Raw genomic sequence first — 68,697 nt, forward strand, 5'->3', positions numbered from 1 at the left:
CTGCTGGTTCTTCTTCTGCTAGAAGTCCAACACACCTGTAAAGGCTCATTTATGCTCAATGTTTAATACAGATCTGGTTACGTACACTATAAGAGCTTTCCAAATGACAATCTGAAAGTAGTGGACTTCGCATTGAAGTGTCGCACAGAAATGATACAAATATTCACATGTTTTTCTTGGTGAGCTTTATATCTTTTTGTGGGGGATGGACCGTTTTTGAGTTAGAGCCCCGCGCTGAAATGGCAAAGAAATGAAAACTTTTTCATGAAACAGGACCAACACCAGTGTGCTCAGGGTTAAAAAAAAATCAGTCAGAAAAAAATGGTTAAAAAAATATTTAATTTATATATGGAGAGAGTGTGTGAGTAAGTGACTCAGTGATTGAGTTACAGTCCACTCACTTTTTGCGGGCCTGTGCCACAGCATATGCCCCCTTCCCACCTCCCTCCGCTGAAGTAGAAAAATAGAGAAGGGCAAACGTATAACACAGATTCAACATTAATTAAACATTGACCTTTCAAAGATTTCCATTCACCCAAAATACAATGTAGATTCCGCTGCATCTTTTCATCATAAACTTCAATGCTGACAAGATGTTATTGAACCAACGTTGATTTACCATCAGTCTTCAAACCAAACCCAAAAAGAACCAAAAATCAATTTTTTTTACCCTAATTCAACATTGATTTAACATCTTTTGCTATCTGGGATGTTATTAATGAATATTTTAACTATGTGAAGCACATTGTGGACACATTTGTGTATGAAATGTAAATAAAGCTGCCTTGCCAAAATGTTTATTGATTAATTTGATAATCGATTAGTTGTCAATCAATTTCTGCACCTCTATTCTGTAGGTTGTTGAAATGGGGGTGGGTGGAATATGGGTTTGGTGGTGTCGACTGTATGCGCCATATGTACAGATCTGTTACAAAAACTGACAAGTTTTTTTTAAGAGGAAGTGCTGCCACCACCGGGGAAAATACACATTAAGCTTTTACTTAAAATTCATGGTTTGCTTTTCTCGTCAAAGTCACTGGGCAGCTTCAGAGCAATTAGCATCTTGCCTGCTTGCAACACCCTAGCTCGCTTTCTTTTGCACCATAGAGAGCCACCACCCACGTACCAAATCGATTCAAACAGAGTTTTATATGAGGATGTTAAATGTTCTGTAATAATTTGTCTTTTTGTATTTTTAATCCCCAAAATGCAACATTATGATTAAGAGACCAGATAGCTGCATTAAACGCCAGGGGAGTCTGGAGGGGCCTGAAGACTATCTCAGGCCACGGACAACCCAAGACCCACACTGGGGGGGGACCCGCAGTGGGCAAATGAGCTGAATCTCTTTTTCAATAGGTTCGATCAGATGCCTGCCTCCACTCAGTCTCTCCTGCTGCAGCCTCCACCTACTCCTCCTGCTGGGCGTGTCACCCCCTATCCCCTTCTCTCCACAGTCTCCAGCTCCCAGTTACACCAGATAGCCACCACTCCCTCCTGCCCAGCCTTGGCCTTCACAACATCTCAGGTGAGGAACCAGCTGAAGAAGATGAAGGCGAGGAAGGCAGCAGGTCCAGATGGCATCAGCCCCCAGCTCCTCAAATCCTGCGCAGACCAGCTGTGTGGAATTGTCCAGCACATGTTCAACCTGAGCCTGGAGCTGGGCAGGGTCCCCCAGCTATGGAAAACATCCTGCCTGGTCCCGGTGCCAAAGACCCCCCACCCGAAGGAGCTCAACAGCTTCGGACCAGTGGCGCTGACGTCTCACCTGATGAGGACCCTGGAGGGACTGGTCCTTGTCCACCTGCGCCCCCTGGTGAGCTCCTCAATGGACCCACTCCAGTTCGCATATCAACCTGGCATCAGTGTGGATGATGCCATCATCTACCTCCTCCACACTTCACTCTCCCACCTGGAGAAGGCGGGGAGCACTGTGAGGATCATGTTCTTTGATTTCTCCAGTGCTTTCAACACCATCCAGCCCACCCTACTGGGAGACAAGCTGGAGCGGGCGGGGGTGGCCCACCACCTCACCACATGGATCCAGGACTACCTCACAAACCGGCCACAGTATGTGAGGACACAGGACTGTGTGTCTGACGTGCTCCTCTGCAGCACGGGGGCCCCACAGGGAACTGTCTTGGCTCCCTTCCTGTTCACCCTCTACACCTCGGACTTCAACTACAACACCCCTACCTGTCACCTGCAGAAGTTCTCTGACGACTCTGCGATTGTCGGCCTCATCACAGGCGGAGATGATCGGGAGTACAGAGAACTTAATCAGGGTTTTGTGGACTGGTGCCAGCAGAACCGCCTCCTGATCAATGCGGGGAAATCCAAAGAAATGGTGGAGGATTTCGGTAGGCGCCAGCACTCTTCACCTGCACCAGTGAATATCCGTGGAACAGATGTTGAGAGAGTCTCAACTTACAAGTACCTGGGGTTCATATGAACAATAAACTGGACTGGTGTGACAACACAGACGCCCTCTATAGGAGAAGTCAGAGCAGACTCTTCCTACTCAGGAGACTGAGGTCTTTTGGGGTTCAGGGGACACTCCTCAGGAACTTTTATGACTCGGTGGTTGCATCGGTCATCTTCCAGGGAGTGGTCACCTGGGCAGGCGGCGTCTCGGCCCGGGATAAGAAGCGGCTGGACAAACTGGTCAGGAGGGCCGGCTCTGTCCTGGGCTGCTCCCTGGACTCTGTGGACTCGGTGGGGGACAGGAGGATGTTGGCCAAGCTGTCATCAATGCTGGGCAACCCGGACCACCCCCTCCACGGCACTAACAGCACTCCACAGCACCTCCAGTGACAGACTGTTACAGCCTCGCTGTGCAAAGGAGAGATTCCGCCGTTCCTTCTTGCCTGCTGCTGTCAGACTCTTTAACAAGAACATTGTGTAGTCTCTACAAACTGCTGGACATTAGTGCGATTGTGCAGTCCTCCACCTGAGCTCATATCGTGCAATACCCAATATTCCCCACTACTGTAATACCATGCAGTACTCAACATTCCCCACTACTGTTAGTCTAGTTTTATTTCTATCCAATGCTGTTCCTTACATTTCACTACAGCACTGCAGCACTGTCACTTACTTAGAGTATTTTTCCTCTGTACTATGTACAGGCCAAAATGAGTGTTCCTCATACTTTTTATGTAGATGTATGTTGGTGTGTATATACATGTGTATATACACGTTACTGCTTATATCTACATAGGTTTGATCCCGAATGTTTGCCGTCAATGTTATACATTAATGGCTACATTATGCCGCCGTCCCTGTGTGACCTATATCTTTGCCGCTGTAACAATGAAAATTTCCCCACTGTGGGATCAATGAAGGCATTCTTATCTTGTCTTATCTTATCTTAAACTGTGAAAAAATACACAAAATGTCACCTTTAAAAGTTGAGGGCACACAGTATCACCATCACATTCCTTTAAAAGAAAAGCAACCTCGCCATGTTGGATGTTCTCTGTACATCTGAGTTTTCACAACAATGCAAAATAAAGGTGACCCCTTTATTTTATATGAAGGCATAGGGATCAGGGTCTTGTGGAGTGACACCTGTCAATCTCACTCATGTGACATTGGGGCAAGTGTGTGTAACCGCACCTGCCTGACTCTTCTTCACGTTTAAGCCCTTCTGTCTCATTTTCCTCAACTTTGGCTGGTCATGTGTCTTTGTACTAGTGCTGGGCTCAACATGCTGCCTGTGTCCACACACTGCCGCCTCAGCACCATGAGGACATAGAGTGATAGAGTGCCAGAGTTCTCTGCTTCCAAAATCCAAGTCAACCTCATTGAATAGCCTTACCTAACCCTGCATGGAGATGCCATTACCAAATGTATTGAGGGCTCAATGGATGTGTCCCAATTCAGCGTCTGCACTCCTCAGAGGCTGCAAATGCAGGGTGATGATGTGATCATTATTCAAGTGTCACAATTGAAAAGTGCACAAACTGTCCCAGTAACTGTTCCTGATGCACAGAAGTGCAATAAATAAAACTCCAGAGCTGGGCAGTCTGTCCCTGGGCCGGACCGGTCGGACCCTCTGGCCCGGCCAAATGCCCATTTTTGGGGCGGGGGGCGTCAAATTTAAAAAATGGCTGGACTAAGCATGGCCAGAAGTGGTTTTTAGTCCAGCCCACTAATCGGCCCTCATGCGTGTGATGTGCTCGCGAGGCGGCCAAATTTCTCAGCCTACTCAATGAAAGGCTTCTTTTTAGTCTTCTTTCTACTCCCGCGTCAGCGCGAGCGACAACTGCTGTTATAGGGATTGTGGTATTGCCCCCCCGCCCCCTCTTGTAATGGTATTGTCAGGGAATTCAACTCGGAAGACCGAGGCAAGCCTTGTTAGAGGACTGTAAGAAGCAACTCAGACCAGCCAAGATTGACTTGTGCGCTCGCGAGGGGTGGCAGAGGCAACGAAGTGGTTGCTCCAGACCGTCAGCCTCTGTACCCTTCTCGTCCGCCTTTTATTCAGTACATGCATTTCGAAACACTGACATGCAAAACCAGCAATACTTCCTGTTCTCTGGACATTGCACCTGTTTGCGGCTAATAGTCTACCCATTTCAGACATCCTGTTCACACTTTAAGCGTACATTTTTGAGATTTGAGAATTGTCAATCAGTCTTCAACATTGCTTCAATATTTATTCAACTAACGCCATTGTCAACATTGAAACAATGTAGAATTGTCAACATAGAATCATTGGCGATTCATTTATAAATGCATTGAAATTACATACCAGTGACATGAATGCCGTTCAAACAGATGACAGGTACAACCCAAACATTGTGTAAAATGTAAATAACAGAATACAATCATTTACAAATCATGTTCAAATTATATTTAATTGAATTATTTCTGGCGGCACGGTGGTCGACTGGTTAGCACGTCTGCCTCACAGTTCAGAGGTCGTGGGTTCGATCCCGGCCCCGGCCTCCCTGTGTGGAGTTTGCATGTTCTCCCCGTGCCTGCGTTGGTTTTCTCCGGTTACTGCGGTTTCCTCCCACCTTCCAAAAACATGCATGCTAAGTTGATTGGACTCTCTAAATTGCTCCTAGGTGTGATTGTGAGTGCGGATGTTTGTCTCTGTGTGCCCTGCGATTGGCTGTCAACCAATTCAGGGTGTCCACCGCCTACTGCCCGAAGACAGCTGGGTAGGCTCCAACACGCCCCGCGACCCTTGTGAGGATAAGCCGTATCGATAATGGATGGATGGATTAATTATTTCCTAAAAACAAATTGATCAATTTGAATATTACATATCTTGTCTTTGTAGTAGTCAATTAAAAATAGGTTGAACATAATTTGCAAATCATTGTATTCTGTTTTAATTTGTTTAACACAACGTACCAACTTCATTGGAATTGGGGTTGTATTACAATTAGTGAGCTTGATTTCACTGGTAGACAAGTTTAGAGCAACCCCTTCAGAACAACAACAACCAAAAATGTAAGTGTTTGGCATGTATGAGGGATATTAAAAACATTCAGATGAAGGTTGAATGTGCTGACAGGACATTTTCCTATGATTTACTGCAAGTGGTTCTCAACCTTTTTATATCAAGACATTTTTCGGAGGACCCCACACTTGCAAGTGTCACATCTCAGCGTCCACATTTGGCGTGTTGAACATCAGGTTGAGACTGCTTTAATGCGTTCTAACAAACAAACAAAAAGAAGAGACCATTCTAATTTTTACTATTTATTTAGTACAAATATTAACATATTTTCTGCCTCGACAAACAACTGCAAATAGTGGGCTTTCTGCCAATTATCATAAAAGTCTCAATTTCAAACAAAATAGTCGAAAGCAGGTTAACATGAACAAACAAACAGGAAAACAACTGATTAACTTTCCTTGATACACTGCCACTTCTCTCTGGTGCATAACGGGCCATTTCTTCACAGTCGCGCTGAATTGCAGAACAGCCGCTACAAAAAAAAAGAAACTTGTTATAAACGTGTCTGTCCATCTATCTATCTAACTGAGAGAGAGACAGGCAGACAGACAGAGAGAGAGACAGAGAGAGAGAGAGAGAGAGAGAGAGAGAGAGTGAGTGAGAGAGAGTCGTTTTGACTGTAGCCTACTCGACTTTCACTCAACCTTAAAGGCCCTAGTGTGACATAAATTTATGGGTTGAAATTTGTGCCACTAGAAACTGAATCTGGCTAATGTTAATGTAATTTGAATTTGAATAGTGGAACTTGAAAAATTGCATTGAACAATTGAGTATGAATTACATACATTGAACATACGTTTCATTTGAATATTTAATTTAAAAAAAAGAATCTGAATTATACATTTTGAATTCCTCACAAAAATTCTATTGTGTATATTTTTCCATATTCAGTTTCACAAAGGGGTGGCATGGCTCAGTGGTAGAGTGGTCGTTTCCCAACTCGGAGGTTGTGGGTTCAATCCCCGGCCATGGTGACCATGTCGAAGTATCCTTGAGCAAGATACTGAACCTCCAGTTGCTCCTGATGCTGTGTCATTAGTAGGTAGATGAGGTACAGTGTAAAGCGCTTTGATTACCCAAGGTAGAAAAGCGCTATATAAGTGACAGCCCATCCATCCATTATCTGTGCCGCTTCTCCTCACAAGGGTCGCGGGGCGTGCTGGAGCCTATCCCAGCTGTCTTTGGGCAGTAGGCGGGGGACATCCTGAACTGGTTGCCAGCCAATCGCAGGGCACACAGAGACAAACATCCGCACTCACAATCACACCTAGGGCCAATTTAGAGTATCCAATCAACTTACCATGCATGTTTTTGGAATGTGGGAGGAAACCGGACTGCCCGGAGAAAACCCACGCTGGCACGGGGAGAACATGCAAACTCCACACAGGGAGGCCGGAGCCGGGATCGAACCCACGACCTCTGAACTGTGAGGCGGATGTGCTAACCAGTCGACCACCGTGCCACCCGTGACAGCCCATACAAATGCAAATATTTTCCAGACAGATGCCATTTGCTTGACTTTTCATTCAGTTTCACGAGTAAAAATGTCAATTCTTGCTTTCATTTCCATCCTGGCATTTGAGGATGAGCAATAGATTGCAGACCTCACAATAACGCCAGCATAGAACTCCATGCCTTAGGCATTAGTTATACCTAGTAGTAGAATCAGCGCACAGCATGTATCCATAGACAGTGGGGGGCACTTCTGGCATCATGAGCATCTAGCTCGTACATGTGTGATCCAACATACATCATGCTAACAACGTTCTCTTCCTCCAACTCATCAAACACCTGGATTGCCTCAGATAATATGTTTCTGACTGGCTTTGTACACTTTCTATGCTGCGCACTGCCGTTGTGGTCTTGAAATGATGTTACACTTCCAGGTTGTCGCTCGTGAGGATCACACTTCAGAAAAACGATGACTTTGTTGAATGTATGGTTAAGAAATGATTTTCTTTCATGGTTTATTTTTTAGTACGATGTTTAATTACTTTACTTAGATTTCATTTGGCATTTTCTGAAATTACTTCACATTTGAGCTTTAAGAATGGATGAATCTCCCTCACCATGGAATGACTCATTTATCTATGTAGATTGTTTGATTTCATTGTGAAGAAAATGCATCCAATCTTGTTTAATTATGAAGTCAAACATAAAACACATAATACATATTCACCATTTGCCAAATCTATCGCAAAGTCGTAAATCTAGTTTGTTGAGATGTTGGCTCACCAAACATGCAGTCATGCAGTAGCATGTCTTTGAAGGCCCTCTTCTGTCCTTTTCCCGCCCAGTTAAAGAGGTAGGCAAGACTCTCATTGTTGCGGACAGCATTTTCCGGATCATGTCTCACAACAAAATCATTTCAAACGTGTTAGTTGGTCCCTCCGACTAATGCCAGGCGGGTAATCTAAACCGATAAGGGAGAAACGGTCAGTGTGGAAGTGTAAAGTGTTCCATGCCAAATGTATTGAATTGTAAGACCTTTTTATTTCATCTAAAGAAACAAGAGATCTGCTAATCAATTAAGTGAAATTAATTTATGCATACTGATTATCTTGAAGAAATGGATTATATTAAATTAATATATGGATGATTTTCATTTAGATTTACAAATTAATTAGTTGAAATAATTTCTATTTACTAAATAAAATACAATACAATACAATTTTATTTATATAGTGCATTCCATAACAGCGAGGCTGCAACAAAGCACTTTACAATACAATAAATATAGCATCCATCCATCCATTATCGATACCGCTTATCCTCACAAGGGTCGCGGGGCGTGCTGCAGTCTATCCCAGCTGTCTTCGGGCAGTGGGCGGGGGACACCCTGAATTGGTTGCCAGCCAATCGCAGGGCACACAGAGACAAACATCCGCACTCACAATCACACCTAGGGGCAATTTGGACAGTCCAATCAACTTACCATGCATGTTTTTGAATGTGGGAGGAAACCGGAGTACCCGGAGGAAACCCACGCAGGCACGGGGAGAACATGCAAACTCCACACAGGGAGGCCGGAGCCGGGATCGAACCCACGACCTCTGAACTGTGAGGCGGACGTGCTAACCAGTTGACCACAATGCCGCCAAAAACAATAAAAGGCTGTGGTACATGTATTAATAAATATAGACATAAATAATATATAAAATATAAATAAATAAAGCCAATAAATTGAAATAATAACCTATATACAATTGACACCGGAAAAGAGCTGAAAATTTCAGGTCTGATCAAAAGCCAGAGAAAAGAAATATGTCTTCAACTGGGTTTTAAAAATGGACAGAGAGGCGGCTTGCCTAACAACCAATGGAAGGTCATTCCCGAGGGAAGGACCAGCGACAGAAAAGGCTCGATCCCCTCTGAGGCTCCACTTGGTCCTCGGCACCTCGAGCAGCACCTGGTCCGTAGACCCGAATAAGATTATTAGGTGAAAATTAATTTGTAAATAATCTTGAAGAAATTGATTTGTACTTTTAAAATATACAGTATTTATGACACTGAGAATTAACTAAGATTACATTACATTAAATTAGTTTATATATATTCATACCACAATGAAAGTGAGTTTTATTTATCGGTATTTGCCTAAATATCTGGATGAGATTGCTCTGCATAAAATCATTTGAACATAATTTTACCCATAAAATATGGGTAAAATTGAGGCTATCTTTCTCAATCTGAGAATAATAATGATTTGAATTCAATAACTAAAATATGGTGAATTAAGTTATAATTGGTACCACATGACTTATTTAATGTTATTGTCACTTTGTTGCCATAATTTGTGTGTCAAATTAATTTAATATCATGCCTTCTTGTTTTAATATGTTACAGTCAATTTACAAATTACATTCAACACAAGTTGAAAGAAATAGAAGTGCAGGTAATATCAAGCAAGGGAAGTAAATATATAATATACTGTAACTTAAGAAAAAGACAAGCGTGCATGTCTGCACTGTATGGTTTATGGCGTTGACTGGCCTCGATCGCTGTTCGCCATCCATCCGCATTAGTGAACTTTTGTCGACATGACCCAAACCCGTCCCCCCATTTCCAAAAGTTTGAAAATAAATAAAGCGGCATGGTGGTCGACTGGTTAGCACCAGTCCGCCTCACTGTCGTGGGTTCAATCCCGGCTCCGGCCTCCTTGTGTGGAGTTTGCATATTCTCCCTGTTCCTGCCTGCGTGGGTTTTCTCCAGGTACTCCGGTTTCCTCCCACATTCCAAAAACATGCGTGGTACGTTGATTGCATACTCTAAATTGTCCCTATAAGTGTGGTTGTGAGTGCGGTTGTTTGTTTGTCTCTGTGTGCCCTGCAATTGGCTGGCAAATAATTCAGGGTGTCCCTCGCCTACTGCCCGTAGACAGCTAGGATAGGCTCCAGCACACCCCCAAGTCTGTTTCATTTCAAACGTTTTAATTAAACCCAAATACAACGTTGATTCAATGGCACCTTTTCATCCAAAATCCAATGTTGATAAAATGATGTTTAATCAACGTTGATTGACCATCAATCAACTAAAACTAAAACCAACCTTCTTAATCCAAATACAACGTTGATTCAACGGCATCTTTTCATCAGAAATCCAACGTTGATAAAATGATGTTGAATCAATGCTGTAATGCTTTGATTTTATGTTTTCCGAGAGGTCCCTGAAGTGCACATGAATGCGATTGGCTGATGTTACGTATGTTCTGTTATTTCGATGTGAAATGCTATTGTTGATTTAGTACAGTTGGCAGTATGTCGTGTGTTGGATTGGCTGACTTTATTAACATAAAACAAGACAGGTGCATGTGTAGAATGTAGTAGAACAATAGATGGTGGAGTCTGGTGGACATCAGCTGACAAACTGGAGCGGCAGCCGGCAGTGAAATGACGATAAGTACTGTTTATTTTCTCTTGGTTCTCTTACATTTTAATCAGCAACGTTGCTGCAGTGTTAAAATGCACTGTTAGGAAAGAATTTGCTCAAGGTACATACAGTACACGTATATTTACAGTTCATAATCGTTCTGTAAATGCAGTAAATATGAAAGTTTTCAACATAGTTGGGTGCGGCTTATATAAAGGTGCAGCTTGTATAAGGTTTTTTTCCAAAATTTCCCAAAAATACAGTGGGTGCGACACTTTAAAGCGCTCAAGGACTTTCTCCATAATTGCACACCCAAAGTTGCATTAGAAGTACTGCTACTGGTCACTTAAAAATGCTAGCTGTTATGAAATATGAAATGCACTGTATAAATGAAATTGATATGTATAGTTTTGTAATCTACATCATCTACACAAACGTCGTAGTATTTTTTTTATTTCATTTTTACCTACTCATAGGCCCCGGCTAACCACCCCTAATTGAGATGCTCAATTATTTTTTTTAACATTGACAAACAGATCGCATGCATATTTTTTAATTTCATCAATTTTGACAAATTCAATAGCCAACAAATCACTAGGTTCACACACTATACTTTATAACCCAATACATTTTTCCAATCACTTCTATGAGTAAAAAATATAGTTTAATAGTATTGCACTGACAAACAACTACACTTAAATCAAAGTAGCACACGTAATGCACTCTTGCGCCTACAATACTTGCTCAGATCAAAATGGTATGGAATGATAGAGCTCCGGGCGTTGGCGTCACACATCCCACAATGCCATGCGCCAAATACAAACAAGGCCCTTTTGGCAGTGTAGAAAACTTGTGCTAATTTGAGGAAATGCCACTCTTTGACTCTGGTAGACAGGGAGGAAAGATGAGGCAAGCATTCTACAGGCTACCTACCAAAAGCCGGCATCCGGGCACACGGCTCGTCCCTGGGACGGAATGGTCCGTCCGTCCATCCTGGAAGGACGCCCATTTTGTGGACGGACGGTGGACGAGAAGTCTTTTAAAAAGGACAGACAAAGCAAGGACGGAAGTGGGTTTTTGTCCGTCCCTCTATTCGTCCCTAACCGGGTCAAGTACCGACTGAACGTAGTGTATTGGGTTTGTTTTGTTTTGTTTCCTCTTAAAATAACCTTGTGTTACTTTGCATTAATTATTTTATAAAAACTAAAGACGTATTACATTAAGACACAAATGTTTTGCAATAAAACGCAATAGTATTGCGTTATTACTCAATCTTAAATATTCTCCTGATATCCCCTGGGTTGCTCCATTCGGCATCATCATCATCATCTTCTCCATCACATCACTACATTCTTGTATTGCAGCTAAATGCTCTCTTGGTTAACCCGTTGTAAACAATTCACTCCACTGGCGATACTCCTAGCCATTAATTGGATGTGCGTTGGAAATTAGCCAGCTAATGATTTTTAAATAATGTTTATGACTGCACGGAGGTTTTTTGTTTTGTTTTTTTTGGGCGGTGGGGGGCGGATCGAGGGGAACGTAAGGACGGAAGCGCTTTAAAGGACGAGGATGGACGGGTCGCAGGACGATCATTTTTTATGAAAAAGGACGGAGGACGGAAAGGTACCCAGGTCACGGACGGAGGACGCAGGACGCAGGACGGACCAAGGACAAAAAAGGACCAAGTGCCAGCTCTGCAAATGGCAGAATAATATGAAACTATTACGACTGAAGATACTATAATTACGGCCACGGGGCTGCACAGAATCGCCTATGGGTTAGTCAACTCATGCCAAGAATGCAAAGTGACTGACAAAAAAGTTAATGAATTGGGATTTTAATTTTTTAATTATTTTTTAAATTTATTAAATTATTTTTTTAAAGTCTGACAACCCCTTGAGTACCGTAGGCCCTTGGGCTCAAGCCCAGGTAAGGCCATTGGTAAAGGCTAGGGTTAGGGCTAGGGTAATACTGAACAATGGTACCCTTACAATACAAAAAGATTTTCTATACTTATGTCAACTTTTTCTATCGTAGTTACTTGTGACTGCAATACTAGTGTCGCTCATGCTACCGGAGGCAAATTCCTTGTGTGTATTCCTTGTGTATTTTACATGCTTGGCCAATAAAGGTGATTCTGATTCTGATTGTTGATATTGAGCTGATGAATGTGACACAATTTTTCAGTTATCAGTTCAATAGTTATCGATCCAATAGTTATCATGCATCCCTACTATATGTTATTGTTTACTGTTGCTGTTGTTGACACGTCGTTGTTCACGTAGTGCAGTACACTTGGACTTAGTCACTTGGAAATACATACAAATACAAACTAACATTCAAATATTTGTTTCTTGTTTTGTTTTTACTCAATACTCTTCTTTCTGATCATTCCAACATATCCTGGAAATTTGCTTCAAAACCAGACGCTCTTGGTTTTCTTCTTCTTTGCTCTGTCCAGAGATACTGAGCATATTGACCTCCCACATCCGTCCGTCCGTTCATCCATACACCCTGCTGCCCTCCCCTATGTCCTTCTCCCTCTCTCAGAGAGAAAGAGCGAGAGGTACATGGGGGAGGGGAGTGTTCACTCTCTTGTCACTGGCCAACACTGGAGTGAGAAAGAGAGAGAGGTAGGGTAAAAGAGCGAGAGAGACAGAGGGAGAGAGAGGGAGGGAGGGAGTGTGGCGTGAGTCTAGAGTTCTGTCCCATATGTGGAATAAAAGCAAAGCAGTGCACACAGTGGCCCGGTCCAGTCTGCTCTCAGGATTAACCAAGCGCTGCTTTCAGCTGGGATGGAGGACATGTAGGCATGAAGAGGTAAAGCTGCACACCTTTTTGAGCTCTCCCTCTCACTCTAATGATCTGCTCCCATGACTTTAGAAGTCACACGGGCTAGCTGCTAGAGAAAGGAAGGTAAAAATGGTAACTGGTCTTTCAGAAAGGAAACAAGGAAAGAGGGGAAGTAGGAGGGAAGGGAGGAAAGAGGTGAAGGAAGTCAGGAGTCAGGCGCTGACAAACTTGTGCGCGTGGGCAATGCTGCTGTGTTTGCTTTGAACTGGAAATGTCATCGTTTGTTAGTGTAGGCTGACTGGTAAACGTTGGACTGTCAAATAGCTCTGTGCTCATTGCATCATTTCCCTTTCATGTTAATGACACATGAGTGAATGTACATGGGCAATGGCCTTGTTGCATGTATTGTTTGCTATGCGCTATATTTGCAGGGTGCTCATGTGCAAACGTAACAAATGGTCCATATTTCTGTGAGTTAATTATTCGTATCTAGAAGGACATTGCTGTAGGAAGAATTCATATGGAATAAAGTTTTGGAATATTCTTCTGGGTCTTTTGAATACAACAGCAAAATTGTCAGGCCTTTGAAAGTTTACTATTGTGAAGTCTATTTATTGAGTAGATGCACTGTCTTCAAATCAGGGGAAAACAATGGATGAATAGGAGTAAAATGTACGGGACATGACTAAAATTTGCTATTTACAGAATTCAATTTTGACTCATTGATTGAGGAAACACTAACAATTTCTTCAGTTAAGGAATGAGATAACGTTTGGACTCTGTAAATATGACGAGAATTTTGCATTGCAGCAGAGGCCAAATTGTTTGGTGTGCAAAGAATGCAGTCTTTATTGGCCCAGTGCACAGAGCAGTAGTATGCGTGATTCTCTTTTTGTGAGGCAGATTTGAGAAAGCCTTCTTTTGAGGGGTGCACGCAGTTCACAATCAGCTATAATGAGCCCCCTTGTGTTGGTCTGTTTGTGCTTTGTTTTCGCTCTCCCGACAGGACATCAGCGTTGCTCTGTATCGCACAGCAAATTAGGTGTTGAGTTTTGCTGTTAATTGTCATGTGGCTCCAAACGTGGTCAACTCTGTCTTTCCCTCACAGGGCTGTCGCGTCATCCGTGCGAGCGCATGACAGTGATGGACTACAAGCCAACAGACGCTAACCGTGGCCGGCATTCACACAAGCGCATTCCTCCTCACTAAGACCAGCTCCACAGAATGCTGAGTTCCATTGTCCCCTATAGTGAGTACTTTGCACCTTTCTTTCTCCCTCACCACTTGTGCATGTGTGTCACAACAATCAACCAGCCGAGTCAGGATTTAGTTGGACTTTGAGCCCAAAACCCCCCCAACTCTGCAACTCCAAAAGTAAGCCGGTGCGGACACTCTGTTGTGTAGCTTGTGGCCAGACAAGAAAAGACACATAAAGGCATTTTCTCTGGCATCAACTGAATGTTTCATTGTATACAGAGGAAGGATGTTGATGGTTTTTAGCAGCCAAAACTTTGGTGTCCTTTTCACCACACTGCTCTCTTTTCTCTTGTCAGTGCTGACCTAATAACTGACATGTCCATTTTTGGCCTCGCCCCCGACCTCCTCATTTCCAGCCCACAAAAGCACCCGCCCCCCAGTGGGCTTCATTTGAGTCGAAAACAGCATTGTTTGCCAGCCAGCATGGTGCTGCCTCAGCCTCTGCTGCTCCTCTTCTCTCTCCTTTAACTCACCTCAAAGGCGCTTTATCAGCATGACAGCTCCAAGACAAGCGGGAGAAACCAAACAGAAGGGTTCAGTTCCAAAGTATTACCCTCTTAATAAATGTTACCAGATTGAGTGTTCCGTGCGTTAAAAAGGATTGCATAAGCCAAATTGCGTATGAGTAGCGTTGTTTCAATATGTCTTGAGGTTAGCAAGAGCTCAGAATGAACCTTAAAACATTTGTTTGCCGTGGGGAAGTGGACGCTTGCTTGCGCTGCTTCCCATCAAGGCGCGTTTTACTGGTTGTTCCATTAGCTCCTTGCAGCCTTCTAGACCGTATTGACCAGTGCTGAAGTGGACGACGAGTCAAAGAATGTCACAAACTGAAGGCGGAATCGCTGAGCGTTTGGAAGATGCACTTCCTTCCAGGGAACCTTCTGCTACACTTAACCCCTAGTTCTTTGTATCGTTATTCATTGTTATTGTTCAATTCTCCTTGCTTTTGTTCTTTTTTTTTCATCACCGTTATCAAGCAGCGCTGGTAGCGCCTTGCAGGGTGGGAATCGCTGCAGAATGGCTGCAAGTGTGTGACGGTGCGCGCACGACGGTGTTAGCTACTCGCACTATTTACTCACACACCAGTGACACACAAACACACCACTGCGCTCGCGGGTGACACTGCGGCTCACTGTCTTGGAGCCAAAGACTGTAGTTGTGATTTTGCCTGCAGAAATCGGACTGTGAGGGACTTGTGAAGAGTCTCACCTCAATGATGGAATTCCCTATTTGGGACTATTGAGCTTTCCTGTTGCTTAACGCTGTAAACCATGAACTCAAGGTAGCATTTTTGCTCCTGCACTGGTGGGGACGCAGTTGCTATGCTTATGTACGTTTGCAGTCTTGCTGGTCTGCGGCCACAGGACTTGGAGCTGTAGAGAATAGGCTTCAGCCGGACCTGAGAGGAAACCTGAGAGAGATTCCACGAGCCATGGATACTCCTGGAGGGATTTGGTGCAAACAATCTGTAATCTGTACTTCAAACAAACTCTTAAATCAGTCCCAGGCCACCAAACCGTGAGTGCCCTAACTCTGGTTGCTCGGGGCCCCTGCTGGTTTAGTGATACCTTTTCTTTTAAGAGCGCGCACAAGAAAAACCGAGCGCTTGTACAGTTCTGTCAGATTTTATAACCCTCCCCCGCCTGACCCCCCTAGCTTCTCCTTCGCTCCCTTGTTTATATTTTCTGCAAGTGTTTTTTGTTGAATGAAGTGGCTTGCATTGAAGAAAGAAGCAGCGGATCTCACGCTTGGAGGATCACACCACCGCCCATCACCATCGAGGGGCCGAGTGGCATGAGTGTTTGGTGGCAGGGCCTGTGAGGCCCTTGAGTAAACATATTAGTGTGGGGTGTGAATGGGCTCTAATTAGCCTGAATTCTGTGCACTTGCGTGCGCATGCGCATATGTGCGTGCGTCCACAAAAAACAGAGGTTAGGTACCCGAGACCTTGCGAGTCCCCGGCCCTCTGCTCCCGCTCTCTAAGGGTTCATCAGCTCATTAAGGAGAGCCTTGCTCCTGTTAAGGGTCCAATTAAGAAGGCTCATTTGGAAGGCAACACTTCACTGGATTCCTGAGGCAGCAGTATTCACAGTGTCCACGCTGTTGCGGCTAATTAGTAAATGACTGCACTTGAGAAATAACATCCTTGGATCATTGTGCTATCAAGTGTTTCTTTTGCGGCGGTCGTAATGCGCCACAGAGGAACATAACGAGCGCCCCGTGTTTGTTTGTCTGTTCGTATTAACAATACAGTAAATGGCCTGGGTGCAGAGCTTATAAAATGGGATCATACAGGAGTCTAACATAGAAAATGTTCAGCGAGCAGGAGATTTGGCGAGCGGGACAGATGGAAGGAGAGATTGGTCATCACGGAACTTGAGGACAGCTGCTCTTTGATATATTAGTGGACACAATGGCCCAAAGCCTGCCTGCAGTCACACAAAATAAGTACCCTGTTTTTCTTGAAGGGGAGGGGGCAGCGGACAGGCTCCTGTCATTTGCGGACCTGTGTTGGCAGGCACGGGGGATGGGGAGTTGTTTCTAAAATTACAAGCATGAAGTGACGCATCCAGCAATTATTCTGCAGGCTTTCCCGTTTGGAGAGAGAGCTAAAAAGGAGCTGTAAGTTGAGTACGGTTGCAGATGGGAATTTTTCTTTCTTTTTTTTCTCTCTTTGCTGCACCACCATTAGCAATTCTAAACAGGTTTGTCAATTAATCAATGTTTAGCAAATGCCATCAAGATGTTGACTGCAGTCCCACCCCAAATACTGTGCACGACAACAAAAACTTTTCACAGGACACTACAATTTAAACTGGACATTATTCTAACTCAGATTCTTTTTTTTCCCATACTTTCTGTAGTGTGTTGTCGAATTGCGTTTTATATTTCACTTGAATAACATTATGGCTCAATCCGCATTTGGATTAGCACATAAATACATCGTTCTGGGTAATCCTTGAATTACTTCCCGGTACTTTAGATTTTCCTTGAAATGAAGGCGCCAATTAATCATCCTTAAAAATAACACTAAATCCTTAAATCTACCCTGCAAAAATGTAAAGAATGCCACAGAAACAATTAGCAAAACGAATATATTTTCCTTGAAAATCACGCTAAAGAATATGATGAGTTTGAATTTGCTGTAAAAAGGTTTCATATTATATCTGTGTTTAATGTATCCCATACTTAAAAGAGGGCTTTGTGTTATTAGTGGAAGAGGCAAACAAACATAATAGTGAGGTACAGAAAATAAATCAATCATTCCAATAATTTGGTGGAATTCAGAAGCCACATAGAGCCGTGGAATCACCCAAATCATCTGAAATCATAAGGCGATATTGTACTGTGCTGTGTACTCGATGGCAGGTGAGGAGTTTCAGACCTGAGTCTTCAGTGAGCATTGAGTGACCTAGTCCACCTCTTAATAATGCCATCATATTACAAAACAATGTACCCTACCCCAAAAAAATAAATCACAATGTGTTGGTAATTGTCGCAGACAATTGTAAAGCACTCTTCACTGCCTATGCGGAATTCAAATTGGGCTTTTTATGACATATAGGTTGGATGTCGATGGATGAGCTTATACTGCAGATGCATCATATCTGATTTAAATCCACATACAGGCCAATGTGTGGTATTAAGGAAGAGTATTTCACATATTTGAGGATATATATATATATGTATATATATATATATATATATATATATATATATATATATATATATATATATATATTCATCCATTATCTACACCGCTTATCCTCACAAGGGTCGCAGGGACTGCTGGAGCCTATCCCACCTGTTTTCGGGAAGTAGGCGACATCCAGAACTGGTTGCCAGCCAACCGCGGGGCACACAGAGACAAACAAACATTCGCGCTCACAACCACACCAAGGGGCAATTTAGAGTGTCCAATCAACCTAAACCAGAAAACCAGAGTACCCGGGAAAAACCCACGCAGGCATGGGGAGAACCTGCAAACTCCACATTCCTCCTTAATGTATGTATATATATATATATATATATATATATATATATATATATATATATATATATTAGGGCTGGGATGATACACTTTTGTCCAAATCCGATACGGATCCCATTACTTGGGTTGCGATCCGATACACATTGCGATACTTAAATATTCTAAATATCTGTATTTCAAAAACCTGAGGCATGTGTTTCCAAAGTTTTAACTTAAGTGCCACTTAACATGTATGTAAGTGTCACGACTGAAAAGTGCACAAACTGTTCCAGTAACTATTCCTGATACACAAGAGTGCAAGAAATAAAACTCCATTCACAAAGCTCAACTTTAAAGCCCAAATGTGAAGTAGTGTCAGAAAATGCCAAATGAAATCAAAGTAAAGTAATTAAACACTATGCGAAAAATAAAGCACGAAAAATACATTTCTACATCATATATTTGACAAAATCATAGTTTTCCCGAAGTGAGAGGCTAACGAGCTCGAAACCACAAGTGCGACGTCATTAGATGAACGACCATGGCAGCGCTCAATGAAGTGTAAAAAGCCACTCAGAAACTGACTCAGAAAGCAATATTTCAAACTTATATGAGGGGATCAAGGTGTTTGAAGAGGAGAGGAGGTTGTTGGCATAATGCAGTGCTTCTGGGGCACGGTGCAATGCTGAGGGGTGTGCCTGTGACCCTGGGGAACATGCTGGAATGAATTTGTTATCATTTATTGATTTTGTTTAATTTTATTTTCAGCAAAAAATGGTGCAATAACTCTGTCAAAAATGTTTACAGCTTAAACAAGGATATTGTTATTTTTTGAATTTCAGGCAAATTGATGCACTTAAAATCTTTTCTTTTACAGACTAATAACCAATGTTAATAAGGTTGTTCTTGTAGGTTGAACTATATCTCTTGGTTTTCTTTATGTTAACAAGGATACGATGTTATGCAGAGGTGTACCTATAACTATTTTATAGACAAATGCTATTATTTATAGTTGCGGCGGAGAGTGGGAGGAAGGGTGGGGGGTGTGAATTGTTTTCTTCTCGCTAGGGTGGGCGTAACAGAAAATAATTGAGAAGCACTGGCATAATGCATGTTGAACCGTACATGTACGAGCCAGATGCTCAAGATGAGAAAATGTTGTGCCCGAACGACCAGACAAGACCCACTGACTGACATTGGAAGAATGGTAAGCTCAATAGGCTGTGATTATTATTAGCCTAGCGTTATCGTTTGAAATTTGATGTTGTGCCCTGCTGTAAATTACGCACAATGAGATAACCTATTTGTTCCATATGTTGATTGCATATGATCAACAAAGTCATGCCAGCTAATGCGGAGAGAGTTGGCTCCCTCCGGTGAGCTGCTCCCTTTTTTTTTCTTTTGCCCCAATTGTGTCACACGTTTAAATACCACTTTCTACTCTCAACCTTAATATTTTTATTTTTTGTTTCGTGCAGCCAGTCGTCAGCTGTAAATGAGACATTTTGTTTCAAGTGTTTATTGCCGAATTGAACAGTTCCGATGTTGCTTGTGACGAATCAGCAGACAGGAAAAACAAAATTACTGGACTGGCATTGGCCCAACGGCCATAGCTGGAATCATGAGTCAATTAATGTGGAAGCCAGTTGAACTGTAACACAAACTGGTCCTATTCTTATATTTTGGCCACTCAAACAACTGCTGGTTTGAACAATGCATCGCCACATAGTGTCAAGGAATTTCGCCAAAAACGCAATAAGAATGGCAAAGAGCTGCAACCGTGACAGTCAACAATTCAGTACAATGGGTGACTGACAACTTGATCTCTTCTAGTGAGGTCACTCGCCGAAGATTAACGGAGATTGCAGAACATTTGCATTTTCGTTGTTAAGCGTGTTGCTATGGGCCTAATTATGAATCTGGGTCAATCATAGAAACTAACGAAAGTATGCCTAAAATAGTTTTAGCTGTCAAAAGACTTTTGGCCATGTCTACTTCACACTTAGTCTTTCAGGACCTCAAATGTTCCAAAAGTATGTATATAGATCATGCAAAACATAACATGACATAAGGTATCGAAAGTATCGATACTTCTTCAACGTATTGATGATTGGTATCGACATAAAAAGTATCACAATACATCGTGCGACAGTATTTTTTCCCAGCCCCTGCCAAAAACCTTCTACAACATACTTTGGAATATTTGAGGTCCTTAAAGTTGAACTGAATTGCAATCGTCAGTCCGTCAATCAGTCAGTCAGTACGTCATGTAAGTCATGTAAACTGGTCTGTCAGATGTCCATTGGTCCTTCAGTCGGTCCCCCCAAAAAACATCAGTAAAATGGGCGCCCCCCCAGTGACGGACAAACGGACTAACGGTCCGTCACTGATGGACAAGTTTAGAGACGATTACACTGACGAATGGAAACCCACTTCCGCCATTCGTCAGTCCGTCTTGTTTAAAAGGTTCCCATCATTCGTCAATCGTCAGCTAAACGGGTGGTCAGTTCTGATGGAATGCCCACCTCTGGGAATTATACATACATACATATACACATACACACAATATATGGAAGGAATTCATGATCCATTTTGCATGTAAAAACACCAAATTAAACATGTTTTTCATAGCAAAGTGAGCAAATTTTTCATAGCAAAGTGAGCAAATGCCCCAAGGCAATTTCCCAGCATCTCCACCTGGCACGCGATGAAATGCAGCCATCTCTCAGATTGGTCTTTTTAGGATGGGCCAGGTAGCGAGTGGCAGTAGGAGGGCCCCAGCCCTGTTAGAATGTCCTCCTCGATATTAGGGTCATAAATCACTGTGAACTTGTGAACAAAGGACTTGGGAGGCCTTCTGACAGGACAACAAATCAAGATAACTAACTCTGATATAGAACAGATTCTCAAGCCCGATTGCCTCTCGCTCCGCAGCCCGAACTCCAACTCTTTATTTTATGTTGGAGATGTTTCAAGAAACAGATGATTTGCTTGTAAACGTTTACGTGGTACAACAAGTCATCCATGACTGACTGCCGGCCTTTTGCCTTCTCTCTCCTTGCTGCCTGACATTCACCCTCATGACTGCTGTGTGCAAGATATTGGGCCTTTTAAGAGAGCGCCTTCTGACAGTGTCAAAATCGCAAGCAATTTATGAAAGTTCCTTCAGGTACAAATGTTTATGAAGAAACTCATATGCTGAAGTGCTTTTCAAAAAGGTGCACCTGCTTCCGATTGGGGCTCATTTCGACAAATTAAGAGAGGGGACTTAAACTACAGTTAGATTAAATAATTCACCCTGACATAATGTCAGGTTCACACCAAGTGAGACACTAGTAAACAACGATTTGAGGAGAGAAGACACTCAACACAATATTGTCATTTTACTTGCGCAAGGAGAGCGAAGGGAACTACTGCAACAATTCCTAGCAACCCTCTGATAAGCACCTCCACCTCCTAGCTTTTATTTTCGTAGGAGTCCCTGATTACAAAGGTGTCCCACCTCTAAGGAAAAGGGGGGCGAAAGCAGTTGGGACATTCTGAGTTTGGTATGTGTGCGTGTGTGTGTGAGTCATCATTATGCATGTCTGAAAGCAATAAGGCATGCAAAGCAAGCTGGGCCTGGATCAGAACAAGGCTAAAGATGAACATCTATTCCTACAAGGCTAGATTAGAACGAGGCTAACGTCTAGACTACAACAAGGCTAAGGCCAGTCATCAAACTTCTATTCTGCATAATTCAAATGAGGGACAGCAAGCATCATAACATATTCATTATTATACATTATTCTTACATTTCCCCCCTGTCTGTCCTACATTTGCACAAATCCACATATCATTGAATAGACCCACCAAAAAGGCTTTAATCCAACGAATCATTCCCATGAAAACAAACGTAATTATACACGAGGTTGTCAATGTAATGTAATCTGCTCATAACCTCCAAGATTGGGAAATAGATCTGGAAGAGAAAACAAAATGTCATCAGGAGCAAGTGTCCTCATTACTCCCATCTGCACAATTAAGCAACAACGGATACACTTGATTCAATTTGAACGCCCTAAGTGCAATAGCTGAAGTGATCAACTGGTTGAGCAGCGCCCTAATACAAGGAACACAACAACATCCACACAATGTAAGAATAGCTGAAAACACAGCTATATAAACTAGGACAGAGAAAACTAAATTATGATATTTACCAAATGTTTTATCCCACCATTCTGTTCACAAAGACGTGTCCATACCAGAGTGCTCCCTCATCTTGTGGTCGAGGACGCGGAGGCCATTGATGGCCCTGGTAAGGGAGATGCGGAGGCCATTAATGGCGCTGGTGAGGGACTCCTCCGGGGCCGTGTTAATCAAACAACACTGGTCACCAAACATCGCACACACCCCACCTATTTCCGCCAGGAGCATGACAACCGCAATGCAGCTCTGGAACGTCATGAGAGATGTGGCGCCAACTGTTCTTTGATAGCAAGTAATCCTACTTCAGTATAGTTACCCAGTTTCCGTACATTGTAGGGGATGTAGTTGATTCTATCAACAATTTTATTCAGGGTAATCCATATAAAAATGAACTCCCAACCAGCTGCAATCTGATCAACCAGTTTATACTCATCTGGTACACCACGAGGTACGCCAATCGCATCAATAGAGGTCAAATCTCCATGCCCCCCAGGAAGCACTGCGCTGACTCCTATAGAGGTTTTCTCGTGGAGTGTGCGTCAGAGCTGCCCCCTGGATGAAAAATAGCAATAGGCAAGAGTAATGATACAAGTGTAGATACCCCTGAGGCATTTCTCTATGTGTCAAATAATTGGTTACCACCACACCACCACCACACGCCACTGCGTGGGATGAGAGGTGTAGCATGCACGTCCAGGTGGTCGCACCAGGTGTCACACCAGGTGTCATTGATGGACCCCAAACGTGGGCCTGTATTGGTGAGGTTTACACGTCAAGTCAAGTCAAATTTATTTATATAGACCTTAATCACAGGAAAGTCTCAAAGGGCTTCACATATGCACCAGATCATATACACGGCATCCCCTGATCTTAACCCCCAGGAGGGCAAGGAAAAACTAAAAAAAAACATCTGGGGAAAAGTGAGAAACCTTGAGAAGGGACCACAGACCCCCCTTCCAGGATGATCAGGCTGCAATGGATGCCGAGTGGGCAACATTGAACACACATTATAGTACTATACAGTGTATGTTAAAGTGATGTGAAAGTTAATCAAATGAAGTGCTGCAGGAAGATGACATCCGTGAAGTGAGCTGGGGCCCAATGGTCAATGTAGAAATCTCCATAGCAGCGCCTCCGAGGATGTGGTCAGCCTCTGATCTTGTAGCAGTCAGTTGCTGTTGGATCGAAACAGCAACCTCGAATTCGGTCGTCATCACCTAATTCCCAAGCCTGGGAAAAAGGGGCAGAAAAAGAATAGAAGTGTCAGTAAAGAGGCCAAAACAAACAGTTCAACTAAATGCAGAATCGTACAAATAAGTCTTAAGTCGTGTTTTAAACATTTCTACTGAGGTAGTGCCTCTAATATAGGGGATTCCAAAGCATCGGTGCTCGAATAGAAAACGCTCTAGAACCTGCGAACTTCTTTTTGGCTCTCTGGATCACTAAAAGGCCAGCATTTTGTGACCAAAGGTTTCGGATCGCAACATATGGTATCACTAAGTCGACGAGATAGGAAGGTGCTAAGCCGTGCAGTATTTTGTAGGTAAGTAGCAAAACCTTGAAATCGCATCTCAAGTGGACTGGGAGCCAATGTAAATCGGCTAATATCGGAGTAATATTCTCGAACTTTCTCGTCCTTGTCAAGAGTCTTGCAGCGGCATTTTGGACTAAATGCAGACTTTTAATACTAGACAAGGGAAGACCAGAGAGCAAAACGTTACAATAATCGAGGCGAGACGTAACAAACGCGTGGATTAAAATTTCTGCATCACTATTCGACAGAATTGGACGAATTTTAGGAATATTACGGAGATGGAAAAATGCGGTTCTAGTAATATTCCTAATGTGCATTTGAAAAGACAGAGTTGGGTCGAATATAACACCTAGATTTTTTGTCGAATCTCTTTGGGTAATAGTACATTTATTGAGCCTCAGAGTGGTGTTCATAAATAGGTGCCGATGACGAGCTGGGCCAATAATCAACATCTCGGTTTTATCGGAGTTAAAAAGCAAAAAATTGAGAGACATCCATTGTTTTAACTCGGCAAGACATGCCTCTAAATTACAGCAATTAACCGGGTTTGTTAACTCGAGCGGCACATATAATTGGGTATTGTCAGCATAACAATGAAAACTAATGTTATATTTACGTATAATATCACCAAGCGGAAGCATGTAGATGCTAAGCAATAGGGGTCCTAGTATGGATGCCTGGGGGACTCCACATGTAACTTTACAAAACTCAGAAGTCGCATTGCCATGAATTACACGGTGCGTCCTTTCTGAGAGGTAAGAATTAAACCAAGAAAGTGCTGAGCCTGAGATACCAACACATCCTTCAAGGCGTTCTAATAGTATGTTATGATCGACGGTGTCAAAAGCAGCACTAAGGTCAAGTAAGAGTAGTATTGATGAGGTGTCGGAGTCCATAGCTAAGAGAAGATCATTAGTGACTTTAGCAAGAGCTGTCTCGGTAGAGTGATGGGCCTTAAATCCTGACTGAAGAATTTCAAATCGATTATTAGCAACCATATAGTCACTAAGCTGTTGCGCTACAACTTTTTCGAGAATTTTCGCAATAAACGGGAGATTTGAAACCGGCCTATAATTACTGAGGTTCTCTGGATCAAGGTTTGGCCGCTTAAGCAGAGGTCAAATAACAGCGGTTTTAAAAGCTGCTGGTATAGTGCCCGAGGTGAGTGATAAGTTAATGATATTTAAGACTGAGGGTCCTAGGGTTGTAAACAATTATTTGATGAGTTTACCAGGAAGCGGGTCGAGCACGCAAGTTGTCTGTTTTGCCGCACCAACTAAGTTTGTTAGGCTTTCAAGAGATACTATTTTAAAAAGAGATAGGGTTGTCAGACAGTTATCAACCATAATACCCCTACTAGCATCAGTATTCGCAGAATTCACCAGGGTTTTAGGAGCGGTGTCCTTAATCTCGTCCCGAATGTGCTCAATCTTCTCCGTAAAGAATTGCATGAAGTCATGGGATGAATGAGAGGAGCTATTGGAGGTCGACAGCTGTTGCGCTAGCGTTGCCACTGTATCAAATAAATATTTACGATTGTTTTTATTTAGAACAATTAATCTGGAAAAGTAATTAGTTTTGGCTAAGGCGAGTGCTTCTTTATATATTAGTAAGCTATCACACCATGCCTGATAGAAGACCTAAAGTTTAGTTGCACGCCGTTTGCGCTCTAGCTTCCTACATGATTGTTTAAGTGAGCGGGATTCCTCAGTAAACCACGTAGGCCTTTTAAAATGAGTTTCATGTCTTAATGGTGCAACAGAGTCAAGCGCATTTAATAGAGCAACATTAAAATAATTTGTGAGGTTGTCAATCGAACCAATATAGCTCGGAAACGAAGCAGTTGCCAGTTGCAGTAGCTCAGACAGCGGTGGTTGAAGAACTAATATTTCGGCTGCTAAAGCTTTGATTGTGGTCAGGACGATGGTAATGAGCCCGCACTTCAAATTTTATAAAGTAATGGTCAGACATAACAGTAGTATACGGTCGTTAAAACAAAAGGTGTTAGCACAACAACATTAGCTCCTTACTCTGCGTCCAGCCTGCATCGATCTTCATGTTGCCTCCCAAGCAGTCGCCAAGACACCGCTTGCAGCCGCCAGAGAGAGAGCGCTAGAACGCCCAGGGGTTTTTACAACTTTTTTTGCAACAACTATTGAATGACAAATCTGTGTGTCACTCAATCACTCACTCACTCACTCACTCACTCACTCAACTCACTCACTCACTCACTCACTCACTCACTCACTCACTCACTCACTCACTCACTCACTCACTCACACACACTTTCAATATGGAAGGACTTACATTTTTGGACATATATTCTGATGTTATAAGTCTGCACTCTCCTGTTCAATTGCCAGGTTTTTATGTTATGTTTTATGTTGCTTGTTTCATCTGCATTTTCACTTTAGAAGCAGCATTCATGCACTGCACTTTTCTTGGCCTTATTGCACTTAAGTTTAACACTAAAACGCCCAGAGTTTTTTTCACTTTTTTGCAACAGCGATTGAACGACAAATCTGTGTGATATTTGACAAACAACTCTGCTGGCTACAAGTAGATGACTTTAATTTGTAAATTGGCCTTTCCCTGCCAAAATAGCAGGTGATATGGCGGGGTGACATCGTCAAATGTAAAGCATAAGTAGTCAAATGACCACCTTCTGGGCGTTCTAGTGGTAAGCCCTCATCGAACAAGTGTCAATGTTCAGCGAACAAAACGCTCTAGTGAGGCTGACTCCACAACAGTGTGGCATTGTACCTTTTCGTCTGTTTACGTTCCAAATTGGACTGTTGTCAGTCGAAAAACTGGTGCCATTCCTCATCCAAATAAATGTGCACGTCTCATTTCCACTTCAGTCTCTGTAAATATCCTGACTGGTGTTTATTGCCTCGCCCGTCCTAACCGTGATCAGCAAAGAAGCAGTTTTTTTTTTCTTTAAGCAAAGAAGCAGTGTGCGCTGGTCCCAGCCTAAATCTATGTAGCTCTGCTCACTTCTACATTTCCTCATTCTCATATAAATCAGCCACGGAGAGGTTAATCCTTTTGATATATTGAAGTAGGCATTAGTAGAGATGTCCACATCAATTTTGGTGCCAATTGATCGCCGTTTTTGGACGTTATAAGCAATGAAAGTACAACGATTTCCAATGGAGGGTTTGGAATCGGTTACTCCCGTGACTCCGGCCAAACAGGGATAGAACGCTAGGGGGCGCGGCCATTCTCCTCATTAACAAGGGGCGTTATTCATGGAGTCACTTATTTCCTAATTTCTCCCAAATTTAATGATAGAATACAAAATGACAACTCTTTTCATTTTCCTGATCAAAAAATATATAAAATGAACTTGTCAGTGAAAACATGCCCACCGTCCCTTTAAGTAGTAATGTAACATGACATATGCAGACATCGCACAGCCATAATCCATCCATCCATTTTCAATATCGCTTATCCTGCTGAGTATGGTGGGGAGCTGGAGCCGAGCTCACCTGACTTTGGCTGAATGGCACACTACAAGACTAGTGCAAAGCGCATACCTGTCAACCCCAGGGTGTACTGAATCTTAAGAAAGTTGTAATTTGCCTTTGCATATCTGTATATAATCTTACACGTTACACATGATTTTCAAATGGCTGCTGTCATGTGAATGCAAATCAACAATGTACAGTGTACATGTGTTTCCACCTGTACAAATTATGATGAAAGTGTACAACTTCACAGGTATGAAAGCGCAGTTTAATTGTGCACATGGGTGGAGTTTTCTTTCTGTTGATATTTTGCGGGACTTTGCGCTGGTAAAAATGGTGCAACCATTGCCCCGGCACGAACATGACAATGCGTCCGTCTTTACTCCGAGTGCCGACTACTTTCTGCCACCAAACTATCACATACCTGCCAACCTCAGTCAATTGCTCCCCTTATTAATTATTGCAATTCCCCTTATTAAGCGATAATAAAATTTACAAAAACAACTCAACACCTATTTACTCACAGCAAGACAGACTATGTAGAATAAAAACAATATAATTATATAAAGATAATTTGTGTAAACAAGTTGATTTTATTTACCAAATAAACAACACAAACAATTCTTTCAGCATCTTTCTTAGTTCTTCCCCCACTTGCAGTAAATTTAGTGCTGCTTAGGGCCCTACATCTTGACTGGTGACCAGTCAATCACAGGGCACATAAAGAGTCTGACAACCATTCACACTTACATTCACACCATCACTGAGTGGGAACTGAACCCAGTATAACCACTACAACTACTACACCAGTGACTCACGTTCAGAATATTGAGAATTAATGCTTGTGTATTGTACCATACCAGAGAACGATGAGGTACATTGTGTATTTTGCCATGCTGCGGGACTCCAAAGAGACATTGATTTGGAGTTTGTATTACCTGCCAAGTCATCTTGGAGCCATTCTGTCTCGATTCATACGCAGCGTTGTCACAGCATGATGCACGAGGTGGCCACGTAAAAATGTGGACACTCCATTTTCACCTTGTCCATAGAATGTAAAGAAGAGGATGACAACGCTGACTATTAAATAAACAAATAGTTGACAGGGTACTCTCTAACCATTAAGGAAAACATGATACGTTTTCTTCCTCCAAACAGTTCTCATCTGTGTCCATAACATGTCTGAAAAATCCTGTCATCAAAAACACCAAGGATCAAAAAAATTACATCACAGGTGACACAGTGTGTACACCGCCGCTCTGCATGCAAATAATTTACTTTGCTCCCCTTCGCTTATTTATTGTATTTAATATCACCGTATTTTCCGGACTATAAGTCTCGTTTTTTTTGTGTGGTTTTTTTTTTCCATCGTTTGGCCGGGGATGCGACGTATACACCGGAGCGACTTATGTGTGAAATTATTAACACATTATTATATTGTATCTCTTTCCTTTTCAAGGTCACCAAACAATACACCAAACAACCACAGGAGGGCGTTCTAAGAATGCATATAAACCTGCATTACATATTGACTCTACAACAGGCAGAATAACCTGTAGTGCAGAGCTGGGCAGACCTGTAATATAATTTCACATAAAGAAACATAAAGATAAATCCTTAACGCTATTAAAATGCATGGATAATTCAAACTGTTATATCATCATATTTTGTTAAATGATTAATTAAAATATCCATCCATCCATCCATCCATTATCTGTACCGTTTATCCTCACAAGGGCCGTGGGGAGTGATGGAGCCTAGTATGATAAAAAGGCAATTTGACTATCAATACATCTACTTGCTTTACCTGTGGTCTTACACACACGTATGGTGCGGACCACAACAAAGAGACAATTACGACCCAATACATAAATACTTTTGGAGACTTGGAAACATTCTACATGGTCGGCGATAAATAAAAGACTTGTTTAATCGATGTACGACCGTTTTGGTGAGTTTAAAGTTATCTTACCTTGTAGTGTTGTCTACATTCATTTAGAGAATTTACACTGGCTGAAGCGGGTAGTATAGACCAATTGAATCCGCACCAAGGCAGAACTAAACTTTGGTTCCCCCCAGTCTTTCTGACATACCTGTTGTAAATTCCTCATTAATGCTTCGTTTATACAGGCATTGGTTTACTGTTTAACTTGTGTGTTTTACACCAGACATGTTTTCGGGCAGCCAATGGGTCCTTTCTTTACGTTGATTTATGTCGGGGATATTGTTGGACAGCTAAGGGGTCCTAACGAGAGACGTTTGGAGTCTGTTAGCCGTTAGCAACTAGCGGCAGATGCACGCCTCTTCGTCGTCGTGTACGGGGATTGAGTGAGTTGTAGAGTCTGTGGAATGGATTGTAGTGCTAACTGAAGCCACATTGCTCCCTATCACTGTGTCCGGTCACGCTCTATGATTCGAGTGACTGTTTGGATGAGTTGCTCCGGTGAATCCCCCCAAATTCACATATAGTGAATGTAAGCTAATTGTTACCATCGTAGCTCAGTGGAAATGTCTACTTAGCGCACAATTTCATTATTTTGATTAATATGGACACATTGATCGGCGTTACGCGACAGAGGCAACTTGGCTTCCGGGTGGTGGAGGGGGTGCGTTGTGTAATGTAACGTAAGCATACCGTTCAGCCTGTTGTCTCTATTCTATTTTTATTTTAAATTGTTTATTTAAATTTAAATTAAAAATGTCATGTCTGTTCTTGATGTTGGATTTTATCAAATACATTTTCTTAAAAAATGCGACTTATACTACAGTGCGACATATATGTTTTTTTTCTACTTTATTATGGATTTTATGGCTAGTGCGACTTGTACTCCGGAGCGATTTACAAGTTAATAGTAATAATTCATTTGAATGTAATTATATTGAAGGTGAATTATCATCTTATTTTTGGCACCCCGCTGCCGCTCCAGTTTGTCAGTTAATGTCAACCTTTTATTGTTCGACTACATACCACCTAATGCAATAACCTAGTGCATGTGACTGTTAATGGCAAATGTATTGTATTGTATTCAATTGTACTGTAATTTCGGTTAGAGCGCCCCTAGTAGTGGAAGAAAAATCCACAGAATAGCGCACCGGTCTGTAAACTGCATGGTTCAAAACACAGGAAAATTATCATAGTCAAGGATCAAAGAAAGCTATTAGAACAGTCTTTCAATTGAAATGTACTTTTATATTTTGTCACATTAGTTCCAAGATTTTACTCAAGTAAATATCGGTTGAAAGCTTTGTAAAAAATTGTAGTTGAAAAATACCATTAATCATCACCAATTATGGAAAATTTTGCAAATAATTAATTAGTTGAAAAAATGTAATCGCTTGACAGCACTAATATATATATATATATATATATATATATATATATATATATATATCCATCCATCCATTATCGATACCGCTTATCCTCACAAGGGTTGTTGGGCGTGCTGGAGCCGATCCCAGCTGTCATCGGGCAGTAGGCGGGGGACACCCTGAATTGGTTGCCAACCAATCGCAGGGCACACATAGACAAACATCCGCACTCACAATCACACCTAGGGGCAATTTAGAGTGTCCAATCAACTTACCATGCATGTTTTTGGAATGTGGGAGGAAACCGGAGTACCCGCAGAAAACCCACGCAGGCACAGGGAGAACATGCAAACTCCACACAGGGAGGCCGGAGCCCACGACCTCTGAACTGTGAGGCGGACGTGCTAACCAGTCGACCACCGTGCCGCCTATATATATATATATATATATATATATATATATATATATATATGTATATGTATATATATGTATATGTATATATATATATATGTATATATATGTATATGTATATATATATATGTATATATATGTATATGTATATATATGTATATATATATATATATATATATATATATATATATATATATATATATATATATATTTATATATATATATATATGTATATATATGTATATGTATATATATATATATATACATATATATATACAAACATGGTGGCACAGTGGTCGACTGGTTAGCACTAGAGATAGACCGATATGCTTTTTTCAGGGCCGATACCGATTATTAGCAGTCAAGGAGGCCGATAATTGCCCCTTTGTGTGATTATGAGTGCGGATGTTTGTGTCTGTGTTCCCTGGGATTGGCTGACAACCAATTCGGGGTGTCGCCCGCCTACTAGCCTAAAACAGCTGGGATAGGCTACAGAACTCTCCGCGACCCTTGTGAGGATAAGCAGTATAGATAATGGATGGATGGGTATATATATATATATATATATATATATATATATATATATATATATATATATATATATATATATATATATATATATATATATATATATATATATATATATATATATACAGTGTTGGGCAAGTTACTTCCAAAATGTAATATATTACATATTACTAGTTACTTGCATGTGAAAATAATACGTTTCTTTACAATATTACTCTATTTGTAGAGTAATGCGTTACTCAAGTTTAAGTTACTTTTAAGTTACTTTTTAAAAAATCGGGGATTCATTTATTTAATAATGATTTCAAGACCTTAAAAGGAAAATGCAAAATTTGCTGTCATACTCTAGCTGGAAAAGTTAACTTATGAGCATATTTAACTATATAGTGTGGTCTATAATATTAAACGTTTCGACTCTATGGTGTGGTGGGACATCACTACCTTTGATCAATATTTGTATCAATAAGATTTATTTTTTAAATATAAATATTGGAACTGAGATATTTTGTCCAGTAAATAAATAATCACAGACTGTAAACCACAAATGAAATTATCATTATTCTCAAAATTTACACACTGGGGGCGGCATGGCTCAGTGGTAGAGTGGTCCTTTCCCAACCGGCAGGTTGTGGGTTCAATTTCCGACCATTGTGACCATGTTGAAGTATCCTTGAGCAAGATACTGAACCCCCAGTTGCTCCTGATGCTGCGTCATCATGAGGTAGATGAGGTACAGTGTAAAGCGCTTTGAGTACCAAAGGTAGAAAAGCGCTATACAAGTGACAGTTCATTTGCTATTTACACACAAATAATAGTGATGCATAACATATAATTGATAATTGGTCCAACAAGATAGATGGATGGATAGATGGATAGATAGATGGATAGATGGATGGATAGATGGATAGATAGATAGATAGATAGATAGATAGATAGATAGATAGATAGATAGATAGATAGATAGATAGATAGACAGGGCGTGTGTAATAAAAGCAAAAAAATGTATTGATGTATTGATCAAGTCAAAACTGACCTGACTAAAAGTGTATATATATATATATATATATATATATATATATATATATATATATATATATATATATATATATATATAGTATATTAGTGCTCTCAAGCAATTAATTAAAAAAAAAAAAATATATATATATATATATATATATATATATATATATATATATATATATATATATATATATATATAGTTAGCTGAGCAACTCTGGAGTTTTGTAGGTCTCGAGTCCATAAGCCCAATTAGCAATTTACAAAACAACTACTTACTCAGTGCATGTTCATTTTATCTTTCAAGAAGGTATCCAATATAAATAAAGACTCACACAAATCGATTGAATTTTGAGTTTCTTTTCCATCTCTGAAGTTCAGGAATCATACAATGATCAGATCTGGGCAGCTTTTCCAACCTCGCGAATGCTCTCACCCGAGATGGGCGAGGGCAGAAAAGGGGCGCGGTCTAACATGCAGCCCTCACATTTATACTGTCTTCAAAATCAAAACATTATGTGGGTTGGTCTCCTCCCAGCCGGCCCTGCCTTTGGGGATGACCTTCACCAGCTGGTCCCGTGCTCATATCAGGGCACGCTGACTTTGAATTGATTATGCGATGTGTAATTCCCATTTCAATTTTTGGTTAACCTGTTGGCTAATATAAAGCCATTCTTATAGATTCAGATCCTTCACAACATTTGTGGATTACAAAATCATCTGTAATCAGTCACTTAGAAGCATCAACATCAACAAGATGTGAGGAGGCTTGCACGCCTATGTGAGTTTCTGTGGGTGATCGACTGGAGATTTTGGTCGCCTGCTGTTGATGAGGGGTGGAGGAGAGATGACGGTTGCTGAAATGATGCTCACTCCTGATTGGATTGATCCACAGCCCTTTTGTTTACAATTACAACAGTTTAATAGCGTATGCTCACTTACGGCTTGCTGCCTGCGTGTCAGTTTTGCTCCTTGGGGCAGGAAAAACAAAAGTGCCATGAGAGGTAGAAGGAGATGGGAACCTCTTGGGAGCAGTGAAATAGCACCGGAGCCCTCCATCAGTGGGCTTCCTGCCAAGATAATGTTTCACCTCAACTGGCAATACCTTCTTATAGGAAAACATGAGTACTAATAGAAGTAGCTACTTGGGTTTCTCCCACAACAGCAAAGGCCAGTAAACCAGTACTTTAAGAAAAAATAAGACATTACAAATTCAAATTGAAACCACACTTTTAATACATAGACAAGCAAATAAATTCATGTTACCGTATTTTCCGGACTATAAGTCGCCTGTTTTTTCATAGTTTGGCCGGGGGTGCGACTTCTGCACTGGAGCGACTTATGTGTGAAATTATGAACACATTACTGTCAAGCCATGACAATTACTTCTATATCATTTCACATGTTATTGTAACCAACATAAAGAAACATAAGATACATCCTAAAAGCTATTAAAATGCATGAATAATTTAAATGGTTAAAGCCTAATGTTTTGTTGAACTAACAGGCCTTGCTAGTCGAGGAAGCCAGTTTATCCAAACAGCTAAACATTCACAAACAAACTCCACTGACTCCAGGTGTGCAGCGAAGTGCCTGTTTATGTTGTGAAACTGCACAAGAAACAGAAAATACTATCAATCTATGCATTACATACACATGTATTTTCATAGACATGAACATGATGAGCCTATGCTAACGATTAGCGATCGCGATTTGCATTAGCGATAGCGATTAGTATGTTGAGTCAACAACCTACGATCATCCACAATTTAGCTCCTATATAAATGTCATTACACAAAATTGTCTAAATTAGTTTCAGACGATGGTTGAACAAGAATAAACCACAAACAGGCAGACATGCTAACGATTAGCAACCGCGATTAGCATTTGCGATAGCGATTAGTATGTTCAGTCAACAACACAGTACAATCAGCCACAATTCAGCTCCTATGTAAAAGTTGCAGGGTCATTACCGGTACACACAATTGTCTAAGTTACTTACAGATGATGGTTGAATAAGAACGAACCACAAACAAGCAGTTGCCTGCCTCTGGCTGGGGTATTGCATCATGCAGCCACACACGTAAGGAGGAGCACACTCAGCGGAGAGGCGAGGACGACATAATTACGACCGAATACATAAATACTTTTGGAGACTTGGAAACATTCTACATGGTTGGAGATGAATAAAATACTTATTTAAGCGATCTACAATCGTTTTGGTGAGTTTAAAGTTATCTTACCGTAACTTTCTTGTATGCTACATGCAGCATCGTAGCTCGGTGGAAATGATGTGTACTAAGCGCACAATTTCCTTCCAAAATGCGACTTATATTCCAGTGCGGCGTATATATGTTTTTTTCCACTTTATTATGCATTTTATGGCTGGTGCGACTTGTACTGCAGAGCGACCTATAGTCCGTAAAATACGGTATATCATCTTCAAGAAAGTGTTTCAAACGTGCCAGAGCACATCTGTATAGTATGAACCTCTTTTTTAAAATGTGACATGATGTCCAAGCAAATCCACATATCAAATATTTTAATACCAAAACGTAACATTGTTTATTCCCTATTAATAGAAAAATAGACATAATATGTCTATATTTTGTTAGTCCATGACAAAATAAAAACGGTGGTAGGCAAACAGTGTTCATCTGTGCCTCTCCTTCCCCTAAGGAGAAATAGTAAATGTGAGTAATTAGTCTGTTGATTGAAACTTTATCAATACATTTTAAATACAACTATGATGCCACGAAGTCATTTGTTGTTAAAATGGGCCAATGTATTGTGTTGATATGCTCCAGGGCCATTTGACAATTTCTTTCCTTTGCCTTTAAGAAATGTAAAGAGTTGCCGTTATGCGTTTAACCACTCAACTTGTACCAGTTAGCAAGTCATTCTTGTTTTTTGACAAATACACAGCTAAAAAAGCTGAGGGGAGCATCCTCGCCACTGAGCATTCACAGACAGAAATATGAGTTTGGGCATTCTTACCTGCAGTATATGTCATAAGTTATGATATTGTTGGTCAATCTATCTAACAAGCATTCAGACATGCATAATAACTCTACAGATAATGCACTCCAATTCAACACCATTGTTAGGTCAACTTATGAACAACAATAATGATGTGTTTCAATATCATTTCAATTCAAATACCGGTATGTGTCAATCAAAAGTTATTTTACATTGCAAACAACCTCAGCTTGTTTCTTTCCCAAAAAAACAGCAAGTTGTCTATTGTCTGTCAGTTTGCAAAATATTTGATGAAGTCATTTTCTTTACAAGTTGTTGCATTTGCAAAATATGAGATTTGAAAGGCTCTCATCTGCAAGCCGTGCACGATGATTCCACCAGAGCTAAAGAGCCTCTCATCTGGGGCGCTCCATGCTGCCACTTAAAAAGCTCACCTTGCAACTGGGAGAAGTTTGTAGAACTTTTAAAAATTAGGTATCATCAATTTAATTCATTCATTTAAAACTGTATATACTTTATTTTAAAACTAAGTTTTTTTTTAACTTCAATTGTTTTTATTTGTAATGACTGTAATGACTGTAATGACGCTCCAGGCGTCACTGATCTAAACTCCCCTCTACGAGCTGTATGTGTTTTGTTTCATCGTCTAATGAACAAACATTAGGCAGGAAGAGTGATGATCTTGTGGGACCGTGTGAGCTAGCAGCTAGCCCAGCCTGGATGCTTCTGTGCTTACCTCCTTCCAGTGCATCCACTTCAGCTGTAATACAGCAAGCGATGGAAACTGGCACTTAGAGGGGAAATCAACCCAAACATATTTTTTTTAAGAATATGTTCTATGACGGCTCACTAGTTGAAACACGGCATTCTGATTAATATTGCTTTTTTTGGAATATGAGTTAAGCAGCAAAATTCACCCCTTTTTAGCCGCCCACTAGTTGAAACACGGCATTCTGATTAATATTTCTTTTTTTGGAATATGAGTTAAGCAGCAAAATTCACCCCTTTTTAGCCGTCTCAGGGGCGGCCATTTTGTCAATTCTGTCGACTGAAAATGACATCACAAATGCTCAGGCCTCAGGTAACGACCAATCATAGCTCAGCTTCAGAAAATTGGTAAGCGTGATTGGTCGCTACCCGAGCCCTGAGCAACTGTGATGTCATTTTCAGTTGGCAGAAGTGACAAAAGGGCCGGCCCCAGAGATGGCTAAAAACGAGTGGATTAACTCTTATTCCACAAACGCAATATTTATTAGAATGCCTTGTTTCAACTAGTGGGCCTGCATAGAGCATATTCTTGAAAAAAATATGTTTGGGTTGACTGTGTGGAAACATTGTACAGACTGAATTTACTGTCAGTCACCCCGTTCATTTGTGCATGTAAGTGTCGTCACTTTCTAGAGGGCACGTTGAAGAAACTAGAATTGATCTTAAGGCCCTGGTCTAGTTTGAACTCCATGCAGGCCCTTCACAAGGCTGGCTTTGGCTGAAGAGAGCTGTGTCTTCATCACACATGCCAACAAAAGCATGCAGCTCACGCTGCTCCTTCAATAAATCCCAGGCTCGCACAAAAGCTCTCTGTGGACTGCTGCTGAATAGGTTAATAAGATTTCCATAATTAGAAAGGCCTCTAACAATAGGATCCTTCAGCCTTTGTCTCAGGGCCAACATGATTGTTCCAGCCGCGCACGCCTGCTGGATGCTGGTCCGCCACAATGGCCGCACAGACAGTAAGGCGGTCAGCAGAGGAACATCTGTCCCCCCATGGGACTATGGAACACCCACGCATGCAGTGGGAAGTTTTCATGTGCATATCCTCCAGTTTTTTATCAGTCTCCCTGCTGCCAGCTGAGGTCACTGGTCAGCAGAAAGAGCCGTGTGTTCACATGTTTACTTCAAGCCAATCACAAGAACTTCAGCTGTGTGCCTGCTCAGTGAGTAAAATTGTGCAATCATACTGTTTGTTGTTATGAAATGCAGCTTTTTCACAATTCCTCCTCTACATCGAGTAGCATTGACGGACGATTAACATTCGGTATGCATGTGTGGCATGCAAAGATGTTTGTAGCATCATAAAGAAGCTGTTGGAAGCCACGACTTGCCCATGCTCATAACTCGCCTTTAACAAAAAAAACACATGTACAGTTTGTCATCTTTTGAAGCCTAAATCTACAGTTCGTATCTTCATAAAGGGCATCTCAGAGCACTTTACAAGGACTACATTTCTGCCTTCACTGCACACAGTGAGGAGGAACATGACAACTGCATGGGTGGCAATCAATAAAATACGAGTAAATATCAAGTGACAAAATTGTTCACACTTTTATCTCTTTGGGGTTTTTTTCACATCCGGTTTCATAAGCTTTTTTCTGCAGTGTTAAATTGGCATGAAATAAGGTGCATGTGTGCGTGTCACAAATAGTTTGAGTGTGCATATGTGTCATCTTCCAAACAGCTTATCCTGTACAGGGTCGCGGGGAGGTGCTGGAGCCTATCCCAGCTGACAATGGGCGAAAGGCAGACTACACCCTGAACTGGTCGCCAGCCAGTCGCAGGGGACACACAGACACCGTCACTGAGCGGGAAACGATCCCACGCTGCCTGCACACAACTCAGGCGTGTGTACCACTACACCATCTTTTATTTATTTTTATTTATTTATTGTTTATTTTGAAACAGGGACAGTGCACATTAATCAACATTTCTGTAAATGCGCCAGTTTTAGCTATGAAGCTAGTTTTCAACCGTAGTCCCTGTGCAAGATGTTAAAATGCAGCAGTGACTGAGTGTGCATATGTTGGCCAAAAAGTACATTTTTTGCACCAAGCCCCGTGTGTCACTGCCCGCTCAATATAGTTCATATACCATGTAAATTCAAAAGTAATTTTAACAAAAAAAAAGTGTAATAAAAGGAAAATAATATGGCTTTATCCTATTTTTTTTCAAGGTCCACACTTCATTACACATGACACCCACTGGACTTGATCACCCTGTTTGTCCACACATTCAGAGATTTACGTTTTTAACATCCCGCAACAATGTTGTCGAAACAACTATACTCTGCTACATGTTTTCAGTACTTGCCTTTAGTGATGTAGGATGTCTTTTAAATCTCTTTTTAGATGAATATATATTTTAAAGTAGAACACTTCATGTTGCAGCCCTCATGAAATCTAATGACAGAATTGTCCCGATTTAGAGCATTGTAAACCTGGCTTCCTCTGTGAATCCATCAACACAACAGCGCCACGGCGTAGATTAGAGATTTTGGATTGCTAACACTCTAAATGCGACTACATGTGACAGAGTACAGTACATGCATAACAAAGTATAGTTATCACCTTTACAAAGTCATTATTTTCCTTTTGAACACTTTCTGAGGTGCATGTGGGCAGCTGTCCAGCACATTGGTCCTGGGTGAGGGGAGGGCTGTAGGCTGTTGGGTATTTATTGTGAAAGACGTCCATTCTGCAGCGGCAGTACGCTGATGATGGAGTGGACAGCAGTTAGCCTGCCTCAATGAGTCCTCTAATGTCTGCTTAGACAGGACGTAGCGCCTGCTGTCGACTTTGCCCTCCCTTCCTTGCTGCAGGTTTTATGAGCTCCCCTGGGCTCTCATCCATCTCTGTCACACACAGGCCCTATTATTGGGGCTGCTCCGAAACCGGTCAGGCTGCAGATGGGAATGGCCTGCAGGACATATACGCTTTTTGCAGCCCGGACAAAGAGCTGCGATTCAGTCCACAAACATACATGCTCAATGGGATGTCTCAGGCTTGATGAGTGTGAGAAGTGATTCTGGGGAGTCTTGGCCATGGCGGGTGTTGGAGTTGAAAGCTTAAGGGAAGTACTTGAACTACTTTGGCCATTGGGAATTTAAGACAGTGGATTTGAATATGAAGGACGTGATAATCCCACAGCCATCTGGTCTACTGGTCTCATCTGACTGAATAAATAATGTGCGTAATCTGAAAACACACACAGACAGAGGTATTGAAAAAGAGGAAAGGAGGAGGCCAAAGTTTTGCAGTGAGTGAAATCTCCGGCTGCAGAGATCGAGATTTGATTTAGACGGCAATAAGAAGCCTGGCTCCACAAGCACAGACAGCATGAATAATGAATCATCATGAAAAGCAGTAAGGCCAGCGATGGCAGCGGCGTTTTTTATGTAGCTCTCTCTGTCTCTCCCTCACGCTCTCTTGTTCTCTGACACCTCTCCACCTTAGGCTGATTCGTGATAGTTCAATAATGCCAAGTTATGTGTGGAATGTCAAGCTAGCGCCATAGCATGAGGTAGTGCAAGTCTTCATGTACATGATGTGATACTGCTTGAAAGTGGGCACACACAGTGTATGCAGTTAGATTGGTTATCTGAAAATAATTTTGATAGTGTTTTTTTTTGAGAGACACGCAGGTACGCCATGATTATGTTCTAGAAAATCACACAATCGATTAAACAAATAGGTTACTTTCCAGTCAGGGCAACTGTTCCATGGGAAACTGTGCTGACGAATCGCACTCTATCCGCCACTTCTAAGACCCAACACCTCCCCACCCCACTCTGTCTTTCTCACTCTCTCTACACTACTGTCGACCAACACACTCTCCACCTTCCCTCCCCACCCTCTGTCCAGCCGGCCAGGGGCCTGTGCAGCTCCGGTGTATGCTGGGTAGGTGGTTCCTTGAGTTTATTGGTGGGTGGTAAAGGGGGGTTCAGGGCATAGAGGGGAGCCGTAACTATAGCTGGGAGACCTAGATTCTGGCAGTATACAGGAAATAGTAGTGGGAATTTATCGGTACTCCAACATACTGTATGCTGGGGAAATTGAACAGCGCACATGCAGCCTGCAGATCTGCTTTTCACCAATGCCCCATCAAACTCCCATCATTCTCTGCAGTATCCTCTCCTTCTTTGATAAAAGTGAGCAGAGTCTGCTAGGACAGCGCAGGACAATGGTGCTGCTAAAGGCCCAAAAAAAATAATCGGTGCATCCATTTTCTATAGCGCTTGTCCTCATCAGCTATGCAGCTACCTCTGAGTCGTTTTACACTCAAAGTCACACCTATGAACAATTCAGAGTCTTCAAAGAATCTTCAAATAATCCCAAAAAAAAATGTGTTGGGAACCTGGGAGGAAACTAGAGTATTCAGAGAAAACCCACACCGGAATGCCAGAGCGAAGATTCAAACCAAAGACCTCTCGACTGGGAGGCAAAAGCTTTTCTTTTCACTGTGCTGTAGTAGGAAAAAAGACAAGACTCAAATTACTAGTGCATACTAGGCTTGTCACGATACTAGAATTTTAACTTCGATACAGATACCCAGTTCAGTATCGATACTCGATACCATTTCGATACCACACGGAACAAATTAAAACACAGGCTTTTTTTTTTTTTTACTGTAAAACTTTTTTGATCGCCCAAAACATAAATGATCATTAATACAATCGTTTTTTTTTTGTTTTTGTCAATTCCGATTCTTACCAAAAAAGAAAAATAGAAGTTATTTTTGGACAATTCACATGAACTTCTCTGTTTTTAAATTTCATGAACTTTTTTACTATTTGTGAACTTTACCATGGATTACTCAAAGGGCTGTTTTTAACCAGTATTTATTTTCATATATATTTTTGCATTATTAAGACAGTACAATAATGACCTAGAGCACCACGGCAGCTCGAGTGGGGGCGAGCTTCCGTGTTATTGCGATGCAGCTTCGGCGGCAGGAGCCTGGGGCTCCGCGCCGTGCCGTGCGCGCACACTTTTTTTTTTTTTTTTTTTTTAATTGGTCATACTTCGTTTGTAGCTTTTCCACGCGGCTAACTAGTGAGTTGACAAGCAGTCTGCACTTGGCAGAGCAAGGAGGGAAGGTCGCATGGGGCACGCTTTGGCAGTGTGTGCGGGCGCAGCAGACCATTAGGAGCACACGTTGGCAAATCGCTGTTGCTATCGAGGTCAGTGGTTTGGTATCCGTAATATCGATGCCACAGCAAGCTAGTATTGTATCCGTTCAAAATGTTTAGTATCGAGTAAGTACCGAAGTATCGATATTTTTGACAAGCCTAGTGCATAGTGATCCCATGGTTTCCTTGAAAAAGGAACAGTTTCTTTACTGATTACTTGCTTCAAAAAGTAACTTGGTTACTTAACAGATTAGTTACAGTATATTACAAGTTACTTTATTTCATTCAGCAGATACCAACAACGCAGGGTGGAGATAGCGTAGTGGTACACTCGCCTGGGTTGTGTGCGGGGAGCGTGAGATCGGTTCTTGCTCAGTGACGGTGTGTGTCTGCCCCAATGACTTGCTGGTGACCAGTTCAAGGTGGGGTCTGCCTTTTGCCCATAGTTAGCTGAGATAGGCTCCAGCACCTCCCCGCGACCCTGTATAGCACATGTGTCAAACTCAAAGCCCCCAACCTCATTTTATGTGGCCCGCGAAGGTAAATCATGAGCGTCAACTTCACGTTTCTTGCAAATTGTTTTCACTTTTAACAACACTGAGATATGAAATACTGCAATGTTTTATTTGTTACCAATACTTCCCTTTAAAACACATTGAAAAATTACTTACCGGCTTCTAATTTCAAAACTAGCTATCCATCAATTTGTGTATACGTGATCATGTAAGGCGATCATATCAATCAATCAATCAATCACATTTTATTTATATAGCACTTTTCATACATAAAAATGCAACTCAAAGTGCTTTAAAACATTCAAAGCAAAACATAGAATTATCTTCAATCAAAAGAAAAGATAAATTATTTAAAAGTTGTTGAAAGCCAAACTAAAAAGGTGTGTCAGGAAATAAAAGCATGCATCAGCACTTCCGTGTTAGCCTGAGAGAGAAACGGGCCGACTCTGGCGATATTCTTAAGGTGAAAAAAATGATTAATGTTGCTTTTAGCCATCTCAGGGGCGGCCATTATGTCACTTCTGTCGACTGAAAATGACATCGCAAATGCTCAGGGCTCAGATAACGACCAATCATGACTCAACTTCAAAAAACAAGTGAGCCGTGATTGGTCGACATAAGTGACAAAATGGTCACCCCCGGAGATAGCCAAAAACGGGTGGATTAGCTCTTATTTCACAAACGCAATATTGATCAGAATGCCATGTTTCAACTAGTGGGCCTGCATAGAATATATTTGTTTGTTATGTTTGGGTTGACTTACACTTTGATAGTGACATTTAAGAATACTTTTTTTTTAAAAATGAAATAAAGGCAATCATTTTGACATACTTTATCAGGAAAGTAAAAACCTTATCGAAAAAGTAAAAAGAAAAATGAAAAAGAAAAAGACAAGAAAAGTAAAAAGGCGGTCTAGCGTCGCTCATAGGAGTGGCATGAGGTGTGCTTGTCTATTGAGATCTCCGGCCCTCTGTGAGGTTCCCTGGAAGGAGTTCTGGGTGCCTTGTGTGGCCAACAAGTTAGTTGAGCACGTCGCCTGTGTAGTCCAAGTCACTTCTACCTGGCCCTCAACACAAACAACCGCAAGTGGCTCGCTCTTGTGACTGTGCCAGCAAAGAGTTTTGAAACCTAACAAATGCTCTCTATAGGAAGGGTCAGAGCAGACTCTTCCTACTCAGGAGACTGAGGTCCTTTGGGGTTCTGGAGACACTCCTCAGGAACTTTTATGACTCGGTGGTTGCATCGGTCATTTTCCAGGGAGTGGTCTCCTGGGCAGGCGGCGTCTCTGCCCGGGCCAAGAAGAGGCCGGACAAACTGGTCAAGAGGGCCAGCTCTGTCCTGGGCTGCTCCCTGGACTCTGTGGACTCAGTGGGGGACAGGAGGATGATGGCTAAACTGTCATCAATGCTGGACAACCCGGCCCACCTCCTCCAGGGCACTCTAACAGCACTCCACAGCTCCTTCAGCGACAGACTGTTACACCCTCATTGTGCAAAGGAGAAATTCCGCCGCTCCTTCTTGCCTGCTGGTGTCAGACTGTTTAACAAGAACATTGGGTAGTCTCTACAAACTGGCGGACATTAGTGTAATTGTGAAATCCTGCACCTGATCTTATATTGTGCAATACTCAACATTCCCCACTACTGTATTTTTATTTTTATCCAATGCTGTTCCTTATATTTCACTGCAGCACTGTCACTTACAGTATTTTTCCTCTGTACTATGTACAGGCTAAAATGAGTGTTTCTTCATACTTTTTATGTCGATATATGTTGGTGTGTATATACATGTGTATATACACATGGTTACTGCGTATATTTACATAAGTTTGATTCTGAATGTTTGCTGTTAATGTTATACATTAACGGCTACATTATGCCTCCGTCTCTGTGTGACCTATATCTTTGCTGCTGTAAGGCCAAAACTGTGACCACTGTGGGATCAATAAAGGCCTTCTTATCTTATATTATCTTAAATGTCATCATTCAACCAGAAAGCATTGAAGAGATGACACATTGTAATTCAAAGCTGTTACTGTTCTCCCAATTCATTAATGCAGATAATGCGCGTTGAAGAACATGATCAGACATGAAACGCAACAGGAAAACACATTTGTCCATCCATCCATTATCTCCCGCTTATCCGAAGTCGGGTCGCGGAGGCAGCAGCTTCAGCAGGGAAGCCCAGACTTCCCTCTCCCCAGCAACATCCTCCAGCTCTTCCGGAAGGATCCCAAGGCGTTCCCAGGCAAGCCGGGAGACATAGTCTCTCCAGCGTGTTCTGGGTCGTCCTCGGGGTCTCCTGCCGGTGGGACATGCCCGGAACACCTCACCAGGGAGGCGTCCAGGAGGCATCCTAATCAGATGCCCGAGCCACCTCAACTGGCTCCTCTCGACGCGGAGGAGCAGCGGCTCGACTCTGAGTCCCTCCCGGATGGCCGAACTTCTCACCCTATCTCTAAGGGAGAGCCCAGACACCCTGCGAAGGAAACCCATTTCGGCCGCTTGTATCCGAGATCTTGTTCTTTCGGTCATGACCCACAGCTCATGACCATAGGTGAGAGTAGGAACGTAGATCGACCGGTAAATTGAGAGCTTCGCCTTTCGGCTAAGCTCCTTCTTCACCACGACAGACCGATACAGGGTCCGCATCACAGCAGACGCTGCACCGATCCGCCTGTCGATCTCCCGTTCCATTTTACCCTCACTCGTGAACAAGACCCCAAGATACTTGAACTCCTCCACTTGGGGCAGAATCTCATCCCCGACCTGGAGAGGGCACGCCACCCTTTTCCGACTGAGGACCATGGTCTCAGATTTGGAGGTGCTGATCTTCATTCCGACCGTTTCACACTCGGCTGCGAACCGCTCCAGCGAGAGTTGGAGATCGCGGCTTGAAGAAGCCAACAGTACTACATCATCTGCAAAAAGCAGAGATGCAATACTGAGGCCACCAAACCGGACCCCCTCGACACCTCGGCTGCGCCTAGAAATTCTGTCCATAAAGGTTATGAACAGAATCGGTGACAAAGGGCAGCCTTGGCGGAGTCCAACCCCCACAGGAAACGAATCCGACTTACTGCCGGCAATTCGGACCAAACTCTGGCATCGGTGGTACAGGGACCGGACAGCCCTTATCAGGGGGCTCGGTACCCCGTACTCCCGAAGCACCCCCCACAGAACTCCCCGAGGGACACGGTCGAACGCCTTCTCCAAGTCCACAAAACACATGTAGACCGGTTGGGCAAACTCCCATGCACCCTCGAGGACCCTGCTGAGGGTGTAGAGCTGGTCCACTGTTCCACGGCCAGGACGAAAACCACATTGCTCCTCCTGAATCCGGGATTCGACCTTCCGACGGACCCTCCTCTCCAGCACCCCTGAATAGACCTTGCCGGGGAGGCTGAGGAGTGTGATCCCTCTGTAATTGGAGCACACCCTCCGGTCCCCCTTCTTAAAAAGGGGGACCACCACCCCGGTCTGCCAATCCAGAGGCACTGTCCCCGATGTCCACGCGATGTTGAAGAGACGTGTCAACCATGACAGCCCCTCAACATCCAGAGCCTTTATGAACTCCGGGCGGATCTCATCCACCCCCGGGGCTTTGCCACCGAGGAGCTTTTTGACTACCTCGGTGACTTCAACCCCAGAGATAGGAGAGCCCACCTCAGAGTCTCCAGGCTCTGCTTCCTCAGTGGAAGGCGTGTCGGTGGAATTGAGGAGGTCTTCGAAGTACTCTCCCCACCGACCCACAACGTCCCGAGTTGAGGTCAGCAGCACCCCATCTCCACTATAAACAGTGTTAATGGTGCACTGCTTCCCCCTCCTGAGACGCCGGATGGTGGACCAGAATTTCCTCGAAGCCGTCCGGAAGTCATTTTCCATGGCCTCCCCGAACTCCTCCCACACCCGGGTTTTTGCCTCAGCAACCGCCAGAGCCGCATTCCGCTTGGCCAGCCGGTACCCGTCAGCTGCCTCCGGGGTCCCGCAGGCCAAAAAGGCCCGATAGGACTCCTTCTTCAGCTGGACAGCATCCCTTACCGCTGGTGTCCACCAGCGGGTTCGTGGATTGCCGCCACGACAGGCACCGACCACCTTGCGGCCGCAGCTCCGATCGGCCGCCTCAACAATGGAGGCACAAAACATGGTCCACTCGGACTCGATGTCCCCCGCCTCCCCCGGGACGTGGGAAAAGTTCTGCCGGAGGTGGGAGTTGAAACTCCTTCTGACAGGGGATTCTGCCAGACGTTCCCAGCAAACCCTCACAATACGTTTGGGTCTGCCAGGTCGGACCGGCATCTTCCCCCACCATCGGAGCCAACTCACCACCAGATGGTGATCAGTTGACAGCTCCGCCCCTCTCTTCACCCGAGTGTCCAAAACATGCGGCCGCAAGTCCGATGATACGACTACAAAGTCGATCATCGAACTGCGGCCTAGGGTATCCTGGTGCCAAGTGCACATATGGACACCCTTATGCTTGAACATGGTGTTCGTTATGGACAATCCGTGATGAGCACAGAAGTCCAGTAACCGAACACCGCTCGGGTTCAGATCGGGGGGGCCGTTCCTCCCAATCACACCTCTCCAGGTCTCACTGTCATTGCCCACGTGAGCATTGAAGTCCCCCAGCAGAACGATGGAGTCCCCAGGTGGAGCGCCCTCCAGCACACCCTCCAAGGACTCCAAAAAGGGTGGGTACTCTGCGCTGCCGTTTGGTGCATAAGCACAAACAACAGTCAGGACCCGTCCCCCCACCCTCAGGCGGAGGGAGGCTACCCTCTCGTCCACCGGGGTAAACCCCAATGTACAGGCGCCAAGCCGGGGGGCAATAAGTATGCCCACACCTGCTCGGCGCCTCTCACCCTGGGCAACTCCAGAGTGGAAGAGTGTCCAACCCCTCTCGAGAGGACTGGGACCAGAACCCAAGCTGTGCGTGGAGGTGAGCCCGACTATATCTAATCGGAACCTCTCAGCCTCACACACCAGCTCAGGCTCCTTCCCTGCCAGAGAGGTGACATTCCATGTCCCAAGAGCTAGTTTTTGCCGCCGGGGATCGGACCGCCAAGGTCCCCGTCTTCCGCCGCCGCCCAGCTCACACGGCACCCGACCCCTTTGGCCCCTCCCACCAGTGGTGAGCCCATGGGAAGGGGGACCCACGTATCCTTTTCGGGCTGAGCCCGGCCGGGCCCCATGGGTGCAGGCCCGGCCACCAGGCGCTCGCCGTCGAGCCCCACCTCCAGGCCTGGCTCCAGAAGGGGGCCCCGGTGACCCGCGTCCGGGCGAGGGAAAACGTGGTCCGTTAATTTTTCTCATCATAAGGGGTCATTTTGAGCCGTGCTTAGTCTGGTCCCTCACCTAGGACCTGTTTGCCATGGGTGACCCTACCAGGGGCATAAAGCCCCAGACAACGTAGCTCCTAGGATCATTGGGGCGCGCAAACCCCTCCACCACGATAAGGTGACGGCTCACGGGGGGAAAAAAACACATTTGTAATATATATAATATATGAGAGTACCAGTTTTAATAGCTGTTCAGTTTTGAGTGTCATGTGACTCTGGAATGTAAGTAAGTTGGGATGGGGGAGATGGTGCCAACCAACCCCCCCACCTCCGGCCCGGCCGGATGCCCATTTTTGGGGCGGGGGGTGGGGGCCAGGGTTATTATAGTTTGGGATTTTTCATTTTAGTTTAGTTTTTATTTTTCGTTTTGACTTTTTATTCCTAATCAGTTAGTTTTAGTCAGTTTTTAGAATAAATGTTTTTCTTAGTTTTAGTGTTGGGGAAAAGGCTTAGTTTTAGTTTAGTTTTTATAAGTTTTAGTTTTAGTTTTTTAGAATTTGATGTATTTGTCAGGTGCGGCTTTTTTTTTTTTTACAGTAACAAGTGTTATTCATTCAAATAAAGATAACATTTCAAAAATGTATTGACTTACTAACAATGTATGAATAACCATCAACAAATAAAACATAACATTCCACTTAAACTAGAACTAGAATTTGACTGCTTATGCTTTACATTTGACGATGTCACCCAGCCATCCATCCATCCATCCATTATCTGTACCGCTTCTCCTCACAAGGGTCGCGGGGCGTGCTGGAGCCTATCCCAGCTGTCTTTGGGCAGTAGGCGGGGGACACCCTGAACTGGTTGCCAGCCAATCGCAGGGCACACAGAGACAAACATCCGCACTCACAATCACACCTAGGGCCAATTTAGAGTATCCAATCAACTTACCATGCATGTTTTTGGAATGTGGGAGGAAACCGGAGTGCCCGGAGAAAACCCACGCAGGCACGGGGAGAACATGCAAACTCCACACAGGGAGACCGGAGCCGGGATCGAACCCACGACCTCTGAACTGTGAGGCGGACGTGCTAACCAGTCGACCACCGTGCCGCCTGTCACCCAGCCATATCACCTGCTATTTTGGCAAGTAATGGCCAATTTACAAATTAAGTCATCTACTTGTAGCCAGCAAAGTTGTTTGTGAAATATCACGCAGATTTGTCGTTCAATCGTTGTTGCAAAAAAAGTGAAAGAAACCCTGGGCGTTCTAGTGTTGAACTTAAGTGCAATAAGGCCAAGAAAAGTGCAGTGCATGAATGCTGCTTCTAAAGTGAAAATGCAGATGAAACAAGCAACATAAACAAAGACGAAAACGAATAGTATTTTTGCTACGATTATCGTTCATTTTAGTTAGTCTTGTGAGCAGACAATGTCGTTTTTCAAAAAACATTTTCGTTTTTATTTTATTTCGTAAACAAAAATGTTTTTTTTAGTTTTAGTTTTCGTTATTTCGTTCGTTTTCGTTTATAATAATAACCTTGGTGGGGGCTGACAAATTTTTTAAAATGGCAGGACTAAACATGGCCGGAAGTAGATAATCGGCCCTCATGCGTTTGACGTGGTCGCGAGGCGGCCAAATTTGATCTCAGCCTACTCGGTCAGAGGCTTCTTTTTAGGCTTCTTTCTACTCCCGCATCAGCGCGAGCGACAACTGCCGCATTATTCACATGACCGACGCAATGTGCTGTTGGCGACAGGTCTGCGACACATGCCACGCACACATCAGGAATTGTTGCTGCTCTGATTGGTCCATTATGTCACATGTTGCGATGACATACAGTTTTCCACACAGAGAGGAGGAGAGCATGCAGCACGCAGCTCGTTGCTGCTGTGAAGCAAACTAGTTTGGCAATAAAATTAAATGCATAGTCTAATCATCTCGGTCCCTATATGGTTGTAGCAGGTACGATATCCATTGTTGTCGCTGTCTTTTTGAAGCGACGCCCCGACTTGGAACATAACTGTTTCAAAACTTGTGTCCACGACTATAGTCAAGCTGCGCGCAGCACTCAAGTATGATGCTGGCACATCAAGGTGGCGTTCATGCACTTCTTCTGGCGTCTTCCCTACTTCCGGAAATACGCCGTAGCAAACCTGCTGTGTATAGTTGTTTGCTGGAATGCTTTTATTTTGAAGGCCGTGAAGAAGGGGAAGTGTGTAAAATAAATAAGTAACTTGTTGACTGCGACCTCTGGCCGTCTGTTGGACCAAAAAAATAAGACAAAACCAACCCCAGGGCTTGCAATGGAAGTAAGCACACGCAGTTGGGTAAGTAGTAAAGTACTATGGCGCATTTTGAAGCGTGTTTGAAGCGTGTCCACAGCGGGTTTGAATAGTAAATTAGCCAGCTAATGATCCTTAAAAAGCCTCTGCCGTTATCATCTCTCCCGCGGCGGCGTCAATCATGGACACAAAAAAGGGTCAAGTGCCCAGCTCTGCTGACAGGGTTTGTGTACCCCTGCGCACACCATCCCAATAAAATCAAAATGAAGACTGTTTATCATCAAATAATCACACACACGATCACAACGCATGACAATAGACAGTTTCACTCCTGCAAGCTAGAAACACATGCAGCTATCTTGATTTTATACCTTAGAAGGTGACTAGGAAAAGCTAAAGTGCATTTGGGCACTATTCATTCGATTTTTTTTTTTCCATAGTGAAAAAGATCTTGAAGTGCAATCTAAGGCACCTTCCTTTCAACATAGGCAGTGCATTACAAAGTAATCTTGGTCAACAATATTGAAAAAGTAAAAAAAAAAAAAGTACAGTACAGTGGTACCTCTACTTACGAAATTCATTAGTTCTGGAAGAAATTTCTTGAGTAGAAAATTTTGTAAGTGGGGATGCGTTTTCCATGTAAATGCCCTAATCCGTTCCAAGCACCCCAATATTCAGACATAAATGTGTTATAAAGCATAAAAATGCATCAAAACATTTAACAATTGTAACAATCTAATGTTACAATTAGATTATTGCACAATAAATGAGAGTTGTGCATGATGTAGAAAACAAAGAATAAAAATGATGGTCGTTTACCTTTTAATTGCTCATCGCTTTTTGCCCTCTTTGGTTCATGTTCTCTCTCAGAAGTGTTTTTTGCCTGGCGTTTTGTAAAGAACTGATTTAATAACATGGCGACTGTCGATACATCACGGTCATATTCTTTGGCGAGATCAACCAAACGTATCCTTTTTGTCATACTTTTGTATATCTCTTGCTTTGTTTGTATGGATAAAAAAAAACAAAAAAACGATTTTCTACTGTTTTTCTTTTCCTCGTTTCTAATTCGGGTAAAACTATCGGAACACCTCATGGCCCGAGGGGCGAATGACGAGGAAGCTGCATAGACATATCTATCACATATATATCTATCTACCTGTCTATCTACACATACGGTAAAGGTCCCTCTTAGCCAATGAGATGCCAGGAAGATGCTAGGTAATAGCCAATGGCAGAGCAGCTATGAGTATGTTGCTTTCAGGAAACTCTGGAGCTGCGAGTAGTATAATAAATTTATCTTTAGTACCCTGAAATTTCTTTCGTAACAAGAGGCAATATTTTCCTGTTGAGGAGTTTCGTAACTTGAAAATTTCGTATGAAGAGACGTTTGTAAGTAGAGGTACCACTGTACTGTAAACTAAGGAACAGCTGTTGAACTACCAGCTAATGATAACAGCTGCTAGCCACTAACGCCAGAGACTTGTGCTGTATCATACAATGACAGCGTAATTAAAGGGACGGTGGGGCCATGATGGCCATGTTTTCACTAACAAGTTCATTTTATATATTTTTTGACCAGGAAAATGAAGAGTTGCCATTTTCTATTTTATCCATTAATTTTGGAAAAATTAGGAAATAAGTGACACCATGAATAACATCTCTGATTAATTAGGCCAATGGCCGCGCCCCCTACCGTTCTATCCTTGTTTGGGAGGAACCGATTCCAAACCCTCCATTGGAAATCATTGTACTTTTATTGCTTATAACGTCCAAAAACGGCGATCAATTGGCACCAAAATCTATGTGGACATCTCTATTAATGACCACTTCAACATATCAAAAGGATTAACCTCTCCGTGGCTGATTTATATGAGAATAAGAAAATGTGGAAGTCAGTAGAGCTACATAGATTTAGGCTGGGATGAGCACACACTGTTGGCATTAAACACCAGTCAGGATATTTACAGAGACTGAAGTGGGAATGAGTAGACGTGCACATTTATTTGGATGAGGAATGGCCCCAGTTTTTCGACTTACAACGCACCGTCCAATTTGGAAGGTAACAGTCGAAATGGCACGTTCAAATGCGGCCACACTCGGCTGTGCAGTCAGCCTCGCTAGAAATTTTTGTTTGCTGTTCGATGAGGGCTTTCGCCACTCTCACGCCGCTTCACTCGGGCAGAAGGTGGCGGCTGCAAGCAAGCAAGCAGGGACACTTGCTGCTTGCGAGGCGACATGAAGACACAGGCTCAGCTTCACCTCCACACGCTGGGCAGACAGTAAGGAGCTAATGTTGTTGTGCTAACGCCTTTTGTTTTAACGACCTGAAGCTAGTTGTTGCTATCAGCCATTCCATTATCCTACCTTTAGCCGGGCAGGGAAGAACTCATGTTAGCCATTACGCCACCACGCGGGCCAATTTCAAAGTAAAAGCGGTGTGTTTATTGAGTATGTTTGCAAAACGCTCTCGTACATGCGACTTACGTGTTATCTTGAGGTTTTTCAACTTCCTTTGCTGAATGCAGACTAATCATGTTGCCTTTATGAGAATGCACAGTTTTTTTCACCAACCATTCTGCGGATTGTGCCCGTCCTGAGCCGTGATGCTTACCAAATCCTTACCAAAGATGATTCGTTGCAGTGCACCACTAGTGTGTACAGGTACGCAAATGTGTGTTGTGACGCAAATGACGGTACACATCAGTGATTTCTGTTGCGCATGCATACCTGCGTACCAGTTAAGTGCACCCCTGGGCATTGCAAACATCCTTCCTGCTTCGCTGAATTGTAATGAAGCGATAGCGATACAAGCGATCCAAAATGAATGCGGGGGGGGGGGGGTGTGGGGGGGGGTTCAGTGTATTCTGGATAATCTAAAAGTTTGAAAGCCTCTATAGAATGCCTTCTCCTCCTCCTTTGTCTCCTTCTCCTTCCTTTTCTTCTCCTCTTCGTGCAGACCGAACGTGTTTTTTTTTCAAAGCTTTTTGCAGTCTGAACGTGCAGTGCACAGCGTTCCCGCCGGAGTTTTCCTAGTGCAAGTAAATACATGCAGTTGGGTAACCAGTGCCGCGTTTGAAGCATTCTGAGGCAATTTTTGTCGTTGCCGATTTCGCCGAGTAGGTTGAGATGAACTTTTGGCCGCCTCGCGACCCCGTCACATGCATGAGGGACAAATAGTGGAACGGACTAAGATCACCTCAGCCCTTGCAGAGTCTGTCCCTATTTTAAAAGTAGTCGTCCCTTGTCCTCTGTCCCTAAAATGGGTGTCCATCCAGGACGGAGGGGTGGACCGTTCCACTCTCCGTATGGAACGCCCAGCACTGATTATAGATTGGCATTAAACTTTCAATTCTCCTAATGTTTCTCCGACCAGAGGGCAACAGTGAATTTGTTGGGAATTGTCCCTTTTATAATTTTCAAAGATAAACATTGTTGAACAAAGTGATAACTACTTTCGTTTTATTTTGCCAGGCTTATTAAAGATGCACTGGAACCCAGAGCATGCCCAGTCCCTCAGCCAGTGGCCTGAGCAACACCTGGACGTCTCCTCCACCACCTCCTCTCCAGCACACAAGTCTGAATTCTACTCCGGCCGTGGCCGCAGCTCCTACAACTACTCTTGGGCTAACGACGACATTTCCGCCCTCACAGCTTCCAATCTGTTGAAGCGCTACGCTGAGAAGTACTCTGGCGGACTGGATTCAGTGTACGAGCGGGCACCTGCCGTGGGCGCCTACCCAGAGCCAGGTGCCTATGGGGGCCTCAGTAGCCAGAAGACTGAACTGGAGCCTTGGCCGCTGACACACAGCTCCGATGGCTCCTATTCCCTTGTGCCTCCTGGAGGCCACGACAACCTGTCCACTTCCAAGGCTGTGGCCACAAGTGCAGGCCCTGCTGGGATAAGCAGTGCGTCGGTGGTGAACAGCAACCTCTCAGACTCCGGCTACAGCGGCAGCAGCTCCTGCAGTGGCTCCAGTGACTACCCTTCCAGCTACAACGGCACCTATCTCTCATCTGGATACTGTCCCCAACCCAGTGCAGCACTTCCTCCTGTCTCCCTTCATAAACTTCAGTCCACCCCCGCTGTGGTACCCAGTTATAGCCCCAGCACACCTGTCTATAGCTATCCCCCCAGCACATACCCTCCCCAGAACAGCCTTTCCCCCACCTATAGCCACCCCTCAGCAACATACTTGCCTTCAGGTCTGACAGCACCCACTCCTGTTGCCCCCAGGCCTGCAGTGGTAGGAGGCAGCTACAGTTACCAGACTACCAACATTGGCACATCGGAGTCTGCGGGGACCTTTAAAAGAAAAGCATTTCAGATGCCTATAGAAGGGAATGAAGTTGGGGACAGCACTTGTTACAAGAAATACAGCTATGACCCACAGAAAGATGGAGAGAACCCACCATATGGCGCACGTGACAAAGCAGAGTGTCAGAGGAACAGCTTTGGCAGTTCAGCAGGCAGCACAGATCCACAAGAGTTTAAGCCCAGCAAGTCCTCCTCGCAGCCCCTGGTATCTCCTCAGTATGGGCCAACAGGGGAGTACAGTCCTCCTGCTGGCATAACAGGCGATAACGCAGTCGGTGAGCAGGCCTTGACACAACCGCAGCAACAGCGCTCCAAGGCCCACAAACGTTCTTCATTGTGTGGTCCAACTGTTGACACTCTGAAGAGTCCGGACCCCCATGTGTTGGACCTTATTGATGAGAAGATTTTGGACTGCAGCCCAGCCCTAAGCTGGGGCGAGTTAGCTGGCCTCACTCACGTCAAGGCCGCCTTGGAAGAGGACCTGCTGTGGCCTGTGCTAAGGCCCAGTCAAGTGATGCAGCCACCAAGAAGCATCCTGTTGTTTGGCCCCCGCGGTGGGGGTAAAACCACCTTGACTCATTCTCTGGCTTCACAAATCGGAGCATCCCTCTACCGACTGAGTGGCGCCATGTTGGCTTTGAAAGCGAAGGCCGAGGCGGAACATATCCTGGGGTCTGTGTTGCAGGTGGCAGGTGCACGGCAGCCATCAGTAGTGCTGCTCAGCCAAGTGGAAACCATGGAGGTGGAGGGCCTGCGACAGACATTGCGCAACTTCTTGGAGAAGGCCCAGATGAGCACGGGTTTGGTGATTGTCGTGTGCGCCACCGGCAGACCGGACCTACTGCAAGATGCGCTCCATCGGAGCTTCGCCAAACGCTACCACGTGGGCCTGCCGGATGCCTGTATGCGTCGGGAGGTGCTGTTGCAAGCGCTTTCACCTCGAGGCTACAGTCTGAGCGAGCGAGAGCTAAGCGCGGTGTTGCAGCATACTGAAGGCTACTCTGTGCAGGAACTGCTGCAGCTCAGTCAGCAGGCTCTCTCCTCAGCATCAGCCCCCACTGGAGCAATGCATGGCAAAGCCCCAGCCTTCACAGACTTTGAGAATGCCTTCTGCAAGGTGCGCCCACACAGCACCACAAAAGAGCCGGAGACTTGTATAGAGTGGAGCAAGATGTATAGCCACTAAGGAGTCAGCGAGTCACTAGACTTCAACCCACTATTTGAATGTTTGGTGCTTGTTTTTTTCCTATTCCAAATCATGCAGCCAACCCCCCAAGTATGCGAAAGCTGAAAACACATTCACTTTACAGGAAATAGTTGCCTATGAAGAGCCACAATATTTCCTTTTTATGCCCAAAGAAAAGAAATGTGAACTGACCTTGATGAGTGGTGTAGCTTCTAATGAGAAAATCAGATAGCTACGTGGATACGCGCAGAGATCCTGTTTAGCCTGGGTCCAGGACAAAATCAATGATTTGTTGCTAGGTGATGTGGTCCAAGGTAATGGATAATCAGGGTTTGGAAAATCTCCCCCATTTTTCTGCTTCTCTCAGGATCCTATTTATTGGCAGTCTACTTCCATGCACACCCTCAAGATTGTGTTCGTCTTTGCTTTGGGATCAACAACATTCTTTGACCAAAAAAACGACAAACCAAATGTTCTATTGTTCTAATCAAACTGGATGGCAGAAGTCCTAGCTAGCTACTCGCCAAATACAAAAAACAGTTACGCCATCCAATCTAAAGTACTTGGCATGTCTCTGCATTGTCTTACCTCAACACTCACGCTTAAACGAAATCAAAAATGTGGTTTATTCCTACTGGACTGCTGTCCTTAAATCTCACATCCACCACTATGAACGGTGAGCACATTCCTCCTCAACTGCTGTGGTCCCACCTGCACACCACGTCTTTGTCTGTTTCTTTTCTATGTCGTCTTGTTTGAAATGCTCAGGAAGAATGCCTTTACCTCAGAAATAAGAAATAAAGAATGTATATAATCTTTGGGGTCTCAGTGGTGAGAAGTGAGGAGAAAGCCTCTTAAAAGACACTGCAGCTGGGCTTTGATCCTCAGGAGAGAAATTTGAATATGGTACAAGAGTCACAGTGAATGTAATTCAGGTATTTCAAAGGATATTTGATGCCATAAATCCATGTATTATTATATATGTATTAATAGATTATTGTCATTTCTTTTTGGCTTCTGTTCTTTATTTTTATTGTAGTTGATGGTGGGATAGTGATTGTCTTAAAGAAATACTATAGGTTACAGAACTTCATTTTTGGTGCACAAACAGCTTTTTGTTCTAGTTTACCATGAAACAAAATAACATCATGTAGCTTTCAGAAAAGTCCAAAGTAAAAATGTTTCCAGTGTGTGGATGTTTAAGGTGAATTTATACAAGATAGATCGTGTCATCACACTTCAGCACGATTTGCTCAGAGGGGCCGGTTATCCATCCATCTATCCATTTGTAATAGCATTTGTCTTCATTTAGGGTTGCGGGTGAGCCAATTGACTTGGACAACAGTGGCTGTTTACACACTGAAAGAGTAGTCAACCAATAGCGGGTCACATAAAAGACAGACATTCACATCTCGGGAAAATTGACACTTTTCTGTTAATAGAGATGATTTTGGGCAAGAGAAGTGGTGTACACCATGTACACCATGGACTGTTTGCCAGTCAATTGCAGAGCACATAGAGACAAACAGCCACTCCCACTCCAATTCACACCGATGAACAATTTAGAGGTCTTAATTTAAGATGACTTGGTGAGAGATGAAAGGAACACAATGTACTGCTTCAAACAATGAATGAACAAAAGTCTTTGGTCTCAATACCTAATCAGTTTTTGTTATCAATCATAATCAGCAGTCAATCATGGATTAGACAAGCCCCCAAACTCAAATCCCCAACCCCAACAACCACCCCTCTATATAAAAATGTAAATTTTGAGGCAACAGTTTTGAGCTTTTTCTGTGCTATATAGCGTGCTTGGATGAGTTGAATGAGGTAGAACATAAAAGCCCTGACCTTCCTGTCTGGGATGAACCTTCCTCAGTTTTCACTGCCCTACAATACATTGTCTATACATCTGTCCATATTGCACTCCTTCCTGTGGTGAAATGATGTCATAGTTTTCACTTTCTCCATCATATTTTCCTCTTACGATGCAATGTTCTCCTCCTCCACAATGTACAGTGGCCATACAATGTAATACACGTGGACAAAATTGTTTGTACCCCTCTATCAGAAGAAGAAGAAGAAATAATAATTATAATAATAACCCCCCCCCCAAAACAAAATCGATGAATATCAACCAATGAAAATCAGAGACCTCTTTTGAATTGTGGTTCAACATTCATTCATTCATTCATTCATTCATTATCCATACCGCTTATCTTCACAAGGGTCGCGGGCATGCTGGAGCCTATCCCAGCTGTCTTTGGGCAGTTGGCGGGGGACACCCTGAATTGGTTGCCAGCCAATCGCAGGGCACACAGAGACAAACATCCGCACTCACAATCACACCTAGGGGCAATTTGGACAGTCCAATCAACTTACCATGCATGTTTTTGAATGTGGGAGGAAACCGGAGTACCCGGAGGAAACCCACGCAGGCACGGGGAGAACATGCAAACTCCACACAGGGAGGCCGGAGCCGGGATCGAACCCACGACCTCTGAACTGTGAGGCGGACGTGCTAACCAGTCGACCACCGTGCCGCCTTGTGGTTCAACATAATTATTTTAATAAATTAACTTATGAAACATGATAAGCTGACTGACGGCTTACAAGTTTGAAGACACACTGATTCGAGCATACACCTTGGTCGAAAATGTCCCTATGGTCAAATTCTTCTCAGTCTTTTCTGGGGTTCCATTACTTTTGTCCATGCCTGTTTCACAAGCTTTCTTATCTTTTTTCTTTCTTTCGGTAGATATGTAATTCTGTTGAACCACAATTCAAAAGCAATATCTGATTTTCTTTGGTTGATTTTCATTGAATTTTCATTTATTATTGCTATATTTTTTCCCCTTTCTTTAAAGAGAAAGTCAACCCAAAAATTTTCAAAGTTTTCTCAAGGCCCACTAGTCGAAACATGGCATTCTGATTAATATTGTGTTTGTGGAATTTGAGTGAAGCAGCCATCTCAGGGGGCGGCCATTTTGTCACTGAATGGTCTTTTCCTGAGCCCTGAGCAACTGTGATGTCATTTTCAGTTGACAGAAATGACAAAATGGCCAACCCAGACCGGTAAAGGTGCATCGAAGATTTTGGGGGGTTGACTTCACCATTATCCATCCATCCATCCATCCATTATCCAAACCACTTATGCTCACATGGGTCGTGGCGCGCTGGAGCCTATCCCAGCAGCTTCGGGCAGTAGGCGGGGTACACCTTGAATTGGTCGCCAGCCAATTGCAGGGCACACAGGCAAACAAACATTCACAATCATAGTCACACCTAGGGGCAATTTAGAGTGTCCAATTAATCTACCATGCATGTCTTTGGAATGTAGGAGGAAAGCGGAGTACCCAGAGAAAACCCACGCAGGCACGGGGAGAACATGCAAATTCAACACAGGAAGGCCGGGGCCGGACACGAACCCACGTCCTCCACACTGAGGCGGACGTGCTAACCAGTCGACCAGCGTGCTGCCCCCTTTAATTATTGTTATTATTATTATTATTTTCTTTTTTCGTTAACAAAGGGGTACCAACAATTTTGTCTACGTGTATCTTCTCCCCTCACCCAAAGTCCCTTCACCTTCCCTGGAAGTACTGTGATTGATGTTTCAGTCAGGCCAATGCATCAGATCAATCACAATGACCAGCTTAAGTAGTGGCGAGTGATCACTGTACAACAAAGTCAAATTTGTGATTATTTATGAGATAATCACTCATAACAACCCTTTTTACACTTTGTTTGGAACGGTAAATTTGTTCTTGTATAATTTCTGTAACAATGTCTACCTCTTTTTTTGCGGCATATTGTACATGAAAGTATTTATTTCATGTCTTTCGTTGATGTTGCTGATTTTTGGAATTGATAATGTTCTTGAAATGTAATGGTCTACCTCACAAAAAGACTGTATTTTAAAGAGAAGAGTATAACAACTATTAAACTGAATTTGTCAATATTGCACACCACGTAATGCTTTGTCTATTTTTGTGACCTCGAAACTGCGATTGTGATATTGTGATGTATCATGTTGCAATCACTCATCAATGTACTTAAGCTTGTCAGCTTTTTAACTGAACAGAAATGATGATTGATCATAAAATATTTACTGTACAATGCATGTATACCAGGGGTATCCAAACTCGGTCCTCGAGGGTCCTGCCTGTTTTCCATCTAGCCGAGATGTAACGCACCTGTTTCAAAAGATTATAATCGTTATCAAACTTCTTCAGAGCTTGCTGATGAGCTGATCATTTAAATCAGGTGTGTTGCAGCAAGGAGAGCTGGAAAACGGGCAGAAAAGCGGCCCTTGAGGAACGGAGCCGGACACCCCTGATGTACACTAACGCTTTGACGCTGTGCTCCATCCACGTTAAATGACATAGGCTGAGCTAATTTAGCATCAACCATCTGTCTAGGATACTTGCTCGCGGTTAACTAATATTGCATTAGTTAATCCAGTTAGTAGTGTTTCCCGTGAAAAAATGTTTCTCTGCACTAAAACACACAAAGAATAATGACAGACACCAGCTTTGAGCATTTTCTGAATACTAATCATTGATTCTAGGAGGGTCAAGTCTCTTTATATGGAAACATTTGGCACATAATCTGCCACTCACAAAAGAAACATGATTCAAGATGCTAATGAAAATCATGCAAATTGTATAGATTTATAAACATTAACAAAGGTAATCAATAATATTCAGAAATGTGTCATTTTGAGACAGCTGTGTTCCATGTTTTATTGCAAAGGTACCATGACTTTAAAATAACCTGTCCAGTATTATTTTTCTGTGCATTAAAGTGATCTGCTTTTGAGTTGAGCGCCAACACTTCTCCAGATCTTTTGGACATGCAAAAGAATATTACATACATAAATGAATAAATGACTGAATGAATGACTAAATAAATAAATCCTCCTAGTTTACTTTTATGCATTTGGTGAGGCATCATTGTCTACTCTTTAAGCTTCACAAAGCCAAGATTCACTGGCACCAATTTACTATAACCAAATAAATAATTTACTGTATTGTGAATCAGTTTGAGTAACATCTAACATCTAGGGGTGGGAATCTATGGGTACCTCACGATTCGATCCGATTCTGATTCAGAGGCCCACGATTTGATTCGATTCCGATTCAAAGGCCCACAATTTGATTCGATTCCGATGCATCACTACAATGGCTTACATTTGATAGTTAATCTAAAACACTGGTACATTTTTAAAACAATTGCATAACTCAAGTAAGAGCAAAGATTTCACACTTAAAGTGGCAAGGCAATCCCGTTTACATGTGTCAACACAAATTTAAAAAAGTGCCAATGGCAGCATTTGTTGAAACAAATGTCTGTAACTTCTCATACAAAAAAATCATAAAAACATATTTAAACTTAATCTGATTTAGTGTGTAACCTGTATTTTAATACTTTAAGTGCAATACGCATCATGTAACCCTGTATAGGATAAGCGGTTTGGAAGATGACATGACATGAGGCATCATGTAATTGACATTACTGCGTAACTTAGCAATGAACATGCAAATTCCACACAGGTAGGCCGGGGCCAGATTCAAACTCACAACCTCTGCACTGTAAGGCGGACGTGCTAACTAGGGTTGGGAATTTCGACTAAATTGCCGTGCTGTGATTCGCTAATACCCCGAACATCATATTTGTTTGTTTTATTATTTATTATTATAAGTGTTATTAATAAAACACCTTTTTAATAACGCCTCACTTCTCATAAACATACTTTAATTTCCTATCCTTTTAACACAATATTTTTTTTTTTTCAAACATTCATATTTACTCTGTCATTAGTTCATGCCATAACCTGGGTTACATTGACATTATAGGTGCAATCAATTTTATAAAGACCAGACCACTGAAAACAAGAATCTTCTCAGCTATCTGTGAGGAAATGGGAACTGAACATCAAGCTGTGATGTTTCACAGTGACGCAGAGTGGCTGTCACAATGAAAAGTCTTGTCCCAAGTTTTTGAGCTTAGAGAGCAGATAAGACTGTTTTTTGAGCAGGAGCACAAGTATGAAGTCGCAGAAAAATTCAGTGATGAGAACTTTCTTGGGAAACTGGCCTACCTGAGTGACATATTTGGGAAGCTAAACAAACTAAATCTACAGCTTGAAGGGAAAGATGAACACCTGCCTCAGGACACAGATAAGATTGGCTCTTTCACGCGAAAGCTTTCAATGTGGGGCAGGTGACTTGATGAGGGAAACACTGACTCATTTGAGAACCTGCATGAATTTGTAGACACTACTGACTATGATGCTAGCTCAGTTTTTCCACACATTAAGCAGCATATTTCAACACTTATGGAACACTTTAAAAAGTACTTACCTGACAACAGTTCCCAGTATGACTGGGTGAGAGACCCTTTCAGTGCACCAGCTCCAACTTGCTTCAGCTCTGCAGAGGAGGACCAGTTCATTGGCATGACATCTGACTCCACATTGAGACTGAGCTTCATATCACAAACACTCAGTGAATTCTGTCTGAGTGTAGAGAGGCAGTATCCACTGTTAGGGCAGAGGGCTATGGGCATTCTGCTTCCTTTTGCAACAGCCTACCTTTGTGAGACTGGCTTCTCTGCTCTTGCTGCACTGAGGACCAAGTACAGGTCCCAGCTAAACATCGGGCAGGAGCTGAGAGTTGCAGTATCATGCTTCAAACCTCGCTTTGAGAAGCTGTGCGCTGCAAAACGCGCTCATTGTAGCCATTAATCTTGGCTTTCTCATTTTGATTGAAAAAAAATTAAAAATCAGCACAAATTGTTTTATTCATTTTTATTGTGTAAGTTAAAGCGTTTTATATATTGTGCTCCTAAGTTAATGTTGCTGAAGTCAATTTGAATTTGCTATTATTTATTGATTTTGTTCATTTTATTTTCAGCAGCATATGGTGCAATAAGTCTGTCAAAATTTTTTACAGCTTAAACAAGGATATTATTTTGGGAATTTCAGGCAAATTGATGCACTTAAAATCTTTTCTTTTACAGATTAATAAACAATGTTAATAAGGTTGTTCTTGTAGGTTGAATTATATCTCTTTGTTTTCTTTATGTTAACAAGGATACGATGTTATGCAGAGGTGTACCTATAACTATTTTATAGACAAATGCTATTATTTATAGTTGTGGCGGAGAGTGGGTGGTGGGGTGGGGGGCGCAAATTGTTTTCTTCTTGCTGGGGGGCGTAACAGAAAATAATTGAGAAGCACTGGACTACACCCTACAATCCTGCATAGTGAAAGGTTTGAGACAAAAGGCGAGACGATTGGAGCCAAGGTTGACAAGATTGTGTCAAAAGGATAAACAAAGGTTGAAAGGACAACACTCAGCAGTGCTCTAGTTTCCCTGAGTGAGGAGCACGGCTGGTGGCAAACATTGCACGATTTCCATAATACCAGTGCAGGTTAAACATCATAGCTCAGACAGAATCATCCAGACTTATGCCTTTCTAGATCCAGGTAGTTCAGCTACCTTTTACACAGAATCTGTGAGGAAACATCTGAATGCTACCGGTAAGAAAACAGCCAGAATGCAAAAAACTCTAGGACAAGAAAAGCCAGTAACAAGCTATGTACTGACTGGCCTGGAAGTGTGTAGCCTGGAAAACAACAACTTCGTTCGGCCGCCTGACGCGTACACCCAAGTGGAAATTCCTGTTTCGAAGGAGCACATACCCACACAAAGGGACAAACAGAAGTGGCCATATTTGAAGGAGGTCCAACTCACAGATAAATGCAGAAATAGGACTCCTAATTGGAAACAATGTACCCAAGCTCATGGAGCCATGGAAGGTTCTTAACAGCCAAGGTAGTGAACCATATGTGGTCAAGACCCTATTAGGATGGGTGGTGAATGGCCTGCTTCACGATTACTGTATTTGTGAGGACTCAGACACGGCATCGTATCTGCTTGCCAAATCACATATCAGTATCAACTCATCCAGAAGATAGGTAGCGCTTCACTTCCGTTAGCACAAATTGAGAATTATTTTTATATGTACCATATATGGGCGGCACGGTGGTCGACTGGTTAGCACGTCCGCCTCACAGTTCAGAGGTCGCGGGTTCGATCCCGGCTCCGGCCTCCCTGTGTGGAGTTTGCATGTTCTCCCCGTGCCTGCGTGGGTTTTCTCCGGGCACTCCGGTTTCCTCCCACATTCCAAAAACATGCATGGTAAGTTGATTGGATACTCTAAATTGCCCCTAGGTGTGATTGTGAGTGCGGATGTTTGTCTCTGTGTGCCCTGCGATTGGCTGGCAACCAGTTCAGGGTGTCCCCCGCCTACTGCCCAAAGACAGCTGGGATAGGCTCCAGCACGCCCCGCGACCCTTGTGAGGAGAAGCGGTACAGATAATGGATGGATGGATGTACCATATATGATGGTGTACCTTGCATGACTGCATCAACCTTTATAGCACAATACAACAAAAATGTTTTGTAATTATCTTACTCTGATGACTTGCACTGAATGAAATCAGCCAGGGACGCATAGTCCGGACAGTAGCTGCTGATAGCCAGCCTCAAGCAGATTTACAGCAACAACAATCTGCCCATTCGCTCCATTCGGCGCGTACAAAACAAGCCAACTTTTTGCACACTGTGCTAATGCTAATAATATTGCTGTCTTGGTAAAGTTCAAGAACTGTAAAAAAAAAAAAAGCCGCCGAGTGAACAGGATGCTGTGTGGCTGTGTGTCACGTAGTCTGCCCGATGCCGATTGGCTGCCGCGAGTCGAAATGGCAAAAAAGGTTACTTGTTTTATACGCGCAGAATGGAGCGAATGGGCAGATTTTCGGCCCTTCGCCCTGCATCCCACCGCTCCAAACGTACCATTTGCACCGCCCCGCATGCAACCGCACCCACCCACGCAAACTACATTGACTCCAATTCAAACGCTCCACCAGAAATGCTCCCACCGCAGTTGGTGTGAACGTAGCATGAACGTAGCAATACAGTAGTGAGGGCGGATGATAGGCTGGCGATCTACCCACAATGGCTTTGCGATCGACCGGTCGATCGCGTTCGACGTAATGGGCACCCCTGGTCTATTGGCTTCCGCATTTTAGTTAGAGGTGACTCCATTATCCGTAAGATTAATCTTAAAAATCCAGCCACAGTAATGTGTATTCCTGGGGCCAGAGCACCCAACATTGAAGAGAATTTTAGGGAGCTGACTCGCAAAAGGACTAGACACCAGCACAGGGCAAACAACACTAGGTACTCAGACATAGTGATACATGTCGGCTCCAATGATACTAGGATGAGGCAATCAGAGATCACAAAGAAGAACATAGCAAGGACTTGTGATCTCGCCAGAAAGATGAGTCGGCATTGAGTAATTGTCTCTGGCGCCTTGCCTGCAAGAGGCAATGATCAAAGGTTTAGCAGATTATTCTCGCTTAACCGGTGGCCAGGCTATCTTTTGTAGTGAGCAGGGACTGCAGTTTGTAGATGATTGGCCTTCTTTCTGGGGCTGACCTGACCTGCTCAAGGTGGACGGCCTTCACTCTTTCTACAAAATATAGAATTACTGTTTGAGCCTTCCATGACAGTTCACATTAGAGCAGGTCGGATTACAGGCGATTAGCGAGCCTATAAGAACGGGTATAGAGGTTTTAAGGCTAGCGCTATGCCAGACTCTGACAACACACGTGTTTTTTTATTTACATTAGAGCCGTACACAACACATACTGCTGCATCAGAAAGTGATACAGTTTCTACTGAGGTGGTGCCATATGATAATAATAGGACTCGAGAGCCGATAAATAACTACCACATTCCTACAGTCATACCCTCCCGCCGCGCTTATAGTTGTTCGAGGTACAATACAGGACCCGTTACGATCAGGAATCCTGTTATGGACAATAATTCGGATAAACCTGTTTTATTGAAACTCGGTCTATTTAATATTAGATCACTCTCTTCGAAAGCCCTGCTAGTTAATGACCTCATAAGAGACCATCATCTTAACATGATTGGGTTTTGCAAGACCTGGTTAAAACCTGATCATTTTATACCGCTAAATGAGGCCTCGCCTCCAAACTTCATATGTTGCACGCCCTCATAAGTGGGTGGTGGTGTAGCCCTTATTTATGAATCTGATCTCAAACTTAGCCCGCATTCCAGTGACGCCTTTAAAACATTTGAAGTTCTCATTATGCGATCTACAGCCTCATTGCCGTTTTTTCTTGCAATTATTTACCGTCCCCCCGGCTCGTACGCTGGATTTTTAGATGAGTTCTCTGAATTTTTGACTGATTTGGTAACTCATGCAGATAATATAGTGAATATGGGTGACTTTAACATTCATATGAATCTCCTGTCAGAGCCACTTACAGTGGCGTTTCAGACAATAATTGATAGTTTTGCTTTCACGCAGATAATTGATGAAGCGACGCATAAAAGTGGTAATGTGGTACTAACCCAAGGTTTAGCATTCTCAAATGTAATGGTATTACCATATACTACTGTTAACGCTGAGCATTACTTATGAAATTTGAAGTCTGGTCTTATTACCATCGTCCTGACCACAAGCAAAGCTATAGCAGCCGAAATATTAGCTCTTCAACCATCGCTGCGCTTTCTGAGCTACTGCCTCTGGCAATTGCTTCCTTTCCGAGCAATATTGGTTCGATTGACAATCTCACAAATGATTTTAATGCTGCTCTGTTAAATGCGCTTGACTCCGTAGCACCATTAAGACCTAAAACTCATTCTAAGCGGGCTACTCTGTGGTTTACTGAGGAAACCAGGACACTTAAACAATCATGTAGGAAGCTAGAGCGCAAATGGCGTGCAACTAAACTTGAGGTCTCCGATCAGGCATGGTGTGATAGCTTACTAACATACAAAGAAGCACTCGCTTTAGCCAAAACTAATTATTCCTCCAGATTAACTGTTAAAAATAAAAACAATCCTAAATATTTATTTGATACTGTGGCAATGCTAACGCAACAGCTGCCGACTTCCAATAGCTCCTCTCGTTGAGCTCATGACCTCATGCAATTCTTTACGCAGAAGATTGAGCGCATTTGGGACAAGATTAAGGACCCCGTTCCTAAAACAATATTGAATTCCGCGAATGCTGATGTTAGTAGGGCTGATAATTGTCTGACAACCCTATCTCTTTTTAAAGTAGTATCTCTTGAAAGCAGTCCACTGATAGTGTAGTGGTACACACGCCTGAGTTGTGTGCAGGCAGCGTGGGATCGATTCCCGCTCAGTGACAGTGTCTATGTGTGCCCTGTGACTGGCTGGCGACCAGTTCGGGGTGTAGTCTGCCTTCGCCCGTTGACGGCTGGGATAGGCTCCAGCAATTCCCCGCAACCCTGTATAGGATAAGCGGTTTGGAAGATGACACATGACATGACATCTCTTGAAAGCCTAACAAATTTTGTTGGTGCGGCAAAACAGACAACTTGTATGCTCGACCCGCTTCCTGGTAAACTCGTCAAAGAATTGTTTACAACCCTAGGACCCTCTGTCTTGAATATCATTAATTTATCACTCACCTCGGGCACTGTACCAGCAGCTTTTAAGACAGCTGTTACTCGACCTCTGCTCAAGCAGCCAAACCTCGATCCAGAGAACCTCAGTAATTATAGGCCGGTTTCAAATCTCCCGTTTATTGCGAAAATTCTCGAAAAAGTTGTAGCGCAACAGCTTAGTGACCATATGGCCGCTAATAATCGATTTGAAATTCTTCAGTCAGGATTTAAAACCCATAACTCTACTGAGATAGCTCTTCCTAAAGTGACTAATGATCTTCTCCTAGCTATGGACTCCGACACATCATAAATTCTACTTTTACTTGATCTTAGTGCTGCTTTTGACACCGTCAATCATAACATACTACTAGAACGTCTTGAATTTCAGTTACAAAATGCCGGCCTTTTAGTGAGCCCAAGAGCAAAAAACAAGTCCGCAGGTTCTAGAGCGTTTTCTATTCGGGCACCAGTGCTTGCGGTTGCAGTGCAATGCCCTGCGCGCATATTAGAGGCGCTACCTCAGTAGAAATATTTAAAACACGACTAAAGACTTATTTGTACACTTCTGCATTTAGTTGAACTGTTTGCTTTGGCCTCTTTACTGCCGCTTCTATTCTTTTCTCTGCCCCCTTTTCCCAGGCTTGGGAATTAGGTGATGACGACCAAATTGGAGGTTGCTGTTTCGATCCCGGCGGCACGGTGGTCGACTGGTTAGCACGTCCGTCTCACAATTCAGAGGTCGTGGGTTCGATCCCGGCTCCGGCCACCCTGTGTGGAGTTTGCATGTTCTCCCCGTGCCTGCGTGGGTTTCCTCCGGGTACTCCGGTTTCCTCCCACATTCCAAAAACATGCATGGTAAGTTGAGTGGACTGTCTAAATTGCCCCTAGGTGTGTTTGTGAGTGCGGATGTTTGTCTCTGTGTGCCCTGCGATTGGCTGGCAACCAATTCAGGGTGTCCCCCGCCTACTGCCCAAAGACAGCTGGGATAGGCTCCAGCACGCCCGCGACCCTTGTGAGGGTAAGCGGTATGGATAATGAATGAATGAATGAATGAATGTTTCGATCCCACAGTAACTGACCGCATCAAGATCGGAGGCTGACCACATCCCCGGAGGTGCTGCTATGGAGATTTCTACATTGACCATTGGGCCCCTGCTCACTTCACCGATGTCATCTTCCTGCAGCACTTCATTTGATTAACTTTCACATTATTTTAACAAACACTGTATAATACCATAATGTGTGTTAAATGTTGCCCACTCTGCATCCATTGCAGCCTGATCATCTGGAGGGGGGATTCCCCCATCTGTGGTCCCTTCTTAAGGTTAGTTTTTCCTTGGCCTCTTGGGGGTTAAGATCAGGGGATGTCGTGTATATGCTGTCAGCATGTGAAGTCCTTTGAGACTTTCCTGTGATTAAGGGCTATATAAATAAATTTGACTTGACTTGACTTGACTTGGACAACCTGCTCCTTCAGCAATATAATCATGATTTCCCTGAAAAGAATCATGAAGAAAAGACTGAAATGTCAATTGAAGACAAACGATTCATGGACATGATGAATAGCTCAGTTAAGGTAAAGGATAGATGCTATTATCTGCCACTTCCATTCAAAATGGACTATTATAAGATGCCAGATTACAGGGAAATGGCAGAACAGCGTGCCAAATCTTTGAAAAGGAAGTTCAACAAGAACCCCAAATTCTGTAAGGACTACACTGCACTCATCAATTCCATGATTGAAAAAGGATATGCAGAACCAGTCCCACAAACGGAATGTTATCATAGTGATGGAAAAGTGTGTTATATACCACACCATGGAGTCTACCACCCCAGGAAAGGGAAGTTACGTGTGGTATTTGACTGCTCAGCATCCTTCT

At 43.2% G+C, this 68,697-nt stretch overlaps 1 protein-coding gene and 1 pseudogene across 1 annotated transcript; both read left to right on the top strand.

Moving 5' to 3' along the window:
* Positions 1–13,050: 13,050 nt before the first annotated feature.
* Positions 13,051–59,423, top strand: fignl2 (fidgetin like 2). The gene is made up of 3 exons (XM_086049583.1): positions 13,051–13,168; positions 14,250–14,390; positions 53,266–59,423. Exons 2-3 carry the CDS (start codon positions 14,366–14,368, stop codon positions 55,293–55,295), a joined length of 2,055 nt encoding a protein of 684 aa, XP_085905709.1. The 5' UTR covers positions 13,051–13,168; positions 14,250–14,365; the 3' UTR covers positions 55,296–59,423.
* A 6,217-nt stretch (positions 59,424–65,640) lies between these two features.
* The window catches only part of LOC147152440 (uncharacterized), a 19,768-nt pseudogene continuing 16,711 nt past the window's right edge, over positions 65,641–68,697 (top strand).

This window comes from Filicampus tigris, chromosome 1, assembly GCF_054856515.1.
Source record: "Filicampus tigris isolate MCC_2025a chromosome 1, RoL_Ftig_1.0, whole genome shotgun sequence".
NCBI classification, from domain to species: Eukaryota; Metazoa; Chordata; class Actinopteri; order Syngnathiformes; family Syngnathidae; genus Filicampus; species Filicampus tigris.

Excerpts from the sequence above, each read along its gene's own strand:
- fignl2 (XM_086049583.1), top strand. The coding sequence starts at position 14,366 with ATGCTGAGTTCCATTGTCCCCTATA. Across the intron at positions 14,391-53,265 it reads GAGTTCCATTGTCCCCTATA|GCTTATTAAAGATGCACTGG; the intron begins GTGAGTACTTTG and ends TTATTTTGCCAG.